We start from the raw sequence: 63,230 nt of genomic DNA, 5'->3' as shown, positions 1-63,230 counted from the left end.
AAATATTTTGTACTGAATAGCATGACACTAATGATAGAGATTCAATACTTTTTCATGAGTCATTGTCAGTTCAAAAATCAATTCCATATAAGATCGTCCAGACTTTTATTAAAAAAATTCAATGACCAGGCACATTACTAAGTAGGAAAGGCTCGGAACTCATAAAGTACATTCCTACAAAAACTAAAATGTTGATGTCTCTTAAAAAAAAATCAATGACATTCAAAATACTTTTGTTTGTAAGGTTAAAAATAAAAGTTATATTAAATAGAGTAGTCAAATATATATCAGAGAGTATAGCACATAAGAATAAGCATCATGGCACGTATTAGTTAGGAAAACTAAATCGCATTATGAGATGATGACAAGATAAAACCTGGTGGGATTTGTAGTATTAACGGTTGTCAAAAATTTTGCAGCTTCGATTCTTTGATCTGCAATTGTTTGTACACGTACGTACATTTTGGGATCTCCTTTAACACGTACGTGGTTTTTGGATCGTTGCTAGTATGCATGCTTGACACGTCCAGTACAGTGGAGCAAACGTATAGTTGCATACCTAATATAAGAATTTTCATCGAATTGAATTGAAGATCATCAATGGAGGAGGGATTTGGTTAATCGGATCGGAAGATCATCAATGGAGCATCCGACTGGGAAATGGCGTCCGGTCATGTTCTTCCACGCCACCGCGAAAGCCGTGCTCATCAGCTTATTATTAGCGCTAATCTCAGGGCTCTTCTCTTCACAGGTCTCCTTGGTATCACTTGCGGCCCACGACCCAAACCTTTTATTATACGCATGAAGAGGATGGAATATAATCGAAACCATCACTATCTCGATCTGATGTTCTGATCGATCTTTTGCAAGTATCGGCAGGCCGGATTCTCCATTAACAACAGAAGTCTCCAGCCTTCTGGACGACAGGCAGCTTTCCTTGGCATCCACGGTCGAAGAATCATCTGCGCCCGGAGCAAAGGAATCGTGAGGGGATCGTCGAACTGAGCTCAAATCGGTTGGGCAGGAAGCCATGGCCAAACCGGCGGTAGTTTCGCGGTGGATGCGGTGGTTTCGCTCCTCGACAGTGAACTCCTCGGAGTCTCCTTCATCCATGGAGATTGGCACCTTGCAGGTCAATAACCTCTCCATTATTGTTCAGCGAACGGGGGTGGTGACGCGGCGTCATTTAGTCAGGCGAGACGGAGGACCTAGCGCTATGACGAGTAGAAACGGCGAAGGCGGCACTGATTTTAGAGATCGAAGCAGAATTGGTCTTTTGCGCTTATCAGTATTCCTTCTCTAAACAATGGACAGACATGGAGTTTGCCTGATTCACTATCGGCTGTTCACCGAGGATCTGGATGGTTAGAGCATCTCGTGCTGATAACGTGTTATACAAAAATTAGGGAGAAGGAATAGACAGAGAAGAAAGAGGAAGATCAGCACATTTCTCATTCATCATTAGAATCAATATACAAAGGTATCACATCAAATATAAGGCAATAACTATACATATAAAAGGTAGTAACCTATCAATTACAACTACTACCATATATACAATAATGTCCATAATAATAATATTTGTAACAATAGCATATTTTTCTCCTATTTTATTTATGTAATCATTTTATCCTTCTCAATTGTTTTTGAAGTGTTATTTCTTCCCCTCTCCATTAAATAAAGGTTTGAGTTGTTAAAAATGAAGGTAAAAATAGTATTTTTTTTTTCCGCTCAATTGTTTCTAAAGTGACTATTTAAACAAATCATTCTATTAAACGTAAAGTTGTAAGTTTCTAACGTATTTATGCCTCTGTACTCTCATACTCACATTGAATAGCAATGACTTCAACTCAATTTGAAATTGTTGGTCATGAACTTCACCCTAGACACAGACGAAATCATATCAAGTTTAGAGTGTTGCGTGTCTATCATCTTCCACATACAAGAGGTTATGTGATTCAAATAATGAGAGATCTATGAAGGGTTGTGAAGGTTGAGACTCTAGGTTGTAATAGTTATTAAAAGAATGAACATCATTTAAAATTTTATACAAATAAAAACGCATTAATCGAAGACGTATAAATTTTTTCCTTGTCCTAGGAGAGAGATCGGATGCAGAAAGAAAATTTGACTCCATCACTAATTAATGAAGAGAATGCTAATACAAATAAAACTGAAGAATAAAAAGCATGTTATAATTTACACAATTGAATATCGATGTAATTATTATTAATATATTATAACAAATACATTTTGTGCAACACACGGGTGAAAATATTAGTACTGACTTATAAAAGTCTCATTAAATGAGTTTGATTGAACTAAATGGATGCATAATGAATTTTTAATCCTAAATTATTAGTAAAAGTAAATAATTGATTAATTGTTTATTGCGCTAGAACACCATGAAATGTTGAGAATTAAGGTTCCTAAATCGAATCGAACCAATTTCGAATCAAAATTGAACTTTTTTCAAACCGAACCGAAAGTGAATGGTTTCATTTTTTTTTCAAAATCGAAATTGAAAAAAATCAAACCGAATACCAATACGTCCACCCCTAGATGCTAGACCCAAAAGAGTACGTACAAAGCTCAATATACTGGTCCAAAACAACGACCCAAATAATAAATAATACAAGTTATAACCAAAGTATAGGACTAAGAATAATATCGTAGTGAGGAATCGAACATTGTGTATGGGTTAAATGTTAGGACCACAAGCCACCAAGGGTACTATAATGATCCAAGAGATGATGTCGAGGAAAATCAAAATGGTTGACAAATGTACGACATCAGGAAGTCTTCAATCTGGGCCATATACGTATCCCCTCAGTGCCTAGATGTCAGTGATCTTCACACAAGTAAATAGAGCATTATATATTATTGTACACGATATATTGAATGGCTTGTGTGATTGGCGCTTGTGTTGTCATGCGAGTGGTTGCACTTGTATTTGATAATTTTAGTCCCTCATTTTGGCCCTGTTTGGTAAAATGGTTGTTAACTGATAGCTATTAGTTGTTAGCTGATTGTGTTAATTGGATGGTATAAATAGTTGATAACATTAACTGATGGTAGAAAAGTGTTTGGTAAATGAGCTTTTAGCTAATAGTTGTTTGGTATAATTTCTTTCTCAAAAAGTTAATTGAAAAAGTTGCTTGGAGTAGTTTTTTGAATTTTAGCATTTTGGAGTTGCAAAAAGCTAATTAACCAAACATTTATATTGATATTTTAACTAAATCAAACAATTAATAGTGATCAAATAAGCCAAAATTGATCTATAGGTTAATTTTTTACCAAACAGGGCCAAAATGTAATTCCATCAATTTCCTTTCAAAACACACACGAGACAGGCAAGGCCAATGTAGGGGCTGTTTTGCTCGATGTCGATGGAGGATACATCTCGGCCTACAATGCACCATTACCGACTTGTTTCTCACCACTTATGGCTGAGGCTTTGGCGTGCAAGGAAGCTTTATCATGGTTAAAGGATCGAGGGGAACAGAATATCGAGATATACACAGATTGCTTGACACTACAACGCTATCTTACTACACCAACCGCTGCGTTTCGTTCTTACTTTGGCTATGCCATTGACAGCTACAGACAAACTGCCACTTTATTTCAGTCTTGTTCATTTAATTTTATTTCTAGATCAGACAATTATTTAGCTCATGAATTAGCTACTACGGCGTATCAGCAACTTGCTGCTATGTACTGGGATATCCACCCACCATACATTATTTCTGCCTTTTTCTAATGAAGCACCGTATATAATTTTCAAAAAAAAAAAGTAAAAAATAAATTTTAAGTCAGAAAAAAAAAATGAAAATACTAAAATGACCATTCTCCCTAAAAAATAAAAATGCTCACTGGAAAACACTGGTAAATAATACAGTAATCTATACTTAGCCGAGTCGCCGTATCCGATTATCCGAACCGCTCTACCTGGCGCGCCCAACGGAAGTCCTAACCGTAAACCGGAGTCGTGCCGGACCCGGTTCGTTACCTTAAAACTCGCCTCCCCACTGCGGCGTCAGACGATCGACTGATCTGAAGTCAACTATTCGCCGGAGAGAGAGAGAGAGAAGATGCATTACTGGGTTCGAGCTTCTCCTTCCGATTTCGGCGGAGTTCTTCCCCAACCTAGAAGGTTGGTAATATAGCATCTGCATTTGTATTTAAAAAAAAAAATATTTTTCATTAAATTACGAGCCTATTTTGTTTCATCATCTGATAAATTAAATAATAACTGAGAAATCCGAACTGTTAATTTCGATTGAAGTGGACACACAGCTGTGAACATCGGAAAATCAAAGGTGGTGGTTTTCGGAGGGCTGGTAGACAAGACATTCCTCAACGACATTACGGTTTATGACATTGGTACAAATGCGACAAGCTTTTTCACTATTTTGTTTGCTCATCTGAGATTCGTAGCTACTTTTATTTGAATTGGCTATTTATGGATCATAGTTGAATCAAGTTTGCGGTTGTAGTCGCATACCTCCGCCAATCCCTTGCAAAAACAATTGCTGGAATTTCACGGCATAATTATAAGTTTCTTTGCGTTATTTCCAGACATTTTGTAACATTATTGCGTTTTTAATACTAACTAGTGCTACTAAGTTGTGTATGATATTGGTAGTGCATCTGTTCTGTTATCCATCCACTTCCATTCTTTCACAACAAATAGGAGATAAGTTGTGTACCAATCTCATTGGAGTACAGATTTAAATCGTTTTGTAGTTTAGATCATTGAATGCTCATGGTTGAATTTACATTGGATTGAACCTTCAGAAGGGTGCAATATAAGATCACTAAGTGCTTTTTCTTCTTCATAGTTGCTTATTTTATTTTATTTTATTTTTTTTTTTAAAATTAATAAAAAAACACTTCACCATCTCACCTCTTATCTGTCAAAACTACATGGACTTTATTGTTGTGTAATTGAAGCCTTCTTTAGCTGCTCTGAAACTACTGCATCCCAAGGTTTTAATTGTCAAGAAAGGACTGATAATGTCTCTTGCATACTAGAAGTTCTTTTCAGTCTTAAAATGTAGTAAGATTGCTAAAAAGGACTTTAGAGTGAGCCTGGTGATCATCTTCATGGAAGTAAAACCTGTGTGTTGTATCATGCTTGTGCTTTTCCTTGGCATTAAAAAGTTCTCTTTAGGTCTTAAATTCTGGAGCTTTTATGTTTCAGAGAACAAATTATGGTTTCAGCCAGAGTGCACTGGCAGTGGTTCTGATGACCGAGTGGGCCCTTGCCCACGGGCATTTCACATTGCTATTGCAATTGACTGTCATATGTTCATTTTTGGTGGGAGATATGGCAGTAAAAGGTTTGTGATAACCAGAAACCTCCATTACTCATGTTAACTAAAGGCCATCATTCTTGGTTATGAAAAGGTGTCTTTTACTTGCAGGCTAGGTGACTTTTGGGTACTGGATACTGGTAAGGACAGATTCTTATAAAGCTTTGGCTAAACTGCAATCTTGAGAAAACTTTTACTAAAGGGAAGGAAGCTTGACACTGAGTGGATCAAATTGAAAATGCACTGCTCATAGGATGCTCTTTTGCTTAATATATTGTGCCTGAGTCCATTTCTTCTTCCAGATATCTGGCAATGGTCAGAACTTACAAGTTTCGGTGACTTGCCTTCAGCTAGGGACTTTGCAGCTGCTTCAGCCATTGGAAACAGTAAAATTGTTATGTGAGTTTCTGCACTTTGCTTTCTAAGAATGCTTATCTTGTTTTATCCTCTTCATGAGGTCTTATTTAGCTGTAAATGGAGTGCAGGTATGGTGGCTGGGATGGTAAAAAGTGGTTGTCAGATGTCTATATTTTGGACACAAGTATTGCCTTTATTAAGAAATTATAGATTTACTGTAGTTTTATCTTCAGATTAAAATAATATCCTATATCTAACATATTGAATTGCCTTCCTTTGTATGCAGTTTCTCTTGAGTGGACAGAGTTGTCTGTTTCTGGAGCTTTACCTCCACCAAGATGTGGCCATACTGCTACTATGGTTGAGAAAAGGTTGCTTGTCTATGGTGGTAGAGGTAATGAAATTCAGAGGAAAACACCATCCGCAATTCATTCTTCTGGCCTTTCTGTTTTGATCATGTAGTGGTCAGCTGTAAATGATGCTTTAGATTTTATTTGTTTATTTTTCTTTGCTGAATGATAAAATCAATTAGCACATGCACATGTATGAATAAAGTCAATAAACTCAACTAAAGATTGATATAAAACTTTGCAAAATTTGACCTATTGGATAGTTATATCCTTTATGAATTGTCATGGTGTATGAAATTGATTCAGAAAAAATACTGGAGTTTTATGTGATTGGAAGTGCTAATTTGCTTTGAGATCTATTCTTCTGTAACTTCATAATCATCATTTCTTTAAAATTTTCAAATTTGGTGATTTTGAAGTTCTTGTATGTGTCACCCTTCCACATTTTTTGTTTGCTTGTTTCTAATTTTTGCCTAGCTGTTCATTTGACAGAAGAAAATGAAAACTGTGATCCTGTCACTTATGCCAAATGAAAGGAAAAGAAAAATGAGCACTATCATTTCAGTAAAATGATTTGAATATTTGACAAAGAAAAATTAGCATTATCTAACAAGTTGGGTGGGCAGTTCATTAAGTTATCCCTTGTATAATGTGGGATCTAATGCCTAATGGGAAATGCTTTCATCTTTATACGATATAAAACTGATTCCTCATATTTTCTAAATTTGCCCTGAAACCTTTCCGTTGGGCTTTGCACAATTGCACCCACATATTCTATCTTAACTTCCCTATGTATTAATAATTTAATATATGCTTTAAATTCCTGTATGAGATTTCAAATTGATAGCAGTGGCTTTCTTTGCTCTGGGCAGGAGGTGGAGGGCCAATTATGGGTGATTTATGGGCTTTGAAGGGCCTAATTGAAGGAGGTAATCACAGTGTTACAAGTATCCTTGATTCCTTCAGTTTGTCATGACTCATTTCAATTTCTGATAATAGTATTTCACTATTTCAGCATTCTTTGATGTGAGTTTATATGTGAAAGAAACATAGATATAGCTATGTAATGGGTCAGTCCAGTATATTTTTACACTAGACACTGAAGGCAGTGATGACTGACCGTATTCTCTGTGAGGGCAGTAGAAGCAGTTAAGGACTAAGGAGTTCCAAGTAACATGTCTATATCACTCTCTTTATAGACCCTAATACTATATTGCCCATTGATTATATACTATTGTATATAAGTCCTATATCCTGCACGTCTTCTGAGAAATTTGTTTTCTGAAACACTGATTACAATTCAGTCCCATATATTTGCCAAGAGTCATATGGGCATATGTTGGGTCAAATAGCCTATTTGGTTGACAATCCTATACAATATAGCTTTTAATATTATTCTTCACTTCTGTTTCCTATTGCAAATTGAAATAGTTTGAACTTTGAAGGTAGTTCACCTTGAATATGCAAATATGTAGGCTGTAACCATGGCAATTGTTGGTCTTAAATTTTATTTCTTGTCAACTGCTTGGCCTTCACTCCGTCGGTTTTCACATTTTCTATATGTTCAGAGAATTTACTGCTGTGTTTTTGTATTTGTTGTGGAAGGAAGAGAATGAAACTCCTGGATGGACCCAGTTGAAGCTTCCAGGCCAAGCTCCATCACCTCGTTGTGGGCATACTGTTACATCTGGAGGTCACAATGTAACTAACCTTTATCCCCTCTCATTTTATTCTGACATCCTATATAGGCTATAGTCATAGTAAATTTTATTGAGTAATCAGTGGAGAAAGGAAAATAATGGGAATAAGTTGATTGCAGCTTGCACATTGGTATTTTTGGTCAATTGTGTATAGGTTGGTAAATAGAAAAACACATTCTTACATCTACATTCAGATCTATTGTTGCTTGAGCATACATCATATTATAGAAGGACAGGCTATAAGAAGAACCTGTGAATATCTGGAGTAGAGTTCTTGACTTGTAGGATGTTGGTTCTGATTTTTTTTTTCTTCAAATTATCTGAATTTGTGTATAACTTCTTTGTCTTACTGCAAGTATGTACCCTTTACTTCTAGTGCATTCCTTACTCTAAATTTTATTACTCTGTACTTTTGTGATTTTTTGGTGATTGAAGTTTATTTTTGTACTTCTATTTCTGTATTTTTCACTTACTATTGATACTCAAACTCATTCTCCTTGCTGTAATATTTTGAAATACTTTCTTCATGCAGCTTATGTTATTTGGAGGGCATGGAACTGGTGGTTGGTTGAGTCGGTATGACATTTATTACAATGATTGTATTGTTCTGGATAGGGGTAAGTATTCTTGTTAGCCAAAGTTTGGTGATGGTGGTCCTGTCAGATATACTTTTGGCAACTTAAGATACACATTCAAAAAATTTCCTCTTTAGGAATATCAGACAAATATAGTTATATTGTATAGGGAGGCATGCTCATGATAAAGAGAAACAAGCTAGAATGTTTAAAAGGATAGAAGAGTAATTTTTATTATCATCTTAATCAAATGAATACAAACGGGTGATCTCTTAGAGAGAATACAAAGACTAGAAAGAAACAAAAAGAAATTGGAAAGCTAATATTACATACAACTATGCATATTCTATTTCCCCTAATACAAAGGTGACCATGCTATATTGAGTAACAAATGAAAGCAAATAAGACAGCGGTGGATTTGGTAACTTTGACAGCCAAAGTTTCCTGATTTTCCACAGAATAAATAGAAATTTGGGGGAGAAAGATATTTGGAATACTAGTAAAATAAGTCAGAGTAGCAGCATAATCCTTTAAATTGTCGAGGACGGTGGACTGTGTATGCCATTGACAGAGCTTGAAAATCTTATCATGTACTATTGACGCATGTTAATACTATTATGCATGTATATTAAACTCAAAAGTTCCTTTACCAAGATTTTATTTCTAATCTTAACCTTCTTAGAATGCTTTTATCACCACTATTAATGCTTATAATTTGTGTCAAATAGTTTTTCAGCTGCCATACTACCTACTAAGTCTTAATCTTCAGAATGTCATGCTTCAGTTCTTGCAGTATCTTATTATGGGAATTTGTGTATGTAGTGTCTGTACAATGGAAACGCCTACCAACCAGCAATGAACCCCCTGATGTTCGAGCATACCATTCAATGACATCCATTGGATCACGGTTTTTATTATTTGGTGGCTTTGATGGAAAATCAACTTATGGTGATTTGTGGTGGTTAGTTCCAGAAGGTACTGACTCTTTTCCAATTGGTGTGATTGTCTGTTTTATTATATGTGGTGTTTTTCCTTTTCAAAGTTACAAGTAGAATATAATTTTTGCTTATTTACTTTTTGGAATAATGTATTTCCACAGTATTATTTGAATTCTCTGCTTGACTTACTCTCTATTATTCTTTATTACTCTAGAAGTAATGGTGACATGTAAATATGTAATGCTTTCTCAAGTCTTCAAAAATTAGGGCTTCCATCACCTGCTTCTTCTAGAAACTTCTTTTGGTTGTCTTTTTTCTGCTTCCAGTCCCTCTCCTCCTTTCAGAAAATCCCAGTCTTTCAAAATTGATTCGCTCTATTAAGTTAAATATATAGGACTACATATTAAGGTCAGCATTTCAAGACTCCTACTTCTAAACCTTTTATAGGCTTATAGCCTTTCAGTAACCCAGGTGATCTACTTTGGTAGCTAAGCTTTATTAATCACACATGTTAACCAAATCACAAATTAAATCAAGTGGAGATTAAAATTATAAGCATGCTTACTTATTAAGTTGCTATGGAATCCTGTTTCCCTTTATAACTGTATTTTATCCCCACTTCACAAGTCACTGCTGCATCATAACAATTTTATTTTTTTTTTGAATTTTATATTGGTAGAATGATCCACATACGTGTAACTTGTTTATTATAAAAAGAAGACATCTAAGCTTAAAATAGATGTCCAGTCAGCATCTTAGGTGGACCTCGGGTAGAAGTAGCTGAACATTGTAAGTACACCAAAAATGGTATCCAATGAGCTATTTCTTGTATTGAACAAAAGAATGGTTTCTCATTTTCCATTTCTCCTCAAGAATCGCTGCTAGCTTGCCTTGTTACCTTGTACTGTGGAATTTAGCTTTTCTACTTGTTTATGCTTTACCTTTGTTTTGTAGAGGATCCAGTTGCAAAGCGGGTAACACCATCTCCTCCCAAAGCTGTTTCTGAAAAACATGGTGCCACCATGGCACAAAGTAAATTCCTTTCAGATGACAAGGTAATGTAGATTTTTGCATCAGTTATTATGTCTCTGTAATTTTTTTACCTTTAATGAAATGTACATCTTCAAGGAGTTCCTTGGTTTTAGATTTCATTTTCTTTGAACTCTACCCTTCAGAATCAAGGGCCAAATATCTTCCACAAGCATTATTTCATGTAAATGTGTATAACAAAACAGAGTAAACCTTTTCTTTCCTGTAACTCTCTTTTTTTTACTCCATTGGAGTGCACTCTTTTTTATTAGTGTACTCAAAAGTCTCAAATAATAACTTCTTTTATATTTATTTGAAGGAAACTTTTTCACTAGTCACTAAACTCAAGTAACTTTATAGTTAACAGCTTTCTGTGAGAACTGCTTTATCACGTTTACGTCTTCACCTTTCTCTAGAGATTACTCCAACTTTCATGTAGAACGTTTTGATTTCTTGGAGGAGTGAAAATTATATAACAGGATAGGTGCTTTTTTGTCTCATATAGAGATCTTTGAAATGGGAGGCTTTTTATGCTAGAATGACCATGCTTTTCTTCTTCACAGGAAAGTCATGTGGGAGAATCTTCTGTCTCAGAATTGCAGAAAAGATTACAAATTTCTGTTTCACTTTCAAATCCAAAGCCAACTATGGATGAGATGGAAGATAGGGAATTTATTGAACTAGCAACTCAGTTGGTCGGAGGGGCTCTTGACAGTAAACAGGTGCAGGTTCTTGGTTTGATTGTTATGATTTGCTAAGTATATGGCATATGAGTACACAGACACACACACACACACACAGAATGGTTTAATCATCATCTTTTGGTTAAAGGCTATACGAGTACTTCGTGAGCGCTGGAGGAATGCGTTGCCTAAATCAATTCAATTGAAGGAACTTAGCCCGTTGCTGCGAGACTATCAACGTTTGGTCACCTTAAATCAAAAGTAAGAGCAAACTTTTGTTCATCCAAAACATTAAATCCTGTTTTACTACACACTAGCATAAGGGAGTTTACATTTCAAGGAAATATGGACTTTAAGTCTTCTTCCTTCTTGTCCATGAGAACAACCCAGGTGGACAGGGAATCATACTCAGTTGACTCCAATAATTACTTCATCTTTAACGAATACTGCTTTGATCTTTGTTTTAGCCATCCAGCATAATGTTCACTTTCTGAGAAAGTTTAATTTCTACTAATATTTGTTTGCAAGGAAAGAAAAATATTGTTTTCCTAGTGAGGGATATGTGGAGGGAGAGGGAGAGACATATTCCCTTCCTTAATTCATCCTCCATTTCTTTTCTTCAAGCTACCACTTTGATTGTATTGTTTTTCAAGTCAATTGATAGTAACTTGCTCAACTGGCTTCTATCTTTTGTTATGCAGAGAAAAGGTTGAATATTTTTTACAGTCTCTAGATCCCGGGTTTCTCAGAAAAGAGACATACCGATTCTATCATGTCAGCAATGTTCAACAGGTAAAGTTTTTTTTGGGGCTTCTGTCCTTCAATTGAGTTTATCATAACTGGCGTATGAATTTAAATTTTGAATGAATTTCAGTTGCGAATGGATGACATCCCACATTTGCTGGCAGAATACAGACAAGTATCCAGTGCAGGAGTAAATTAGATAGATGCATTGAATTCAAGATTTTATATGGTGTCGTGATACATGTAAACTCAAACTCCACATAAAAACATTTGCTGTATTATTTTCTTGTGCATTTAGTCACGTCAAATTCTTTGATTTTGTGATTAACATATATACTGCTTGTAGTTTAAAAGAATAAGGCCAGAAACTTTGTTACCATACCAACACATAGATGGTTGAGAGTCGTTGCAGTTTAGTTTATGGAATATGCAAGAGAAATGCAGCATAGCATGATGAACTTACAGGTTATTCTGTTCATCACATAAACTCATACAACCAGTGATTTCTGCAAACTATGTTCACTGCTTTTGTTGGAGATGAACTTTCCATTTGAATTTTGGCATGATAATGATGTTAATTACTTCTTTCAATTTGGTTTTGCTTAATTACACCTTTGATGATGCTGGAACATCGAGCCAGGATTGAGTGCTCTATAGAAAATCGAAAAAGGATTGTATATGTAGAGTCATACAATGTAATCATTCTATTAATTTAGAACAGAAAAATTTGTAAATTCAATCTTTTTTTATTGCATTTTGCACATAAACATTATACAAACATATTTTTCCCGACGATAAATGAATATTCATGCTACAATAATAAATGGCAAAAGGAAGAAGACAATCCAGAAAAAGCAAGGAAACAAAATCCAATTCCATATCCCTTTTAAGGTTATCCACATAGAAAAACATAATTACTCTTTAATGCTCAAGTATTATGGTTATGATGATTATCAAGAATTCATCATCATCTCCTTTGGAAGTTGAGGACCTTGATGGCATAGACAAACACGAAGAAGAAGAGGAGCACCCATCCAATATGAGCAATAGCAACAGTTCCCAGGAAGTCATAGTCATAGTCAAGATAATCTTTAAGATAGTCCTTCAATGGGACGTAGTTCAAACTGTTGGCGTCATGCTTGAAAATATGAACTTGGTCATCTCTGTCTCCAAGCTGAGATGTTATAAGGCCATAGATTGTCCATGCCACTGGTGAACCCCAGTAGTACCACCTCCACCACACTGGAATTTGCTGCAAAATGGAACCAAAACAAATGCTCATTTTGTTTTTGTTTTTTGGAGTGACACTACGTAAACCCGTCTAGTCAGCAAAGGATCACAAGGAGGTAAATCAACCTAGGTTGCCCTTAACCAAAAAGACAATAGGCCGCTCCCGCTGGGAGTAGAACTTGTAACATTTTGGTTACCAAGTCAATAGTCTGAGGATCAATTGTTTTTTGACTAGTTGGTATGATGAGAGCTGAAAAATTGTGACAGTTTATGGTTTGTTTGCCACTCTTTGTTCTCTTTACTTGTCCATCATATCATCTCTTACAAGAATCAAATTGGAGGAAAGAGCACTGAGGGGTTTTGGGTTAATGTATGAGTATGAGTAGCACTTACACTTCTGGGAATGAGGAAACCAGAGAAGAGGTTCCAGAAGCTGAGGAAGAAAGACATTACAATGGCAGCAATTTGGTAGCTTGGAGTGAGGGCAAGGAGCATCATTCCATAGAGTGTGAAGTAAACAAAGCACATGAACACATAGTAGTAGAACCACAAGAACTTATCAGCTTGCCACTGGAACCCAATCATAGAGTACAGAATAAGGCTGTACACCAGTGTCTGAATAAGAACATACATGGTTTCTACTGTCACCTGTTTGTTATAGATGCAACAATGCAGTTAATCCCCCACTCAATTTTTACCAAGTCCAACCACAATCTTTCGGCTAGTTTTTTGCTTACCTGGGCAAACGCGTAAGGCAGGGCTGAAAACATCCCGGCTGCTCTTTCGCGATAAAACACAGTTCTCTCCACAGCCACCACAGATTGGACAGCAGAAGTGTTTGTTCCTCCCAGGAACAGAACAGCAGCATACATTGCTCCCATCAGATTTGCCAGGTCTTGTTGTTTATGGCTGTTTCATATTATTATGTTAGAAAGAAAGAAATAAAGAAAGAATCTTTTTTTTTTTGGGTATAAACAAAAGAACTGGAGGGCTTATTCCTTACAATTTCCCTCCTTTGTCCCAGAAAATGATCCCAAATATGAGTCCAATAACTATAGTCATAAAGAACCGGATGACATTGTACTGTGGATTCCTCCAGTATGACCAGTACTGTTTCCAGAAACAAGCCTTGAACTGTGTCAGCAATGGCTGAGAGTACTTTGTAGGGAAGTGCAGGTCCTTCGACCCCGGGGCTGGAGAGCTCAGCTCTTTAATAAGCTCATGGTTCCTTCTGCAGTTCAATAAGGCGAGACGAGTTTTTAGCTCAAAATAAGTGAAGAGGGATTTCACAAATTTTCACCATTTTAGTTTCTTGATGGCTTGAAATACCTGCATAGATCAGAGTTGGAATAGATTTCTGCAAAGTCATTCTGGAGTTGAGCTTCAACTGATGCACTGCTGACTTCTAGCATCCAGGTTGCAGGGTTGTATCCGTCTTTGATCTTTGTAACCCCGGGAACGGACTACAAGGTTCCAACTTTTTCTATTAGACACTATTCTTTTATTCTGTAACGAGCGATTGAAAACGAGACTTACTTCAAAGTATTCGATCAGATGCTGGGAATTGCGCCCAAGTGGACCGGCATAAATGACCTGCCCTCCTCTTTTCATCAAGAACAGCTGCAGAAACACAGTTCCAATGTGATCACAGTGTTCACAAATCCCAAATGGTTTGTGTTAATGATAAAATAAGAGAGAACATATGGGTTTATAAGGCCATGGATAGACTAGCTAATTGGTTGGATTCAATTTTTAGTGTGGTTTGGCACATGTGCATTATAGCCCAATCTTAGATTATAACAGTTTGGATTTTGATTGATAAGTACCTCATCGAACGATTCGAAAATGTCAATACTTGGTTGGTGGATTGTGCAGACGACGGTTCTTCCAGTATCGACTGTGTTCCTCACAGCTCTCATAACAATGGCAGCCGCCCTGGCATCCAGGCCTGATGTTGGCTCATCCATGAAGATAATGGAAGGATTGGCAACGAGCTCCACAGCAATGGTGAGCCTCTTTCGCTGCTCAGTCGATAAACCATCCACTCCCGGGAGCCCAACGAGGGCGTCTCTCAGCACATTCAGCTCAACCAGCTCCATCACTTCCTCAACAAACACCTGAGTAGTGTTTCAAGAACACATCAGAGCTAAGGCATAGTTGATAGTGCTATAAAGGGTGTCTAGAGAATCGAGGAAAAGTGGAAAACCTTTCGTTTTTCTGTGTCAACTTCTGAGGGAAGGCGCAGCCAGGCAGAGTAGAGAAGGGATTCGTAGACTGTAACATGTGGGGAATGGATGTCATTTTGCTCACAGTACCCGCTGACTCGAGCAAAAGTCTGTTGGTTTTTGGGATAGCCCGAAATGCTGATGTCTCCTTCGATATATCCACCGGTTTTCCTCCCGGCTAGAACATCCATCAGAGTCGTCTTTCCAGCCCCGCTCACACCCATCAGCGCTGTCAACACCCCGGGCCTGAAAGCCCCGCTCACATCTCTTAATAGCTGCAGCCTCGTCTCCTCAATTCCTTGGCTTTTCATTTCCTGTGTTAAGAGTCCACATTGATAAAATAAGAGAGAATATATGGATTTATAAGGTCATGGGTTAGACTAGCTAATTTTTTAGCCACTCACAGCAGGCATATCGACGTAGTAATTCACGTGTTCAAACGAAAGAGACAAAGGCTGGAATGGCAACACCATTCCCCTTTTCTTGATCGAACCATCTGTGGTGTCTTCTGCAACCATTGCAGCAGTAGAAGCCGAACTTCTCTCTGTGATCATTTTCGTCTTCTTTTCCTTGTTCTGATCATCTTCCCCATTTGCTGCAATCGATTTGGTTTCTCCAAGAGCTGCATTTAAAAATAAATTAGTCCAAACCAAAAGTTTCCATTTTGGTGAAAAAGTTAAAGCAAAAAAACCATTTCTTACGGTTTAGGTAAGTCAGTGCTGCAACGAAGCACAGGTTGAAGAACAACGAAAAGCCAAACAGCGCAACGACACAGATCCAGTACCAATGGTCCTCTGTGAACATCCCTCTTGCTTTAAGAAGTTCCTTCCCTACTGTACTCCCAGGGAAGCTTGAATCATTATTGGACTGCAAAAGAATGAACATGTTTTTAAGGTATGAAGTTCTGAAGTAAAAATGGTAAATTTTCATTGAATTGTTGTTTAAGGATACCTTGCTCCATCTTTTGTCAAGAAACTCAACAATAACAATTGCGTTCTGCCCATATGACATGGGGGAAAGATAGTAAGCCCATTTCATCCATGGCTGAAGATCATCTGCATTTAGGAAAGAGAATTGATCTTATAAATCCATATGTTTCTTTCATATTTTTTCAATGTGGGACTCTTAACAATCATTGATCTTAAAGTTGCTTACCTTTGGCAATGATGAATCCACCTAGGACAAAAACCGACAACAAAGTAAATGTTCCAAGTGTGTTGGCAACAACTTGTGTCCTTCCGAGTGCTGCAATGAAACGAAACAGGCCCAAAGCCATCTGATGGATGCCTACATACGCCAAGAACTGGCGGAAGAACCTGAAAGTGTTCGAGATGTAGTTAGTTTTATGATACAATACAACGTAACGATTTCTTGAATCAAGAAGTGGTATGTTACCTATCAGCAGCAGGAGCAAAACCAATAGTGTAATATGTGAGGAGGATCCATATGCCAGACTCGATCAGGGAAACCGGGATTCTGAGAAGCCAGATAGGCAAAGCAAACGCCCAGGCCGGGTAAAACAAGGAATCCCTTTGCTTAAAGAAGACGGGAAGTCTGAAAATGGTGAGTGCAAGCTCGGCCATCCCATTGAACATTACGTTTATGAGGCTGAAAAAGAGTGCACCATAGAATTTACTCCCATCTTCTGCTTCACCATAAGGCATTTTCGTTCTGAAGAACACCGTGAAGGTGAAGATTGCCATGATGGTTATCTGAAAAATCTTGAATATATACACAAACGAGTTACGTTTCATCAGCAGCCACTCTCGCGACAGGCAGGCCTTGAAGAGCTCCTTGTTGGAAATCCCGTACTTCTCTCTCACCAGTGCTGCAGGATGGGCTCTACTTCTATCAAACGGAATTCCAAGCTCACCATAGAGCTTCTGCCCAGTGTGGAAGGACGAGAAGTGCCTAACAAATTCGGGCACAGAGATATATCGATATGGCATGTTTTTCTTGAACCAGTACTGCTCCTGGTCTTTCTTTGAGGTGACCTCTTGAAGAAAATCTGCAACCCCTTTCCTCTCAGGGCATTTGAATCCCACACTCTCGAAGAACTCGAGAACATGCCCCCGGGGACCTTGGTACACAACCTGTCCCTCGGATAACAGGATAATGTCGTCGAATAGATCAAAGGTCTCGGGGGCAGGCTGAAGGAGAGATACTACCATGCTCACATGCATTATGTGAACCATCTGTCTCATGTAGTTAACAATCTGAAATGTTGTCGAACTGTCCAGGCCTGTGGAGATTTCGTCCATTAGAAACACTTTTGCTGGCCCAACCAACATTTCACCTGCACTCAATCAAGAATGGGGAAACAGATCAAGATCATAATTTGTAATAAGAACAGAAATCAAGAAATGACACTAGGCACCACCTGGTACTGGTCCTTCCACCTAATGGACCGCTGAGGTTACTGGGATTTCGCCTTTTTGTGGGCAAGAAATCAAGAAAGGACCGTTTTCAGAATGCATTTTTGTATGTTCATTTACCTGTTGTAACACGCTTCTTTTGTCCACCTGAGATTCCCCTTCTCATGTCATCTCCCACCACTGTTTCAGAACAGATATCCAGCCCAAGAATCTATAATGAAGCAAAGCTTATCAGCCATCTCAGATGGAAGAAAACACCATTATTATCAGGTTTGGAAGGAAGCAAACCTTGAGAGCAGTGTCAGTGATGAGACTAGTCTTTTGCCCCGCTATCGATATGGCTTTCATGAATGCATCTATCTCAGGGTCTGGCTTGATTGCTGCAGTTTTTTCTCTCCTTGACAGCTCTGCTAGCAGTTCATATCTACTGCCAACTCCAAAGCAGCGCGACGAAAAGTCCATTGTCTCCCTCACTGTCATCTCACCATGGTGGAGGTCATTCTGGCTAATGTATGCCACTGTTCTTTGAGGCACAAACTCTTTCAATTCATGGCCACAATGAGTGACTTTCCCCTTCACCTGCCATTATTACTGTTAGCATTAAGCGCTTATTATTACGCAAAAAGCTATAGCTCACAGGCGCCTTATACCACCATCACATTTTCGAAGGGCAGGTGCTGGACTTGGCCCTTCACCAGCCTCTGCCCAACAATTCTCCCTCCTAAAGAATGCGCAACTTTATTTTCTTAGAGTTAATACCATATGAGGTCCTACGAGTATAGTGGTTTACCACGTTTAGTCTTAAACTTTCAAATTGACCATCTGTGGTCCTTCGACTTTCAAATTTAACCATCCGTAGTCTAAGTTAACCACCCATGGTCCTTCAAGTTTTGAAATTTAACCAGTCGTGGTCCTCTTGAAAGGACCATGGTTGGTTAAAATTTAATAGTTGAAGGACCATGGATGGTTAACTTGGACCATGAATGGTTAAATTTGAAAGTCAAAAGACCACAGATGATCAATTTGAAAATTTAGAACTAAACGTGACAAAACCACTATACTCGGAGGACCTTAGATGGTATTAACTCTATTTTCTTATATGGCCATCGCATTTTTTAGAGGCAGGGTGCTGGACTTGACCCTTCATTGGCCTCTGTCCAACAATTCCCTAGCAACCAGTTGCTAGACTTTGACCCTTCATCGACCTCCATCCAACAATTACAAAGGAAAGAATCATAATATTTCAAGATTTTAGAGGTAAAGCTAATAGGATTTTGTAAATTTTTTACAGACCCTGAGATCTTTCTCCAGTTTCCCTGCAAGTGCCTTTAGCAATGTTGTTTTCCCAGAGGCTGGAGGTCCCAGAAGCAGTGTCAACCTAGGAACCAGAATGTCCAGATAAGAAGAAAGAATCCAGGAAAAAAGGGAGTTTTGAATGTAGAAATAATGCATACCTTGATGGTTTTACAATCCCAGAAACATCATTTAATATTGTGACAGCTTGTTTCTTAGAAGGTGAAAGCCTCAAGAGTCCAAGGATTCCCTGGTAACAACACAGAAAATCAATAGGAAACACAGATTTTAGTACTAAATGAGATAAAAACAACACATTATATTCTTGGATTATGAAATGCAAAGTGGGGCCCTCAACTCAGTTGGTTAAGCCTAATACTCAGAGTGCGCTCATTGTGGGTACCAGACACTGGTCTTTCCACTTAAAGAGCTGCTGAGTCACCTTGATTTACCTACCTTTCTACTATCCTGTCGGGCCGAGGGTGTGAGGCCCTGCGGCGAAGGAATTTCACCCTTGGGCAAGAAATGCAAAGTGGGAGCATAACTAATTTAACTACCTCCAATGAATTTATGGTAGCATTGAGCAAAGTGGGAAGAGCCCTGCTCCCAACATAGGCATCTCCTTCAACTGACAAATTCTCAAACCTGATTTCAACTTCTGGAGTCTTGATTCCAACCCTATCATCAGACCAAAAAAAATCAACAAAAACACACATATATATAGCAGACTACATTTGATCTGAGAGCTCTTGTGCTATGATCTTACTACCTCTCTATTCGATCCCGAAGCCTGAGAAGAAACCTCTCATTATCCTCATCAACAACTCTGAGTATACTATCCATAAGCTGCTGTTTATCCTGCACCCCCATATGCCCAATGTCCACTTCCTCATGGAAAACCCTCCCATTATCCAGAACTTGCTTCAGAATCCCCTTCCTCATCCTATCATAAGTTGGCAGCCTCTCAAGGGCAGCCCATCTCAGCTCCTCCTCATCATCCACCTCCCTCCAACTCTTCTGGAACACATCTCCTCCACCCGCCCCAAACGCTTCCCGTAAACTTGCAGAACCCCACCCTTTCATGCTTCCCTTCCTGCTCATGGACCTCATCATTACCTCATCCCCTCCTCTCACTGTTTCAGACATTCTGTCCAATCAGAAGCAGCCTATCTTTTGTTTTGTTTTTTTCGAGAATGTTAGGAAAACAGTTAAGAATGTTGTTTTGGTGTTTGGTTTTTGGTTTTTGGTTTTGAGATGATGAGCTGATGGTTGATGAATGATGAAACAGTGAGTATATATAGTGATCACTGCAAATACACACAGAAGAGTAATGCCAAAATTGGGTATTAAGAGTTGTCTATTTTCGGGTTTCCCAAGAAAACATGTTTTTTTTATTTAAGTTGGAAGATATTCATGTTCTTGTTCTTCCTATGAAGAAGACAAATTTGGAGTCACAAACATATATTCCTCACAAATTCTTGATCCATATATATGTATCTTTCTTTTCCACTAAAATTTGAACTAAGGTTGTCTTGTCTGGTGTCGTTTGACAGCTATGAGGCAATACAGCAAGCAGATGGTCAACAGGTATTTCATTTGTTTCTACATCTCCACAGATGTCTGTGTTGATTCAGTTATGACAAAAATGGGAACTCTTCAATTTATAGAAATAAGAAAAGTAACAAATTAGGTCACTGAACAATTGTTATACCATGTAGAATTGTTCATATTACGTTATGAATCCTGATCTAAAAATTATGTGTTTATAGTTAATATATTATGTACCTGTCGTTAACAATTTATGTACCTTTTAATAAACTGAAGAAAAATAATATAGTAATTACAGACACATCGAAAATGTTAATTGCAAGCATATAAGATGTTGGTTAACATGTTATGTGTCTGCTGTTAACATATTATGTATTTGTAGTTAACAATTTTATGTGTCTGTAGTTCTTATGTTATTTGCCTATAAGTACCATGTGATGTGCCTTCAATTTGTTTACAGGTACAAAATAAGAAGTACATAATGTATCAACCGCAGACAAAATATGATAATTATTTTTAGACCAAGGTTCACAATGCAGTGAAGATATAGGATCTTGGTCCATGGTATAATTTATTGTTGCGGAACTATCTAAAGTTATACAATTTGACCAAATTTAACTTGCTTCTCATATCATCGCTGACATGACATGAGTACATGACATTCATCTTATTAAAAAATATATATATATTTTTAAAAAATTATTAAAAAAAACCCACCCCTCCTCATCTGGGTCACTATATCGTGCACCACGGTGCATAATCGATTATGCACCGCGCGTCAGACACTATAGTTTGTCTAAACCAACACTATCTCACGTATTATTTTATATTATCAAATGAAACTACAGTTATATCAAAATGATACTGTAGTTGTGGTGAAATGAAACTACAATATATATAAAATGAAATTGAATAACATTTCACATATTTGAGTGTATATTGTACAATGAAACTGTAATTATATTCAAATAATCATGTAATTGTGTTTTAATGAAATTATAGTGTATATAAAATAAAATTAAATAACATTTTCACATATTTGAGTGTATAAATGTTGAATGAAATTGTAGTTATATCGAAATGAAACTGTAGTTGTGTTGAACTGAAACTGTAGTGTATACAAAATGAAACTGGAGAATAGAGTTATTTTTTTTGAAGATTCTGTTTCTTTTCATTAAAAAAAAAAACGACGTCGTTTTGACAGTGTCGCTTTAGACACACTGTAATGTCTGACGTGCGGTGCATAATCGATTATATGCGCCGCGGTGCACGATATAATTTGCCTCCTCATCTTCGTCTCCCGACCGGAACAAAGATGGAGAACGGGAAAGGGGTGTATTTTTCTTTTAAAAAAAATATTATTTTATTTAAAATTATTAAAATAAATTTTAAAATAATAAGTTTTAATAGGATAACAACTAAGTCATCAATGACTAGTGGAACAAGACTCTACCATAGACCCCATGAATTGCCTCAAGCTCAAACCATCAATGTTTGGGGCGATAATTGAATTCCCACCATGCAATTGAAAGTAGATTTATTTTATTTTATTTTATTTTTCTTGACAACTAGAACTTCACTAAAATAGATCATAAAGACCTCCATTTCATACTATCAGTTATGAAGACCTCCATTTCATATGATCAGTTATAAATAAAGCGTCCATTGCAAGCAAATGAGCAACTCTATTCGCATACCGTTTAACAAACACAAAGTTAATATTATAAAAAATTTTAGTTAGGACTCTAATATCTTCCAAAATAAGATGAAAGGAAGTACACTAGTCACTGTTCCTATTTCCTTCAATAACCAACAGGATATCTGACTCAATCTGTTCTTCTTCCGCCCCAAAACTCTTTAGCAATTTAAGTGCCTCCCAAACACCCATAGCCTTACCAGTTTAGCATGATAGAAGCTTGACAAGTCCTTCTCATCCCATAGACCAATACCTTAATTGGGACAAAAATGACTATTCTGAATAGTTAATTCTATATTCACAAAATAACTAGTATTCTATTCTTGATTTATTTTACGAACCAAACACCCAGTAAATTGATAATAGATCAGGTTTAATTTGTGTAAAATTTTGATTTTTATTTAGGGTCAAACATGTTTTAATTAAACCATTCTTGAGCCAAACAACTCCTAAATATATAAAAAAAATAAAATATTTAGAGATTATATACCTTTGAATTATGAGCCTAAAAATACAATTTAGTCATCAATAAAATTAAACGTGTTGAATTGGGTATTTGGGTGTAAGGGTGACCTTGTTGCCAAAGTCATAACACTGAAGAGTTGGGGCAGCATTGCTATAAATTTGTCAGTTTTTGTCTAATTTTTTGACTTTAAAAAAATTGATAATTTAAAATTTTTTAGTTACGGTTTTGGATAGTATGACAGCGGCAAATTATATTATGCAACTCGATTATACACCGCGCGTCTTCTTTTGTTTTTTTAAATGAAAATTAACAGTGTTTATTTCCGCCGTTTCGCACCCTTTTGCAAAAAGTAACTCTGTTATTCAGTGTCATTTTGTATACACTGCAGTTTCAGTTGAACACAACTACAGTTTCATTTCGATATAATTATCGTTTCATTCGATATTTATAGACTCAAATATGTGAAAATGTTATTTAATTTTATTTTATATACACTATAGTTTTATTAAAACACAACTACATGATCATTTTGATATAATTACAGCTTCATTGTACAATATACACTCAAATATGTGAAATGTTATTCAGTTTTAGTTTATATACACTGCAGTTTCATTTCACTATAACTACAGTATCATTTTGATATAACTGCAGTGTCAGTTTGGATATACTGTAGTGTCAGTTGGTGTTTAATACACCAAACAAACGGACTCCGTTAACTCTAACGGCGGGCCGTTTCTTTACTTAAATCGATTATGCATAATCGATTATGAAACGGCGCCGTATATGGGCCGCGGTGCATAATCGATTATGCACCGCGGTCTATAATATAACAACTGTATGACAGCATCCACATTCATTGTTTTTTCTGCTTTCACCGTTTCTCCTCCATCCTCATCGTTACCGATCGTTACTTCTTTACTTTCACATTGTTATTTAGTTTAATTTTATTTGCAGTTTATGTGTTTTCCCTCTTGTTGTTTTGACGAGTTTCTTTCTCTTATTTACTTGGCGAGTTCTATTTCATAAAGCGTGAAACGATAAAATTGGTTATGGCGTGTGTGAATTTCATTGTGGGTGACAAACATGACAATGAAAAAGAGACCCCTCTGAACTATGATATGCACTTTAGTTTGATGAAGATATTGTGGAAGAATGGAAATAGATACTCAAGTGGTGTGCAGACTATTCAACCAGTGTCAGTCTTGGGTACGTTTGGCCTAATCATTAAAGAAGCTTTAAATTCCTCCAAAGAATTCAGCTTCAAATTTGTGAAACAGTCTGCGAATCAAGTTTTCTGTAGCATTTCTAGGGAAGTTGTTTCTATGTCTGATTATAAGGAATATTTGACCATTTCATCGATAAACGTTTCACCATATAATTAATGAATTAGCTCATTTATTTTCAAAAAAAAAAAATTATTTTTTGATAACTTTTTTTTAGTAGTAAAAAATTTTTTTATGGTCAATTCAAACTTTGAAAATTTTAAAGAATCTTGATTATGAGTTTTTATTTTTTTTTATTTTTTTATTTTAAATATTAATGGATTAATAGTTTTTTTTTGGGGGGGGGGGGGGGGGAGCGGGGGAGGGGGGGTTCCAATACGTAACCATGGTAACCATTTAATATGCTTGTTTGGAGAATATTAATGTATGGGGAAAAAGGTCAAATAGACCCTTAACTTTATCAATAACTAATATGTTATTGGTAAAATTAGTACTGTTGATCGTCGTTGGTCACTGTTCACCTCATTACTATTATTATTATTATTATTATTATTATTATTATTATTATTATTATTATTATTATTATTCTTCTTCTTCTTCTTCTTCTTCTTCTTCTTCTTCTTCTTCTTCTTCTTCTTCTTCTTCTTCTTCTTGTTGTTGTTATATTTTCGTCGTTGTTGTTGTTATTTATTTATTTTCTCTTTGACATCAACGGCAAGCACGCACGCGGTGGAGATCATCGAGAGGGAAAAATCCACGTGGAAAATATTATAATTTTGATGAAAAAAGTAATTCTCTTACATCAAAATATAAAAGTATTATATTTGTTCTTAAAAGTATTACGTTTTACCAAGTAACAAACATTTTATTCCTGATTTAGAATTACATTTGCATATTGACCTAATCCAATCCGATCCTTCTCATGAATAAGAATTTGTGATCGACGGTCTCATACAAGTGTGACTTACAAGCAATAATAATGAAGAAAAAATAATATTATTATTTAGAATTTTTAGAGGAAGATTGTAAAGTTTAGAAGAGAGAAAAAATTGATAGAGTTTAGGTATGAAGAAAAAATAATTTATTGAATTTAGGTATAAGGTTTATATAGTTTAAATAGGAATAAAAAAATAATTAGTTTAAATAGAGAGAGAAAACATTGTTGGTAGAAAGAAAATTTTGAAATTTTAGAATTAAGAGTTTGATTTCAACTATTTATATTTGAGAAGAAAAAGTCTACAAAAGTCCTAAAATTAAAAGTCTACAAAAAGTTCATAACTTTTCGAATAGCTCATGACTTTTAAAGACTTTTTAAAAGTCTTAATTGAATAACACTTGATTTTTAAAAACCCTTTAAAAATCTTAATTAAATACCGCCTAATTTTTAAAGACTTCTTAAAATTTTGAATTGAATGCCTCCAAACTTTGCTTAAGTATAGAAAAAAAAAAATTACAATGAACTCCTTGAAGCTCTAAAAAAGAGGCCTAGTAAGTTGATAGGTTTTGCCAATTAGAAAAAGTATGATCAGAATAGGACTCGATCAATTAGAAGGATTTTTTTTTTTTTTTTTTGTGAACGATCAATTTAGAAGGAATAGCTAAACGTAATAGAAGACCTGTTGAGTTAGAAAATGTTTCAAATTATAAAAACAGTTTAACCCTAAAATTGATCGAATAAGAGAGGTATAGAAAGGTCATATATAAATCATAAAACTTAAATCAATTTAGACTTTAGAATAACACACTTTTTTTTAATTTCTATTTCAATCAAATAGAGACATGTAAAAAAAGTTGTATTTATTATTTCCAAAAAAAAAAAAAAAAAAAAAAAACCTGGCTTGTAACGTAGGAAGAAAACCCAGCCTTGCTCAAATATATAGCTAGTTGAAACCTTATAGGAATAAATTAAAAGAGGATTCAATTTAGAAGATATGTCTTAACAAATCAGAAGACTTAATTATTGAGTTCTAATCAAAAAAGTATTTGACCATAAAATTGACCACCAGAAAAGGTATTGACCCAATTTTTATTCAAATTTTCCCTCTTTTTTCAACAAATTAAAATTGAGACACGTATATATAAGTAGTTTTATTTTCACTCACTTTCTCTCTCTCTAACCGCCCAACCTCTCTCTCTTTCTTCTTCGTCTAGTTAGGTTAGGTTCCAGGAGATCACATGGACGTCGATCTCCTCCAGCAGCAGCTCATTGCACACATTCAAGCTCTGCAGCGTGAAGTAATGATATTCATCGTCGCATATAATTGTTTTTTGTTTTTTGCTTTTTTATGTCTTCCTTTTCTGATTTTTGAATTTGCTGGATCGGAGCTTTCTGTGTTTTTTCCTTGTTGTTCTGATCTGGATTTCAGGTTTTTGAGGCGAATTGAAGAATACTTGCGGCCGCACACGTACTGATTCTCATTTAATTTGTTGCAGGGCTTCGTTGATGACTATCTGCAGATGTGCTATGGGCTGAAGGAGACTTCTGGCTTAACATTTTTCCTGGAATTGATTGCTACCTTTCACACAGACTCTGCTGCTGCTATAGATGATATGACTGTAACTATGTATTAAGTTCAATTCAATTCTGGCCTAAAACTTATTTTTTTTTATCTCGAATAAACATATTAGGGATGTGTTAAAAAACACTAATATTTTGTTTTAATTGCATGTAGGGAATGCCCGATTCTTGACTATGATAAGATGCAAGGGCTTGCAATCAGTCTCAAGGGAAGTTCAGCATGGTAAGTACTTCAACACTTTACTATTTGTTTTCGATCTTACTGAACAAAAGCCAGATTGAGTTAATTAGAAGGTATAATTAATTGATAACATTAGCTGAAAGGTATTTGGTAAATTAACTGTAAGTTGATAGCTATTTGGTATAATTCTTATTTTTCTCAAAAAGTTAATTGAAAAAGTTGTTTTTGGTAGCTTTTTTAATTTTAACAATTTGGAGTTACAAAAAGCTAATTAACCAAACATTTATATTAATTTTTTAATCAAGTCAAACAATTAATAGTGGTCAAATAAGTCAAAATTGACTGATAGATTAACTATTTTACCAAACAGGACAATAATATGTAATTACTCAGTTCTAATCATAGAGATTAATTGTATGTATCTGCAGCATTGGGGCATGTCGGATAAGTGCTAGTTGCTCTGAGTTACTCCAGGCAGCTACAAAAAGATCTAAGACAGAGTATGTATGGGATCATTATCATTATTTAAAACTTATAGAATATGGAGTATTAAATATCCTAATATTATTCTTTTTTTCAAACAAATTCACTGCCCAAGTGCCCAGCAATAAAATTTTATAATTGAACTGTGTCATTAATTTCCGTTTTATATCATCAGCTGCAAACGGGCAGTGGAGATGATCAGCAGAGAAAAATCCGCTTGGGAAGTGAAGTTGGAAACTATTATGCAGGTGACATATATGAAGTTTTATTATTATACCGTTAATATTTTGTTATCTTACATTCTCTTGGATGCGTTATGTTCTTGCTTTCAGCTGGAGCGTAAAATCGTTGACAGACAGATGCAATGATTTACACATCGATCGATTTTTTAAAAGATTATAAAGTGGTACTTAAATTAGGGTTTAGATTTACAGTTTACACACTATAAATTAACTTTGGACAAGATTAATCGAGACATGACAATCACTTTCGATCACACCATACCACAAATCTTATTACAAGCAGCATGTCCTTTGGGTTGGAAGTCAATTCCGAGGTCAGCGGCTAAGGTTAGCTCTAGGCCTTTTACTTGTGCTTTGTTTATTTTATTCCTTAGTCCAATTGTAAATATTATTTAGGCATCAACTCGGCTCAATACATATATTTTTACCCAGTTTATAATGAATTTGGTCCTATAAAACCATCACATGTGTGGACAATTACTCTATGTTATATGTATTCCATTAGCATACACTCTCATTTACTTTTTAACCAAATTAGTCTATGACCAACATAATTGAATTTCATTTAAATTTTGTAGGCCTATTGAAATTTCAATAAATGACTTGCGTGTTTAATTTGTAGAGGTTCAAGCGATTCACTAAATCTCAAAAAATGTAAAATATAATGACAATTATTAAAAGTTACCTCACTTAAGATAATGATTACTTGATTAGTAATTTACTACAAATAACACTTTATTTTTCAAATATATTGACAAAAATTGTTGGGGCTCATACTTTGAGGCGAGTCTAATATCATACTATTGAAAGGTGACGCTAACTGCTATGTAATTACCATGTGCATAATGGACCTTCCATGTTCAAATTATGTATGCAATCAACATATAATGTATCTTTATGTACTTGGTACCGTTAACATATTATATACAAACAGTTAATATATTGTGTATCTTAAATTAGCATATTATGTACCTTCAATTTATTTATAGGTATATAATCGGTTAATTGAGGATACATAATAGGTAAGCTGAAGGTACATAATAATCTAACTATATCATTTTGAAACAAGATCCAAAATGCAAGGTGAATCTTAATCAACAATATAATTTTCAATATTTAAAATAAGGGTAACACTTGTGTGGGATCATCTCACAGGTTTCAATCTGTGAGACGGGTCGAATCTTTGATTAATTTTTCAGATCTTTGTGTTGGAAAAAATAGCTTAAAATGACATAAAATGGCATATTAAGTGGCTATTTTGTGATACAATTATCAGTGGGGTCCACGGGTCAAAGTGGATTCGGATTCTTCGTAGTAAGACAAAGAGATTGATATATTGTACGCTCAAAACGGATAATGGGTGAATGAGATATTGATTCTCAAAGTAGACCCATTTGAGTTGGGAAATGAAGGGAAATAGTGGACTTTGTCCCACATTGGTTTGGAAAGAAGATTTGCTCCCTTATATACAAGAGCTCTTTTCAAGCTTGTAGAATTGTATAACATAGAGGCTCTCTCGCGTGGGGGGAGGGGAGGGGGGGGGTGCAAATCAAAATCCAACTAGAAGAGATTGAAAAGGCTTGATTCAAGCCCGAGCTCGCGTGCGCCGGCACCTGCGGGCACGAATGTCGTCCGAGTTCGACCGAAACCGAGAGCACCTACTCTCGTGCTACAGAGAGGTTCGGCCGAGTTCGATCGAAACCGAGATCACGAGAGGTGCACTCTCGGGTTGCACCACAGCACGCACGAGAGATGTACTCTCGTGTTGCTGGTCCTTGTGCTTTCGTGTGAACCTGCACCCCAACGGTCTGAAACCCGTACCAACACAATTGGTTTTAATACCAATTTAATGGCCATGTTGAATGATATCACTCCAACATCCCTATATAAAGAGAGGTAGAGCAATAGCATTTTACACAGTAGAGAAACAAAGGAATTCCAGTAGCTTTATCCTCTCAAAACTCTGCTTCTACTCTCTTCTTTAGCCAATATGTGTTCCAGCTTTGCTTTGTTTACCGGGTTCTTTGTTTAGGTGCTTAAACAAAGAATCGTAGCACGTTTTATCCTGGGAAACCTAGGCTATAACGCTCCTAGCACTTGTGGGAGGTAGCAAATAAGGTTTTAAGGAAAAGAACTTTGTGTTCGAACTTGTGCTAAACCTATATCCAAACACTCCACCTTTTCCTTCCCAGTTTTCTATTTTTCCCATATAATAATAATTTTTCTGTAGAATTATTATTTTGGGATTTTCCACCTTATTACCCAACACTTTGACCTCATTAATCAAAGATTTGACTCATCTCATAGGTTGAAACTCGTGAGATAATCTCACACAAATTTTGCCTTAAAATAATATGGTGAGTTATATTTTAGGAGGACGGTCCAGGTCCAACCCCGTGACGAGTATAAATTTTAAAACCCATCCATCAACCAAAAGAATAAAAATAAAAAAAAAAAGTTTCACATAGAATAGATTACAATTGACAAAGATTTTGTGGTCAAACGGCAAAACTATGACTCTCCTAAATGGGAGGTCACAGGTTTGAATCTCCTATTTTGAGAAAGTATATATGAATAGATACTATATTGTAACAGAGTTAATAGTATAAAAAAAAAAGATTAAATTACAATTTTCATCCCTAAACATTATAAAATAGTGAGACATCCGACCTTCCATTTACATTATTTTCTTATTTACATACACAAACAATTACTTTGTGCATGTAATATATATACAATATACTCCATTAGAATGAAGTTGGAGGTTCAATCCCCACCCATGTGAATGGAGCAAACTATTTGGCTAGTCCCCTACCATTTAGTGTGCTGACAGTAGAGAAGGGAGATTAGTCTTCTGGCTATCGGCTGGAGGGATACCTTTGGGCAACAAAAAAAATAAAATATAATCCATTAGAATAGACTATCATTTACTTTCTAAGCGAATTAGTCTATGACCACCATACTAACTACATTGTGGTGTGATGACATCTCAGTTATCATTTCAATTGGATTGGATGGTCATAGGTTCGAATTTCGATTTGGGGCTTAGATTCTTTGGACTGAAAACAAATATTATTTTGTAAAAACTCATGAGTATTTCAAAAAAGTCTATGACCCTCCTCAGTGAATTTCAATTAAATTTTTGTGGGCTTATTAAAATTTCAATAAATGACTCTACGTGTTTAATTTTTAGGGATTCAATCGATTCAGTAATATCCCAAATAATGCAAAATATGAAAATAACTATTACAAGTTACATTATTTAAAATAGGGAAAATGGCAATTTTTCCCCCTGAGTTATATACTTATAGCATTTTTTTCCTCTGAATTATTGAAGTGGCTATTTCCCTCCTTGAAATGTTAAATGGACATATTTACCCTTAAAATAAATATTTCATTTATTTTTTTTCAACAAATTATGACCATAATTTGGTTCAAACCAAACAAACACTATAGCAACCAAACCGAAATATTCCAATTACAATTTAGAATCGAAATCCGATATTTAGAGTTTATTAAAATCATGATCCGGAACGGACGGTTTATATTCCGAACTGAAAAAATAAAATACATTTATTGTTGAATTTAGACTATTTTAAAATAAAAAATAAAATTTTAAAATAAAGAAGCTTCAAAATTGCGAATCGGATCCGGAATCGTGTGTTCACGGTTCAAGATTCAATTTTTTTGATACATAATTTTAATAAATTGACATTTAAATATTGGGTTCTAGATCTGAATCAAAATCGGAAACTATTAATTCGATTGCTTTAGTATCCGGTTCAATTCAAATCGAACCGTGGTCATCCCTACATATATGCAATAATTTGTTGGAGAAGTAAAATAAATAAACTGTTTACTTTAAGGGTATAAATGTCAATTTAATATATCAAGGGGAAAAAGCACCACTTTTAGAATAATTGAGGGGACTAATGTGCTTACATAAATAATTGAGGGGGAAAAGTGCTATAAGTATATAACTCAAGGGTAAAAAGTGTCATTTTCCCTTTAAAATAATGATTAGTGACTTAGTACAAATAACATTTTTTTTCCTTTCAAAGAAAAAAACATTTTTTTCCAAATATATTGACAGAAGTATTGGGGTAAATGCTTGAAGGAGTGAGTCCATCATCATATATATTATTGAAATATGACAATAACTGCTATACAAGTATAAGAAAATAAAACTACACATTTGCTCCTAGTTATAATTCTTTTGTAGTGGTAAACACTTCGAGGTTTTATTAAAAAAAAAAAATTAAATTGTGTCATTTTTTTGGGTACATCTGAGGGACCCCAAGGTCCCACGTTAATAGATTCTTCTAGTGGCAATACCTTTGGCATCCTTTTCCAACAAGACCTTTATTCCCTCCGAGGTTGCTCCAGAATCATCGTACCTCATTCTGTATATTGCTCAAGATTTGCCAAATAATCAGCACATTGATTCCCTTTCCGGAAAACATGGACGAGCTCAATGTTTGGAATCTGATTCATGATGGTTCTGCAGTGCCAATGAACCTCCTTCCATCCATGTTATATACCTTGAAATCAATATAAGTTAATAAGCCATAGAACCATAGATTAAAGCTGAGACATGCTACTACTACCTGCTACATAAAACAAATGCTTGTAATCTTTACATAATTTTCAAATCCCAAAAATTATAGTTGGACAAATGAACAATAAAGATGAAGCATGCTGAGCCTTATACCACTTATAGGAAGGCAAGTTGCATGACAATGATGGACAGATTACAGATTACAAATTACAGCCTGCATGGTGATAAATTTATACCTCAATTTTCCTCTCAAGTTTATTGAGAACACAGTTTCTTTCCATATACACAATGGCTTGAGGGTTTAAATCATCATTAGCATATACATATTTGACCTTCTTGCCACCTGATATTGCAAGTGTCGTCGATCTCAACTTCCTTAATGTCCACCAAATTCCACATATTAACTGTGAGACAGCGACGACAACAACTATCACACAACTGCCAATTTACTGCCTCCTGTTGTGGAAATGGGTGGATCAAACTTGACAAAACGACTTAAATGACGGATAGACAGTCCCAATTAATCCCCATAATCAAAAGATAATTTTGTGTCAGGCACATATCCTGCATCTAATAATTGGGCAGTCAGTCCAATCAAAAGTTTTTTCATGCTAACTTCACCAAGAAGCATATTGTAGCTCGAAGAAAAACAATATATCTTGTTCTGCAATTCTGTCCAACTACATCCTGTTTCCTTCTTCAGCTCTTTCTGTTTCATCATTTTCCTTATCTGGGCTGCTTCATCCCACATATTCAACCTAGCATAAATATTAGACAATGTAACATGAGCTGAAGTATCATTCGGATCAATACTTAAAATCTCCTCTGCGGCATATTTTCCCAGAACAAAATCTTTATTTATATTGCAGCCTGACAAAAGACAACGCCAAACCACCTTATCTGGTTTTTCAGGAAAGCTCCTGATAAAGTCGTAAGCTTTTTTAGTCTGCCCTTTACGAGCAAATAGATTGACCATACAAGCTAAGTGATTTGTTCTTGGAGTGATCCCATAGTTATTTTTCATGCTATTGAAGTGGTTTAATCCCTCCTCTAAAAGTCCTCCATGTCCACAGGCGGATAATACTCCGACGAATGTTATATCATTAGGTTTAACTCCATTTTCTTGCATCATACTGTAAATCTCCAAAGCTTCTTTCCCAAATCCATGTTGTGCATAACCTATAAGCATAGTATTCCAAGAAACCAAGTTCTTACAAGGTAGGATATCAAAAACTTTTCGTGCATCGCCCAAACGTCCACATTTAGCATACATATCAATTAGGGTACTTCCAACAACCACATTGGAATCAAAACCAGGCTTCATAATGCGGCAATGAACTTGCTTGCCCCATTCAATAGCCGGCAAATCCCCACAGATGCTCAAAATGCAAGAGTATGTGTGAAGATTAGGTTCGAGCCCCTCAAACAACATCTCTTGGAGAAGTTTGATAGCTTGTTCATAATGACCGGACCGTATATATCCAGCTATTAGCGCATTCCAGGTAACAATGTCATATTCAGTCATTTCTTGAAAAATTTTAAATGACTCATCAAGCAGATTGCTCTTTGAGTAAAAGTCCACTAGTGCGTTGCAAACAAAGGTAAACGAATTGAATCCCAGTTTTATGATAAAAGAGTGGAGCTGCATTCCAACTTGAAATTCCTTTGTATCAGTAAAAGCTCCTAGGACAGATGCATATGTTCTTTCACTTGGTTTCAAGCCTGAAGAAAGCAACTTGCAGAAAAGATTAACAGCCTCTCTCCCCTTCCCTTGCTGCACACAACCTCCAATCAAGGCAGTCCAAGCATGCAACTCGGGAGCACTTGCCATGTTAAACGTGTTATATGCCAAGCCAAGTTGACCACACTTTACGTAAAAGTTAACCAACCCAGTGACCACGTACTGATCCATTTTGACACCACATTTCACAATTAGACAATGAATTCCCATTCCAAATCCCAGACACTCCACTGAAGCACAAGCACCCAGCGCAATCCCACATAAGAATTCATTAACCAACACTCCAGCTCTCAAAGACCTCAAGAAAATCCTGAGCCCTTCATCGTACTCCCCACACTGACAATGACATGAAAGAAGCGAAGCCCAAGTAACTGTATTTGGCTCCAACATAGCATCAAACACAAGCTGAGCTGACTTCAACAACCCACATTTCCCATAAAAGTTAACCAAGCAGTTGCTGACAAAGTTATTTAATGTCTCCTCAGCTCTGAATATCCTCCCATGTATCTCTTTCCCAGTTCTTGCAGCCCCTAAGCAACTACAAGCAGATAACGCTCCCACATATGTATAATGATTTGGAGTAAACCCATCCTCCAGAACCATTGACCTGAAGCTCCCTAAAGCTTTTTCAGATAGACCCATATGAGAATAAGAGGAAATTAACGTTGTCCAGGTGATTACATTCCGTTTGGGCATTTCGTCGAAGAGTTTCTGGGCACATTCAATTTCATGGAATGTTACGTACATGGAGAGTAAGTGATTGTTTGTATATACATCCGATTTGGATCCATATTTGATGAGTTGTGCATGGGCTGCTTTTCCACTAAGAATAGACTTGTTTGTTGTGCATGACCGAATAATCTGAGACAAAGACATCTGGCGAAAGCAGCCGGATGTAGACACCAGACGAAGTGTTAGTTGTATTGGTATTTTTTCCCCAAATTGCTTGAAGTGTGAAGGCAGATTTAATCTTTAATAAAAATTAGTATTACTCTTTAATTTTGAAATACAAGCAGATAGTGCTCCCACATTTGTATAAGGTTTGGAGTAAACCCATCCTCCAGAATCATTGATCTGAAGAAAGCAACTGGCAATCTCTAGTCTCCACCGACTCGCCGTCTGCCAGAGAGGCCTTCGTCACTCGTCAAGAACTTCGTGCCTCCAGTCAATTAAGCAAACAGCGAACCAAAGGGAAGGAGGCAAGAGGCCAACAGCCAACTCTTCATCTCATTCACGTCAGCACTATGTTTTGTTCAAATAAACTAGAATTAGAGTTGTCAAAGCAGGCTGGGGCGGGCTAAAAAACCCGCCAATAACACATGCCTAAGGGAGGCCAACCCGCTCAACCTTAGGCCCTCGGGGTTAGGCGAGGACCGCCAATGGGCAAGCTGAAATCCTCAAAATAAAAAAGAATTTACCTATGAAACTCAGCTGAACCAGCAAGTATACAGTCTTCAAATTAAGCAAGATACTTTTTACGAAAACTACGGCTCTGTTTGGCAGAGCTTATTTTAAACTACTAATAAACTATAAGCTCTGTTTGGTAATGTTCCCAAAATAAGCTCCTAGCTTAAAATAAGAGCTTATTTTGGAATGCACCTTAGGGCTCTATTTGGCAAACCTAGCTAAAAAGCTATAAGCTAGGAGCGGAAAGCTGAAAAGGAGGTGAAAGCTGAAAAGCTATAAGCTCGGAGCTGAAAATTGAGAAGTTGTTAAGCTAGCTGTTATGATTGAAAGTGTTTGGTAAAATTAGCTTTTTGATAAGCTGATAAATGTAAAAAGACTAAAAATGACATCTTAATAAAATTTAAATTAGTTTGTTTACATATTAAAATTTAACATTTTGTATTTTTTAAAAAAACTAACATTTTGAAATAAAACTATTAGCATAATCATGATCTAACATCTTATAATGAAGTAGCAATATTGTTGCAAATCTCATAACAATAACAATAACAATAGCAATAACAACAACAACAACAACAATAATAATAATAATAATAATAATAATAATAATAATAATAATAATAATAATAAAACTTATTTTGGAAACATTATCGAGCTTATAGCTTATTAGTAGCTTAAAATAAGCTATAAGCTCCTAAATAAACTCTGCCAAATAGAGCCTAAGTAGCGTTTCAAAATAAGGTACTAGCTTCCAAACTTTTTTTCCATCTTTGTCCTTATTATTTTAAAAAAATGACATCATCTACCCTTCCCAATTAAAATCATTTTCTCTTCTCCTTTATCAACTTTCACTGCAATTATTATTATTATTATTGTTATTATTATTATTATTATTATTATTATGGATGGAGGAGATTTGCAACAATATTGCTACTTCATTATGGGATGCTAGATCATGATTATGCTAATAGTTTTATTACAAAATGTTATTTTTTTTTTAAGACAAAATGTTAAATTTTAATATGTAAACAAACTACTTTAAAGTTTTTGAAAATGTCCTTTTTAGGCTTTGTTTGGCAAACCTAGCTGAAAAGCTATAAGCTAGGAGTTGAAAGCTGAAAATGAGGAAAGCTATAAGCTCGGAGCTGAAAACTGAAGAGCTATTAATCTAGCTGTTTAGCTTTTTGATAAGCTGATAAATGTAAAAATACTAAATTCCCTCCAAGGTTTCAATTACTTGCCTCTTCCCACTGGGAAGTGAGAAATTGAATCATTAACCGGAGTAACTGCGCCTCTAATTCCATCGACATTTCATACATATTACTTGTTATCTCAAGTAACAATTGGAACTTAACATTACTGAACTACAGAAAGATGGTTACTTTATACAAGTAAAGCCAAAAAAAAAAAAAAAAGAGACAAGATTTACTAATTACCTTCAATGGACCTCTGGCTGTCGTTAAAATTGAAGAACCCTGGCTCTGCTACGCTGGTCGGAGACTCGCAGTGGTCGCTGGAGGGAGTGGAGGATGTGCGCCCTGTGATGGACGGACGGACAGAGAGCGTCGTCGCGTCGAGCACGGAGGTCGGAGAATGGCGAGAAGCAGAAGGCGTGGGGGCTGTGGGTCGCCGGCTCTGCCCAGACGGCGTTGACGACAGACAGAGATGACTGAGGAATCGACCACGAAAATGTTGTGCGTGAATTGTTGAGGGCTAAACATCTGAAGGCAGAAATAGGGAAAGAGAGTTTAGGGATTTAGAAATTAGGGGAAGAACAAGCCTGAAGCCCCTAGACCTCCATGGAACACCTATATATATATATATATATATATATATATATATATATATATATATATATATATATATATATATATATATATATATATATCTTTGAAATAAGGTATAAATTGACCACTAAACATAAACAAAAATATAATTAAGTTACTGAACAAAAAAAAAATGTAATTAAGTCACTAATGTCTCAAATATATACAATTTTATCTAATAGCAAGTTATTATCCATTTTATCAAGTTACCTACTTATATAGATGATGAGTTGTTATTTTTAATAACTTTTAATAATAAGTTTTAAAAATTAAAATTAAAAAATTAATACAATTAAAAAAAAACCGTTGGGTTGGCTGCTGGCCACCCCTTCCCCTACTCCTTCGTCTTCGATTGACAAAGAGAGAGACGACAAAGAGCATGTCTTCATCGCTGACTAGAGACGAAAGAGGAGTGGGGGAGGGGTGGTCGGCGGCCACTCCAACGTTTTTTTTTTTTTTTTTTTTTTTAAATTTAAAATTTATTATTAAAATGCCAACTCATCATCCACGCAAGCAAGTAACCTTATAAAATGGATGGTAACTTGCTATCATGTGAAATTGCATACATTTAGAGTGTTCAGTGACTTGATTGTATTTTTTTTTTTTTTCGTTCAGTAGCTTAATTGCAGGTTACATGCTCAATTTGAACCTTATTCCTATATCTTTTATTTAAGCCTCTTAAACAAGTGGTTACTTATTCTTTAAAAAAAAAAAGTGGTTACTTGTTCCATTTTATGACCCTCTTGATTCTATTTAAGCACCAACAATTACACGATCTTACATGATGTTTGGTTGGAGGGAATTTAAATTCCATTCCCACCTAATTTCAAAGGTCACTAAATTCCTTTATTTGGTTGGAATGAATTGCAATTTCCTCATTTTCATGAAATTAAAAAAATCTCATGCCTCCCTTGGGATTTTAATTCCATGGATTTTAGGAAGAAAAACCGATAATGATGAGACAAAATTACCCTCCCTTTTTTAACCTAAAATTGATGCCTGACAACAAAAATGGGCATTTTAGACTTTATACTACTTATTCCATTTCAATTCTCATGTATACCAAACATTGGAATTGAAATTCCCAATAATTTTATTCTTGTAAACCAAACACTGAAATTTAAATTCCACTTTATTCCCAGTAATTCATGGAATTGCAATTCATTTCCCACGTAATTCCCCCTCTCCAACCAAACGCCCTGTTAGTGTACAAGTACAAGTAGGCTATGGCTTTAAAAGCAAGAGTTCATCTCACAACACTTTAAATTTAATAAAATATGCACTTGTAAGCTAAGAAACTCTCATTACCAAGACCTTGTGGTCTAATGGCACCTGGATTGAACTCCTATATGGGAGGTTGTGAGTCCAAGCCTCAGAAGAAAAAAAAAAAAAAGCTCTTTTTATTTTATGCTATAAATTAAATTTCCTCAAGAAGATCCGCAGTACGAAAAACATCCCATTTATAAAAATCGTTCTTTTAAATTATTTCAGACTTCTTTAACGGTGTCGAGCCATAAAACACACTAAGCGAGATTAAAGGTATCACTAGATGCAAGAGTCAGGACAAAACCATATTATTTGCCATTTGCCATGCCACATAGTTAGGTGACGTCACCTCTGCAGCAACGACTATTTGTTACACTTCAATTTCATTCAACAATATTATTCTTTTTCTTTAATTTTATTTTCTCCATATACTAATTTATTATTTTCACTACATTGTCAATTGTCTTCTTTTTACATTATTTTGTAATTAAATATCAAAGTTATAATACAAAATATGCTATATATATTTATTTACCAAGTATTTTATACAAATATAATAAATATTAATATTTTGTCCAATACTTTCACATGATAACCTACGACACACATTTCACAACACATGAAACATGTATGGAAAAAACTACCACTACCAAATATCAATATGTGCTTGTAAGATAAAAAGTTAATAGTACAACTAAGATCTCATCATATACACGACAAGGCAAATTTAAAGCTTCCTATACCATAATCTCATTGCACGCTGAATCAATCTATGCTACCCCCACTCCACTAGTAATGCAATTGCACATGACACACTACCAATTAAAAAAAAAAAAAGAACATGTACTGAAGATGAAGACAATGACAATGCTACCCAAAAGAGAATTAAGAAGAATTAGAGAAATTTAAACCAAAAGTAGTATTTATTTAGACTATCGTTTTTAGATTAAGTATTTAGACTAGCGTTATTACAAAGTTGCAAACATTTATTTTAGTGACAATATAATCAATCTCTCATATATTATTTTGCATTTATATACTTTAAATTACCGATTTAAATAAACAAATTCAATATTTATTTACCTATATATGCATGAACATCCCCGATATAATATTGCATTGATATACTTTGAAATACTTATTTAAAAATAATCATTGGGCATTATTGCACAAAGCGCGTAAAAGAACTAGTAATTTAATGAGACTAAAATAGAGTACTAATTATGCCAACTTTGATTGGGATGTGGTTCGAACCTAAGACCTTTCTTATTGAAATCAATGAGTAAGTTAACGGTGAACTAACAAAAATTAACGGAAAAGATAATATTTAACGGAAAAGTTAACGGATAATCATATAATTAAGGATAAATTAGGAAATCTAAAGGAAAAATTAAAATCTGATCAATTTGAGTCATTTATTTGATTACAAAATTTGACCGTTATTTTTTCTACTCATTATAGGCATAACTCTTTTTGGCTTTTATTAGTATATATATATATATATATATATATATATATATATAGACTTTTATTAGTATAATAGATAGATAGTAGATTTAACAAATTTGTATAGATTAGGTCTAGTCGGAGTCATGCATATCCAAAAAATATGTCTTACTCAAAGTCTCAAACACATTCTGTATAAGAGTGCTATATCCGGCAGGACCGGCATGACATTTACATTATTTTCTTATTTGCATTTGGATAGAGTCTCATTTACTTTTTAACCAAATTAGTCTATGGCCACCATAATTCAATTTCGATTAAATATTGTGGGCCTGTTAAAATTTCAATAAATGACTTTTGAATGCTATTGGCTCTATTACAATGTAGTATCTCTGTCTATATACTTTCTCTACGTACTGGGATCCAATGTGGCCACAACCTTCCAAATGAAAGTCCCATTGAGGCTTGAACTCACAACCTTCCAAATGGAAGTCCAACCTGAGTATCATTAGACCATATAGTCTTGGTTCAATAAATGCCTTAATGTATGAAAAATACTATGCAAGTATAATATAAGAAAATAAAATTATGTATTTGATTATTTTCTATTACTAGTAATTGGCACGAATGATGCACGAACTATTATTAATTTAACAAATTTATCAATTAAATTTTTGACATCATCTGAATTAGTAAAGAAAGTAATGATTGTGGAAACAGAAAAATATACTTGAGTTCTTGAGCTCAGAATTAGTTTGGTTAAAAATGTAAGTATAACTATACAATGTAATATTTAATATTTTAAAAGTTTAATTATGCTATTATTATGTTAATTTTAAAGTTTATTGTTACATGTATTATTATTTTGAATTTGATTTTTTTTAAAGGAATTTGAATTTGAAATAACTACTTTAATTATATAACTAATGTATTTAAATAAAACTTGTAAATAAAATAACAGGCGATATTTGTCAAAAATCTCCACCAAAAACTTATTCATTTGAAAAAGATTATTTATGTAAGAACTATATTTATTTTATATCTAATTTCTCCTCTTTATATATGTGGAGTCAAATTAATTATAATTGAGGTTTAAATGAATATATACACAAATTATATTAAATATAAAACTTTACCAATAAATTTGAACACAATAAACTTTTTTCCATACTTCATTATGCTTTAATATATATAGAGATAGAGATAGAGATAGATCTATAATAATAAAATATACGGAGTAATTTATAAAATATAAATACACATAATAACTTCAAAAAAATATGTATAAATACATCTACCCACATAATTAATACATTCATACTTGCTAATCTTGTTTCTATCAAAATGCATTCACACTTTAAAGGGAAAACTTTGTGGTTAGATTCTGCTTTATTATATATATATATATATATATATATATATATATATATATATATATATATATATATATATATATATATATATATATAAAGATAAAGATATTAGTTATAATTTTTGGCATAATGCTAGACATTTTATATTGACAATTAATATTATAGCATATTTTATAAGAAAATTAATTAGCTCTGCTTAATCGATAAAAATATCTACTCGGATTTACTTATGCTATTCCCCATGTTGCTAGGCAATTAACATTCTTTTTGGGTATTTATTTAGAGTTAATTTTACATGAGGTTCCTTGTCTTTGATGATAATCTCAAATTTAGTCTCATGCTATCGTTTTTGTCATTTAACATCCAGATTATCGTTTTTGCCTAAAATTTTATAAAATGCTAAGTATTATTACTCTGGGCACATGCTCTATTTTATTAGAGGAAAAATGAAAAGAGAAAATGGAATACAAAATAGAGAAAGTGGGGTATAACTCATACCAATTATATTTAAAATTTTAAAAATTAAGAATTTAATATGAAATTTTGTGTATTATGAAAATTAGTTCTAATTATATTATCCAACTTAGAAAAAAAAATTGGCGAGACGGTCGGGTTTAACCTCGGACCAGTATCCGTACACGGCGGAGTTGAAGGCAGGGGGGAAACCGTGGTCCGCGGCAGATTGGCGAACCATGGCTCATTCCGTTGGAGGGGAGAGAGAGGGTGGTTGGGGGTGTGAAGGGGACTGTGATGGGGGCTGGTTTGGGTGGTGAGGGGGCGGGTTGGCAAAATGGTGAGCGGGAGGGTGAGGGGGTGGGGGTGACTGCAGTTTCGAAGAAAAGGAGGGGGTGGATGGTGATGTGATAATGTCTGAAGTGCCAAAAAACGAGTTTACGGCGGGTCATGTTGATCAGGCCCGCCCTTCATCATGAGTACGATAAGCTAGAACTGCCGTGGATTGGGCAATACACGGACAGTTCGAGAAATAGTGGACCTTGTGTCCCGAAAGAGGCCCGAGTTCGTCTACTTGATGGAAACGAAGGTAGGACGAACGCATGCGGAAAGGTTGCGAGTAAAGATTGGTTTTGAAGGCTTGTTCTATGTGGACAGTGTATGTGTAGCAGGTGGCTTGGCACTGCTATGGAGGAAAAATAATACTGCTAGGTTATTAAGCTACTCGAAGAATCATGTGGATATTGAGGTAGCAATAAGGAGGGAGGTATGACGTATGACGTGCTTTTATGGGTTCCCCCAGAGAAATAGACGAGGGGAGGCCTGACAACTGTTGAGTGGTTTGAAGGATAAGTCGGCGCTGCCATGAGTAGTAGTAGGGGATTTTAATGATCTCTTGCACCAGCAGGAGAAGAGAGGGGGGAATCCACACCCGGATCGTCTCTTGCGGGGATTTGGGGAGACTTTGGATAATTGTGGTCTGATCCAATTGCCGATGAGAGGGCATCAATTTACATGGGAGAAAGGGAAAGGAACGGATCGATGGATAGAGGAAGATTAGATAAGGTATTTGTAACAATGCCTTGGACCGACATGCATGGGGAGGCTTGGGTTGAGATTATCCAGACTCGCAGCTCGGATCACTCGGCTTTCTTTCTGAGTACTAATGCAATGGTACGCAGGCAAGTGGGACCGGGGGGATTTAGGTTTGAGATGGCCTGGATTCATGATGATGGTTGCAGGGAAGTGGTTAAATCTGCCTGGCAGATTGGAAGGGACAGGGGTTTGTTGAATTGTCAACAATATTGTGGTGGTAGGCTTATGCGGTGGGGTGGGGAACACTGGAGTAAATTTGGGGACCGCATAAAGGGGTTGAGATGCGAGCAGGATGCGCTGCGACACCGAAGGGACTCGGCTGCTCTGGCTGAGTTTCGACGGCTTGAAGCCATGTTACTCAGGTAGAGGTCCAGGAGGATGTGTTTTGGAGACAGCGGGCTACACAACACTGGCTCCGTGGTGCGGATGCGAACACGAAATTTTACCACAGGTATGCCTCTGCTCGTAAGCGTAAAAATTATCTTTATAGATTAAAGAATGATGCTGGTGATTGGGTGGAAGGGGATGATATGAAGAGAGTTATTTTGGATTATAATGATGCTATTTTTGCCTCTTCTGATTCTGTGTGTGTTTGATGAGTTTATTCCCCGTGTGACTAATGATCAAAATAATGCTTTATTATGTCCCTATGAGTCTGATGAGGTTAAGAGTGCATTATTTGCGATGTTCCCTGATAAGGCACAGGGGCCGGATGGTTTGAACCCGGGGTTCTATCAGCAGTTTTGGGATATAGTAGGAAGGGATGTATCTGCGTTTATCATAGACTGTTTGAATACTGGCATCTTCCCCGATGGGTTGAACGATACTAATGTAATTTTAATCCCCAAAAAGAATGTGCCTGAGACTGTAGCTGATATGAGACCAATTGCTTTAAGTAATGTGTTGTATAGAATTATGGCAAAGGTAATAGCTAACAGGATGAAACCACTGATGGGGGACATTATCTCTGATTCTCAGAGTGATTTTATCCCTGGTAGATTAATTACTGATAATATTCTTATAGATGCGGAAGTGGGACATTACTTGAATAGAAAGCAGTGTGGCCAGACAGGGTGGGGGCTTTAAAGTTAGACATGGCTAAAGCGTATGATAGAATGGAATGGCGATTCCTGTAGAGAATGTTGGAGGTTATGGGGTTTGATGAGAGATGGATTAATCTGATCATGCATTGTGTTACTACAATTCAGTATAATATTTTGGTTAATGGTGCTAACAGTGGCAGGTTGGTACCGTCCCGCGGTCTTAGACAGGGTGATCCGCTTTCCCCATATTTATTCATATTTGTGCAGAAGGATTGTCTATGTTATTGCAGAAAGCTCAGATAACTGGCTCTATACATGGGTGTAGGGTGGAGCAGGGTGCCCCCGATTTCACATTTGTTTTTTGCAGATGACAACCTGTTATTCTTTAAGGCAAATAATCAGGAGGCAACTGTTGTTAAGGAGTGCCTACAACGATATGAGGAGTTGTTGGGGCAAAAGGTTAACTATCATAAATCCAATATCTATTTCAGTAAGAACACCAGGGAGGAGGACATGGATGTAGTCGTTGCGTGTTTGCAGGTGGACCAGGCACCCAACTTTGGGAAATATTTGGGGCTGCCCTCTTTTATTGGTAGGAATAAGAGAATGGTGTTCTCTTATATAGAGGATAGAATAAAACAAAGAATTGGCTCGTGGAATAAGAAGTTACTATCGCAGGCAGGCAAGGAGATCCTATTAAAGAGTGTGGCGCAATCAATGCCAACTTTTTCAATGGGTGTTTTCTTACTACCTGACACGGTCTGTTTTTCAATTCAGAGGACTATGAACAGATATTGGTGGGGAAATGGGGGAGAAAGGGGAATTCACTGGAAAGCCTGGGATAAATTATGTATCCCTAAGAAGTTTGGTGGTTTGGGGTTTAAGGACCTCAGGAACTTTAATTTGGCAACGTTAGGGAAGCAGGCATGACGCTTTCTTACAAAACCCACCTCACTGGTTGCATCGATTTATAAAGCCCGATATTACCCTGCTACCTCGTTTATTGATGTTAAAGTGGGCAGTAGTCCAAGTTATGCTTGGAGAAGTATTATGGCTGCTCATGACATGGTTGTTGCAGGAGTACGTAGACGGATTGGGGATGGTCAAACAACATTGATTTTGGGATACCCGTGGTTGCCAGATGATCCTAGTCCTCTCATTCAAACTGAAATGCCTGAGGAACTAAGACATGCGAAAGTGACAGGCTTAATTGATGAGCAGACTAATATGTGGGATCCCTATATATTATCTGATTTATTTATTCCTGAGGATGTCAATCGTATACTCAGGATTCCTGTAAGCCCTGGTTATGGTGAATCGTGGTATTGGCTTGGGGACCCAAATGGAATTTATTCAGTGAAGAATGCCTACAGAAATATTATGGGCAATTATGAGCATATGCCAGGAGTGTTTGATAAGTGGATTAATATATGAAAAATGAAGGTGCCACCAAAGTGGAGGACTTTCCTGTGGAGAGCAATTTGTGATATCCTCCCTACCACTGCTAATTTAATTATTAAAAGGGTGGATATTGATCCTATATGCCAGAAGTGTGATTTAATGAGTGAGGATGTTATGCATGCACTTGTTACTTGTGATTATTCTAAACTTGTTTGGAATATTACAGGCCTACCTATCACAAATATTATTACCGATTCTTTCCCTGCCTGGCTAACAGCCGCGCTTGCAATTTTGACAGAGGAACGGAGTGGTACCTTGGTGGCGGTTCTTTATCACTTATGGCAGAGTCGCAACTCAGCCGTGTGGGATAAATCTTTACCTCATCCCGCCGGCCTGTGGAGGAGAGCATCCGCGGCAATGGGTTCATACCGCCACGCCAATCACCGTCTCGCGCTGCCGGCACCGCACGGACCGGAGCATGCCCATCACGCCAGGCCACGGTGCTTTGTAGACGCAAGCTTCTGTCACGCTACGGGGGAGGCGTCCTATGGAGTGGTCCTACTCTCGCCGGATGGATCGTTCATAGCGGCGCGAAACAGAATTCTACCAACTTGCTTCTCACCTTTTATGGCGGAGGCCATGGCTTGTAAGGAGGCTCTATCATGGCTGATCGAAAGGAATATGGTTGATGTGGATCTACTCACGGATTGTTTGCAACTACGGAGTGTTGTGCGCCAGGGGTCAACAACTGTTATGTCATATGCTGGACTCGCAGTCGACCATTGTAGGTCGCTGATGGCTTCATTTACTTATTGTTCGTTAAGTTATGTTTCTAGGCAGTTTAATTTACATGCACATGCTTTAGCTTCGTTAGCTTTTACTCAGGATCAAGTTATGACGTGGGATTTAATCCCACCTGACTCTATTGCAGCTTTGCTTCATTAATACAATCATTTATTGGTTGGCTTTCAAAAAACTTAGAAAAAAATTGATGTTGGTTATTATTAGTTGTTATCTTTATCTTTATCTTTATTATTATATTATTATATTATATTATATTATTATTATTATTATTATTATTATTATTATATTATATTATATTATATATATTAAAGCAAAATGATTGGCAAAAGAGTTTTCCCTCCAAAGTGTGAAAGCAATAATAACAATAACAATAACAATAACAACAATAACAATAACAATAACAATAACAATAACAATAATAATAATAATAATAATAATAATAATAATAATAATAATAATACTTACCTTAATAATACTAATTATTCTTATAGAAAGAAAATTAGTATTACTTACCTTAATAATACTAATTATTCTTATTAAATCATCTCCATAATTATGACAATCCTAAACTTTATCTAATAATTATTTAATAATAATAATAATTACTTACTAATAATAATAATAATAATAATAATAATAATAATAATAAACAAAATAAGTATTACCTTAATAATACTTATTGTTCTTATTAAACACTCTCCACAATTCAGGCTGGCATTACCCCAGCAAACTTGCCCATTGCAAGATGACATGGAAAGTGCCAGCTATGTTTTTTTTTTTTTTTAATAGTGAGTTGGATTGCAAGTTTGCTATGCTTGCAACCGTATTTTTTTTTGTTTTTTATATTTTTATTTTGTTTGTTTTATTTAGTTTTTATTTTGTAGGACTTTGTTTAGTTTGTTTTGTTGCCGTATTAAGTTTTTTTTTAATATGTAATAATTTTTTTAATAAAATAATATATTAAAAGAGTACATAACATTTCATTGATTTAGAAATATAATGCATACAAATTAATTTCATTATACGTGTCTAAAAATTATATTGATATACATACATTTTTTTTGAAAGATTGATGTACATACATTCATTAATATACGTAAATTAATTCATTAATACATACATTTAGTTTTTCCATTAATACATACATACATAATTAGTTATTTTCAAATTTGTTATATTTAATATTTAAATATAATTTATATATTGATATAAATTAATAATGTTGAAGACAAAATAATATTTATTAAGAAAAAATATTAATTTTTTAAAGTGATGTGAAATTGGAGCCCACTTTTGAAGGTTGATTGGATTTGCAGGGATGTAGTGTGAATAGTAGATGATTTGCAAATGAGATGATGTGGAAGTGAGACCCATTTTTGAGAGTGGGAAATATTTGCACAGGGATAAGTTCAGCCCTAAACTTTGTCTAATAATTATTTAATAATAATAATAATTACTTACCAATAATAATAATAAACAAAATAAGTACTTACCTTAATAATACTTATTATTCTTATTAAACCTTCTTCATAATTCTGACAATTCATAATTCTGACAATCCTAAACTTTGTCTAATATGAATAAAAATAATAATAATAATTGGTAAAATGAGATTAGCAATATGAATACATTTATTGTGTTTACATTTATTGGTAAAGTTTTATATCAAATCATTACTTTCTAATATAATTTTACTTATTATTCTTATTAAACCTTCTTCATAATTCTGACAATCCTAAACTTTGTCTAATATGAATAAAAATAATAATAATAATTGGTAAAATGAGATTAGTAACATGAATACATTTATTGTGTTTACATTTATTGGTAAAGTTTTATATCAAATCATTACTTTCTAATATAATTTTACTTTTATTACATCATCATTATTATTATATTGAATATTAAATTAAATATATTATTACGCCCTAATAATATATATGTGTACGTTATATACGTTGCAACACTAATAAATAAATATACTATAATTTGATTGGAAATTAATTAAAACCAATTAATTAATAATAATTACTTACCAATAATAATAATAATAAACAAAATAAGTACTTACCTTCAAAAAAAAAAAACAAAACAAAACAAGTACTTACCTTAATAATACTTATTATTCTTATTAAACCCTATCCATAATTCTGACCATCCTAAACTTTGTCTAATAATTATTTATTATTATTTAATTATTTAATAATAATAGTAATAATTGGTCAAATGAGACTAGCAATATGAATACATTTATTGTGTTCACATTTATTGGTAAAGTTTTATATTAAATCATTACTTCCTAATATAATTTCACTTCTATTACATCATTATTATAATATTATTATTATTATATTAAATATATTATTACGCCCTAATATATATATATATATATATATATATATATATATATATATATGTATATGTATATGTATATGTATATGTATATGTATACGTATACGTATATGTATACATACATACATATATATATATATATATATATATATATATATATATATTACATATACATATACATATACATATACATATACATATACATATACATATACACATACACGTATGTTACATATGTTACAACACTAATAAATATACTATAATTTGATTGGAAATTAATTAAAACCAATTAATTTATAATATTTCATAATTTGCTCCCACACTACCGCTGGTATGACTCGATCCCTGGTCATTCTTTCAAAGTTTCACTTGTGTGACCAGTTGAACTGCCCATGCAGGTGCAAGTTTGGAAATCATAATATTTCATTTTGCACTGTTTCCCTCTTCTTCCCGTCCTCTCTGTGGAATCATATCTTGGTGTTGAACTCATGAAAACGTAAATATTTTTTCACACCTTTCAATATTATTATTATTATTATTATTATTATTATTATTATTATTATTATTATTATTATTATTATTATTATTATTTGCAATTGTCGCTTGAAGTGTTTTTAGAGCTGCTGGATCCAATGGGTTGGGCATTGATGGAGACCCTGGTAACATTGGCTACAAAGCTGATTTTATAATTTTTCGGCGGCAAGGAAGGGCTAATGTTTTTCTTATAGGAAATCAAACTCCTCTTCTCCTCACAGGCAACGAAGCGCTTTGCTGAACCGGAAAGTGATTCATTTTTAGTTTTTTTTTTTCTCTTTATTCATCTTAGATCATTACAAGATGTATACGAAGAACGAAACAAAACCCTGGTTTCAACACCAAAAACACAGAAGTTAATGATAGAGATCAATGACTAAGTCATGGATTTGAACTACCAAGTATTATTTACTTTTTTTTTTTAATTGTGAATCAATATAAATTAGCCAGATTTGTCGAAAGATAAAAGAAATTTAAAGGCGAAAATAACTTAATAAGCTAACTACAATTAATACAAAACTATATAAACAAAAATCATCATCTAGAGAGATTTCAGAGACAAAGTTGAAGAAAAAAAGTAAAAAATCATCAATTTCACAATGAAATTGATATTTTTGACCTTTTATCTTCAACTTTGTCTTTGAAATTTCTATTGAAGTCAATACTTCAATGAAAAATTCACCAAAACCGAGCAAAATCGAATTTCAAATCGAAGCAGCTAAAGTCATGAACTCTATTTAAAATGGAAAAAAAAAACATATCGCTTTCTGGGAAAAGTCTGAAAAAATAATTAAACTTTAACTTAAAATTGAAAAACAAAATTGCCCCTAAATACCTAGAAAGTATTATAGTAATTTTATGTTAATCTCCATTTACATTCTTTCATTAAATTATTATGATAACGACGGTGATTTTGATAATTTTGTAGGATTTTTTGAAACATAGAGTTAGTATGTTGATTTCGAGGCTTAATTTGTATATGCTATTCAAGTTTTTATGCTTTTTCTCATCCCACTTTTCTTTTTTCTAGAGAGAGTAGGAATGTGACAGTGATGAATTTAGAAATATAATATTTCTCCTGTGGATATATTTGTGACAATTTCATTAAATTATAATTAATAAAATATAAAATATAATTAAGAAAATGAAATTATCAAATTAACAAAATATAAACATTTATAATTTTTTGTAAATACATACATATATACACTTATGCACTATACTAACCATACAAAATTTAAATGCTACTTTTTTAATTTCTAAACGTAATTGTTAAATTATAAATCTATCAATATAAATTATAATTAGGGAAATTATATTATAGAATTTTTCTATATACGCATCAATAAATATGATGTGTATATACAATGTATTATATAATCATATAAGGAAATGTGTCCGATTAGAGTTTAAATTTACCCATACAAAATTTAAAATTTACATTTTTTAAAATTAATTTCTAAGTATAATTCTCTTAGTTATTATTCATATTTTTAGAATTATAATATATATATGAATTACAATTAGGAATAAATCCACTTAATTATGTAAATTTTTTCTATAAATTTATGTAAATATATACATGATTAGATATTATATTAACCATACAAAATTTAAATTTAAATATTGTACGTTATGAAAATAGATATTTGACCAAATATATAAACATCCAACTATATTATTATATATTGTCCATTTTAATATTTTTCATTTTTTAATTTAAATTCATAATAACAAAAAAAATTTCGTGCAACACACGTGTACAACACTAAAAATTCTTATTATCATAACATAACATAGTCCGTGCATCACACGGGGATCATACTAGTACCATATATGGCAAATGTATAATAACCAAAAAAGGTCAAATCATTATACATTGTAATAATTGCATCACCCTGTTTGGTAAAATAGTTAGCATATAGGCTAATTTTAACTTATTTGACCATTATTAATTGTTTGATTTGGTTTAAAAATCAATATAAGTGTTTGGTTAATTAGCTTTTTTGTACTCCAAAATACTAAAGTTCAAAAGCTACTCAAAACAACTTTTTCAATTAACTTTTTGAGAAAAGAAATTATACCAAAACAACTATCAGCTAACAGCTAATTTACCAAACATCTTTCTACAATCAGCTAATGTTATCAACTAGTTATACCCTCTAATTAAGACAATCAGCTAACAGCTAACATCCATTTACCAAACAGGGCCAAATTTTTATTCTTTTATTTGAATATGAAATCCAATATATATATATACATATATAGAAAGGTTCTCGTGCGGTTGAATACTTCCCGTGCGGTTGATTAATGTGTGTGAGATTTGTACTCAATGTGCGTGAGTGTTGTGTGCTTAATGTGCATGAGATTTGTACTTAATGTGCGTGAATGTGTAAAATGCAACAGAAAATATGGATGTCAGCTTCTTCCCATCCCAGTAGCCATTGCCCCCTCCCTAATGATGATGATGCAGAGGCGGGCTATGGTGGTTAAGAATTATGAGAATAATATAACAGAAATCCACACTTAGCTGGTGTGCAAATTTTGCTGTGCGTGCGTCATCTATATAAACATTCAACTGCACTGAAGGTAGCTGATAATCCAGAATCCATGGCCAAATTGAAGGAAGAAGTAATAAGAAGCTTGGGCAATAATGTGCGTGAGTTTTCTATTCTACTTCCTTCTGAGCTCGTAATTCTGAACTACTCACGCACATTAAGCACAAATCTCACGCATATTAAGCACAATACTCAGGCACATTAAGTACAAAACTCACGCATATTAACACTACGCACATCAAGTACAAATCTCAGGCACATTAAACACAACACTCACGCACATTAAGTATAAACATCATGCACATTAATCTGCCGCACAACCGCATGGGAAGCCACAAATGCACCTGATCCCTTCCCTATATATATATATATATATATATATATATATATATATATATATATTAAAATATTCGACGAATTATAAAATTAGATTTAGATATTATAATCACAATTATTTTGAGCACTATTGATTTTGTTTACAATATAGTATCTGTTCATAACTACTTTTTCAACCTATGAAGCACAAAGAGTTAATACCGTCTCAATTAGAGATTGAACTTGAGTCACTTCGTGTCACTATTATTAGCATAATCACAATCTTTTTTTGAAAACGGCATAATCACAATCTAATAACAAGCTTTTTTGGTTTCTTTTGAAATATTTGGAAAATCTAATTAGATTATAGATATAGTTATTACAAATTACAAAATTTAATTATTTAAAAGAATATAATACTTATGAATTAAGAATAAAACAAATAAAAAAAAAACATTGTCTTCTTCTTCCCCAACCCAGTCCTAAACCAATATAAATAGAGGAGAATCATTCGAGGGAACACCTGCAAAACTACTTGAGTCCTCTCTCTCTCTCTCTCTCTCTCTCCCTCTCTCTCTCTCTCCAACTGATCTCTACCGCTTGACGCTATGGACGCTTCACGCAACATTCCTCACTTCGCCCAATCCTCCTCCTCCGGTTTGTCTATTACACTTCATGCATTCTCATCGCTCAAACTCTCTCCATTCTCTGTTCAACTTTTTTTTTTTTTTAATAATTTTTTCCGGTTGCTGTCTTCAATTCTCTCTAGGGTCAGGAAAAACGGTAGTGGATCTTCTCAAGCAACAGATGATTGCTCACATTGAACAGCTGGAGCGAGAAGTAACGATCGATCGATTCATTATATTATCAGATATCAGTTTTTTTTTTTTTTTTTGTTTTTTGCTCTTCAATTTTGGTTTATCAATTTGCGGAATTGGATTTCGATTTCTGTCTTGAAATTGAGTGCGGATTCTCATTGATCTTTTGGTGGTGGTGCAGGGCTATGTTGATGAGTATTTCAGGTTGAGCTACGGGCTGAAGGATACTTCACCTGACAAAACATTCTTCATCGATTTGATTTCTACGTTTCTGATGCAGTCTGCTGCCATCTTAGATGATATGACTGATACTTTGTAAGTTCGATCTTCTGCTATGCGAATCCAGTTTAATTTGTTCCCCTAAAACTAAATTTAAGATGATAAACTAAATACAGATCGGAGTATAATTAATAATTTCAATAGAAGCAAGTTCTATATATACACTTAACATTTTGAGTTCGTGCATGTTTTTAGGGAGTATCCTATCATTGACTATGACAAACTGCATGAGCTTTCCATCAAGTTAAAAGGGAGTTCATCATGGTAAGTGAAACACAACAATCCATTTCTCAATAATATTTAATTTGGTCCTATACAACAATAATATAATATAGAGTTAATTACCAAAATAATCCCTTGATTATAGCAAAATTACCAATTTAGTTCTTGATTATTTTTTTTGACCAATTAAGTCTCTCAACTTTAAAAATCTTAACCAATTTGGTCATCCGTTTGTTTGACCGTTAGTCAACCGTTAACTTGGGACCAAATTGGTAATTTGCTATAGTCAAGGGACCATTTTGGTAATTAACTTTAAGGGTGGCAATTCGGTTCAATTTTCTCAAACCGAACCGTACCAAACTAGTTAGATTCGGTAATATAACGAACAACCGAACCGTAATAGATTCTTGTATACCGAACGGTTCGATAAAAACTCGAACCGAACTGAATTTGTTCGGTAAAAACCGAACCAAACCGAATACCGTTTGAACTTTGGATTGCTATTTTGTTATATATTAGACTTTGAATATGGACTATGTAAACACCATAACACATAATATATAACTTTTGATAACAAACCATAAAGAAATCAAATAATACATTTACGAGAGATACCCGTGAAAATATGAGCTGAACGGCAGCGCAAGCAGTATTGGACTTGGATTTACTTTTTATTTATTTATTTATTTATTATTATTATTATTATTATTATTATTATTATTATTATTATTATTAAAATCAAACGGTATTCGATTCAGTTCAATTTTTTACAGAACAATTCAGATCTGTTTTTTATTGAACCGTTCGGTATACAAGAATCCAATACCGTTCGGTTGTTCGGTATATTACCGAACCAAATTAGTTCGGTTCGGTTTGATACGGTTCAGTTCGAGAAAACTAAACTGAATTGCCCACCCCTAAAGATAATTACCAAAATGGTCCCTTGACTATAGCAAAATTACCAATTTGGTCCCAAGTTAACGGTTGACTAACCGTCAAACAAACAGAGGACCAAATTGGTTAAGCTTTTTAAAGTTGAGGGACTTAATTAGTTAAAAAAAAATAGTCAAAGACCAAATTGGTAATTTCACTATAGTCAAGGGACTATTTCGGTAATTACCTCTATAATATATATAATCCATCTCTTTTAATTTGTAAAGTTAATTAATTACTCACGAGCTTAATTGTATATGCAGCATTGGTGCTTGCCGGCTGAAATCTGGTTGCATCCAGATGATTGAGGCCATTGTGAACAAATATATGAATGTGTAAGAAAGCTTTTCTACCTTACAATTATATTTATATATATATATATATATATATATATATATATATATATACACACACACGGACACAAAACTAGTATATCTTTCTCATTTGTGAATGTTTAATTATGTTATCGTTTCTTGTTTTCCCTCTTCATTCTATCAGGTGCAGGCTAACAGTGGAGAACCTCAAGAAGGAAAGATTTGCGTTGGAAATGAAGTTGGCGGGTGTTGTGAAGCTGGAGGGAGAGATTGTTGCTAGGCAGTGAATGAATGTGCCTGTGAGCTGTGCTTTTTTGGAAAGCTTTGTTAGTTTATATTTATTTTTTTGATAGATCATATGAGAATTTAGGGTTCACCATTTCTTGCCTTATATGTAAGCTTTATTGTTATGTAGTTACTTTTTTGGATCTTTGATGGTGAGAAATGGAATTTTGATGGATATGGAAGGCTTCCCTTATATTTTATCTGCAATTCATTATTTATTTTAAGCTACGAACTTATTTTGGGACAGAGCCAGTTTTTAGATTTCTGTGATTCCGTTCTGGTAAATAAATTTTATCCGTTTATCGCACGTGCATTGCACGCGCACACGAATAATTCAAGCAATTATTTACTCAAATTCAAATTAAACTCACAAATAAAAGATTACACATACAAAATAAGAATCAGATATTATAATCAGTCTAGTAACAAGCTTTTATGTTTTTTTTTTTTTTTAAATATTTGGACAATATAATTATGTATATTTATTACAAAATACTTTAAAAGTATATATATATATATATATATATATATATATATATATAGGGAAGGGATTAGGTGCAGGTGGTGCTTCCCGTGCAATTGTGCGGATGGAATTACATTAAGCATTACACTGGCACAACGTTGACTCACATATAGGCCAATTTTTCTATTATATTAGTTATAATTTTGGGCGTAATGGTAGACGTTTTTATATTGACAATTAATATTAGAGCAGGTTTTATAAGTAAATTAATTTGCTTTGCTTAATCGATAAAAATATCTACTTGGATTTACTTATGTTATCCCCCATGTTGCTAGGCAATTAATTTTTTTTTTGGGTTTTTATTTAGAGTTAATTTTACAGGAGGTTCTTTGTCTTTGATGGTAATTTCAAATTTAATCTCAAACTATCGTTTTTGTTATTTAACATCCACATTATCGTATTTGCCTAAACTTTTATAAAATGCTAAGTATTATTACTCTGGGCACATGCTCTATTTTATTAGAGGAAAAATGAAAAAGAGAAAATGGAATACAAAATAGAGTAAGTGGAGTATAACTCATATCAATTATATTTAAAATTTTAAAAATTAAGAATTTAATATGAAATTTTGTGTATTATGAAAATTAGTTCTAATTATATTATCCAACTTAGAAAAAAATTGATGTTGGTTATTATTAGTTGTTATACCATATATGGCAAATTAATAACCAAAAAAGGTCAAATCATTATACATTGTAATAATTACATGTAAAATAGTTAGCATATAGGCCAATTTTGACTTATTTGATCATTATGAATTGTTTGACTTGGTTTAAAAATTAATATAAGTGTTTAGTTAATTAACTTTTTGTACTCCAAAATGCTTAAGCACAAAACTCATGCACTTTAAAGTTTCAACAACAACTCACTTAAGTACACACTCACGCACATTAAGCACACAACTCACGCACCTTAGGCACAAGACTCACGCACCTTAAGTACAAAACTCACGCACATTAAGTAGTACACACACACACATTAAGCAGAAACCTCACACAACTTAAACACAAGAATCACGCACATTACATACAAAACTCAAGCACATTAATCACCCGCATAACCGCACGTGAAACATTCATCCGCACTGGAACTTTTATATATATATATATATATATATATATATATATATATATATATATAATACTCGACGAATTATAAAATTAGATTTAGATATTATAATCACAATTTTTTTTTTTTTTGAAAACGGCATAATCACAATCTAATAACAAGCTTTTTCGGTTTCTTTTGAAATATTTGGACAATATAATTAGATTATAGATATAGTTATTACAAATTACAAAATTTAATTATTTAAAAGCATATAATACTTGTGAATTGAAAATGAAACAAATAAACAAATAAAAGAAGACAAATTATGCGTGCTACCATCGGTAAGGATAACATTGTCTTCTTCTTCCAACCCAGTCATAAACAAATTTAAATAGAGGAGATTCATACGAGGGAAAACGGAAACCTGCAAAATTACTTGAGCCCTCTCTCTCTCTCTCTCCAACTGATCTCTACTTGATCATTCTAATCGCTCAAACTCCTCCATTCTCTGTTAAACTTTTTTTTAATTTTTTCCGGTTGCTTTCTTCAAAACTAGTATATCTTTCTCATTTGTGAATGTTTAATTATGTTAGTGTTTCTTGTTTTCCCTCTTCATTCTATCAGGTGCAGGCTAACAGTGGAGAACCTCAAAAAGGAAAATTTTACGTTAGAAATGAAGTTGGCGGGTGTTATGAAGCTGGAGCATGAGATTGGTTGCTAGGCAGTGAATGAATGTGCCTGTGAGCTGTGTCTTTTTGGGAAGCTTTGTTAGTTTATATTTATTTTTCTAATAGATTCATATGACAATTTAGAGTTCACCATTTCTTGCCTTATATGTAAGCTTTATTGTTATGTAGTTACTTTTTGGATCTTTGATGGTGAGAAATGGAATTTTGATGGATATATATGGAAGGCTTCTCTTATATTTTATCTGCAATCCATTATTTATTTTAAGCTATGAGCTTATTTTGGGACAGGTCGGTCTTTAAATTTCTGTGACTCCGTTCTGGTAAATAAATTTTATCCGTTCATCGCACGTGCCTTGCACGCGCACACGGATAATTGAGCAATTATTTGCTCAAATTCAAGAAAGAAAATATAATTGATACAACACATTTCATCAACAGAACTATATAATATCGTAGTTATAAATGATTTGTACATCGATCCAAATATTCTTAATAATTATAACAAATCAATTCCGTGCAACGCACGGATGAAAATACTAGTTAAAAATTAAAAAAAAAAAAAGAAGGAAAAATTATGCGTGCTACCATCGGTGAAGATAACATTGTCATTGTATTCTTATTCTTCCCCAACCCCAGTCCTAAACAAATTTAAATAGAGGAGAATCCAAAACAGAAGCTAAACTACTTAGAGCTCTCTCTCTTCCTCAGGTTGCAAACAGCTAGAGGAGAATCCAAAACAGAAGAAGGAAAAACTTGCGTTGGAAATGAAGTTGGGAGGTGTTATGAAGCTAGAGCATGAGATTGTTGATAGGAAGTGAATGAATGTGGCTGCAGTGAGCTGTGCTAGCTAGCTATGCCTTCTTGGGAAGCTTTGTTAGTCTATATTTATTTTTCTGATAGATCAGATGATCGAGAAGTTAGGATTCACCATTTTTTGCCTTATATGTAAGCTTTATTTATTATTATTATGTAGTTACTTTTTGGATCTTTGATGGTGAGAAATGGAATTTTGATGGATATGGAAGGCTTCTTCCCTTGTATTTTATGTGCAATCCATTATATAATTTTCTTAATTATCTATTAAAATTAAATATAATAGGTAAAGAAATACAATCATTTTAAAATAATGTTTTATTTTATAAAAACTAGTATTTTCACCCGCACGAAATAGATTTGTTATAATACTTTAAAGATATTTAGATCGATATACAAATATAAATTATAACAACGAAATGCAGTTAAAGAAATGAGTTGTATCGATTATGTTTTCTAATGTTATCCTTTCTTGAATTCGAGCAAATAAGTGCTCAATTACCCGTGCAATGTGCGTGCGATGCACGAATAAAATTTTTTATTATATATTTAGATAATAAAATTAAAGATGAAATTATAATCATTCTAATGTTGAACCAACCTCGGACCCCATGAATACGTAACATTTTGAGTGCATGTTTTTAGGGTGTATCCTATCATTCTTTCAAAAGGTTGTACCCCAACCCTAAGGACCCCCACACCCCGGCCCGACAGAGCATTTGGGAGGTGTATCCTATCATTATATTGACTATGAAAAACGTACTGCATGATCTTTCCATCAAGTTGAAAGAGAGTTCATCATTGTAAGTGAAACACAACAATCCATTTCTCAATAGAACAATATAATCCATCTTTTTTTTTTTGTTTTTTTTGTATATGCAGCATTGGTGCTTGCCCGCAGAAATCTGGTTGCACCCACTTGATTCATGCCATTGTGAACAAATATATGAAAGAGTAAGAAAGCTTTTCCACCTTAAAATTACACACACACACACACACACACACACACACACACACATATATATATATATATATATATATATATATATATATATACATATATATATATACATATACATACATATATATATATATATATATATATATATATATATATATATATATATATATATATATATATATAGTCGAGTTCAGATGCGGCGAGACCCTCCCGTGCGGTCGTGCGGCGGTTTTCAGAATATACCAATAGTTAAGCAAAATATACACCATCAACGTTAGGAAATGCACTACAAAAACACACACAAATTAGGTACGCATCACCAAAAACATACCATTAGGTATGACTAAAAGCACCACACAGTGTTCGGAAATACACCATTAGTGGTAGGGAGTTATACGATGTATAGGTACGCATCACCAAAAACATACCATTAGGTATGACTAAAAGCACCACACAGTGTTCAGAAATACACCATTAGTGGTAGGGAGTTATACGATGTATTTTTTGGGTATGTTGGTATTTTAATATTCTGCTTCCAAAAGGAAGAACCCCAACCCGACATTAGTGGTAGGGAGTTATACGATGTATTTTTTTTTTTTTTTTTTTTTTGGGTATGTTGGTATTTTAATATTCTGCTTCCAAAAAAAAGAACCCCAACCCGACAGAGCATTTAACCATGCTCACTGCGTATAAGGAACCCCCCTCGCTTTGAGAGGTTGCTCCCACACTACCGCTGGTGAGACTCGATCTCTAGCCATTCTTCCAAAATTTCACCTTTGTGACCAGTTGAGCTGCCCATGCGGGTGGTATTGTAATATTCTTAAATGTATGAATACTCATGTAAGAATAATAACATACAACAAAACCTAATAATTAATTATGGTAATAACACAACAATTTTCTATTTAAACCCTTCATTGTGCTAAACCCAAATCCCAAAGTTGTAAGCTTCCAACGTGCAGTGTTTCTGCCTTTGTACTCTCTTATTTACAACGATTCCCAATTCTTAGTGGCGGCTGAACTTTACACCGAGATTGTTAGTACACAACTTCATCCTTGACTCCACTGGAATTCCATCAGGTTTAGAGTGTTCCGTGTCGTTCGTCTTCCAGAGACAAGAGGTAGTTCTGAAATCATAAACTCTATAGTGTGTAGTACATGATGTAGAGGTATTTTTTTTACTATAATTTTAATCTTAATATTTTGTATTTTTAAAATTTTAGTTGATGCATATGATTTTATTTTATTTTTTCAATTTCAGGGGATTTTCTCTGAAGAGGTGGTCTATTGCTTACTTACCAAAGAAGAGGAATCAAATAATGATGAGTCTATTTAGAGATGAATAATGCGGAATATGTCAACAATTTAATCTATTAAAACCATGCTTTTGTTATGTTATTCGTTATTGTTATTTGTCACTTTTTAATCTATACTTCATATATCCTTAATTTTTCTTATTTTAATATATTCTTAATTCGTAATTTACTCCTATTGTACACTATGTTTTTATTTTGTGAATTAAGATCATCCTCTTACGATTTAACAATTTAATCAAATTTAATTAATATTTATATAGTTTATTTAATAATTTAAGAATACAATTTTACGAATATAATTCCGATTTTACCAATTTTAATTTATGTACCTTATAACTAATTGGCTAATTTATTTCACTAATTTTATATTCCTTATAACTAATTCACTAATTTTCCACTGCTTATATTAAAATATAATTTACACAGAATTTTTTAACCAATTCATAAATGAGTCAAGTGAATACAAAAATATTTTAAATATGGTAATGAATATTCTAATAATAAGTATGTAGTACCAGATAATTTTAAATGAGTAAATTGATTTACAGATGTTTTAATTATGGAATAATTAATTATGCAAATACAAATTGTAGAAAAATATGATAGAATATAGACTAATTAATTATGGAATTATTTATTACTTTAGTAATATTACACGAAATTTTTTGACACATTTCATAAGTACGTCAATAAAATTTTACATATTTTAAATTAGGTAATATATATTCTAATTATAAGTATGTAGTTTCGGATAATTTTAAATGAGTCAATTGAATAAAAAAAATATTTAGACTAGGGAATAATTAATTATGGTAATACAAAATGTAGAAGAATATGCCAGAATATATAGTAATTAATTATGGAAATATTAATTATTTTAGTAATATTACATGGAATGCTTTGACCCAAATCATAAATTTGCATAAAATATATTTTAAATTAGGTAATATATATTCTAATTATAGGTATGCAGTACCGGAAAATTTTAAATGAGTCAATTGATTTAAAAATATTTAGACTATGAAATAATTAATTATGCTAATACAAATTTTAAAAGAATATGCCAGAATATACAATAATTAATTATGGAAATATTGATTAGTTTAGTAATATTACACGGAATGCTTTGACCCAATTCATAAATGAGTCAATTGAATAAAAAATATTTTAAATTAGGTAATATATATTCTAATTATAAGTATGTAGTTTCGGATAATTTAAAATTACTCAATTGAATAAAAAATATTAAGATTATTGAATACTTAATTATGCTAATAGCCATTGTAGAAGAATATGGTATAATATAGACTAATTAATTTTGAAAATTAATATACGCTAATATTACACAGAATGTTTTCATCCAATTCATAAATGAGTCAATTCAATAAAAAATATTTTAAATATGGCAATAACTATTATAATTATAAGTATATGTAGTACCGAATAATTTTAAATGAGTCAATTGAATAAAAAATAATTACACTCTAGAATAATTAATTATGGTAATTCAAAATGTAGAAGAATCAAGCACAATATATACTATTTAATTATACCAGGACTATGTGGTCTAATGGTATCCGGGTTGGACTTCCATTTGGAAGATTATATGAGTTCAAGCCTCAGTGGAGGCGTTATTGGTTCTTTGTGTTTCAGTAGGTTGAGAAAGTATATGAACAGATACTACAATGTAATAGAGCCAGTAACTTTCAAAAAAAAATATATATATATATACTATTTAATTATGGTAATATTAAACGGAATTTTTGGAACCAATTCATTAATGAGTCAATTGAATAAAAAAAAATTAAAATATGGTAATGAAATTCTAATTATAAGTATGTAGTGCCGGATAATTCTCAATGAGTCAATTGGTTTAGAAATACTAGTATTTGCGCCCGTGCGTTGCACGGAATGAATTTGTTATAATATTTTTAAAATATTTAGATTAATATATAATTGTATAAATTATAACATTGAATATTATATAATATAATTGAAGAATTGAGTTGCACTGATTATATTTTCTGATGTTATCAATGCTTGAATTCGAGTAAATAATTTCTCAATTAATAGCTAACGTATAGATTTTTTTTTTTGAAAGAAGCTAACGTGTAGATATACACATTCGTTGCTGCAACTCTAGAGATTTTATATATCAGTGTTTATAATTTGTATTAATTGGGCTAATTAGCTCGTTGTCTAGCAACTCAGTTATAGAAATTATTTATACGAAAGTTATATTTTCTATGTAGATATATAGCAATTTTGTCATCTTTGTATATAAAAAAAACATAATATCAATGTCTTGAATTATACATTATTGAAAATCTCTTTGTAGACGACATTGGTAGTAGTAACGGAATTTTATCCATCCTTGTCGAGAGTTAAAACAATCAGACCATCAGGATGGGTGACTCAGGAAAAAGTCACATACAATTAACCGTGATTAAAGAATGGTTTTTTCAGTAATAAATCAACGTGAGTTAGTGTTTGACCCTGACTTTAATTTGTTGATAGTCATGACATATGCGAACATCAATGTGAATTGTTTTCGTTAGAACTTGAAGGGTAATTTCGTATTAGAAGGGCGAAAGACATTTTAATTGAAGATTTTACTTTTATTAATAGTATAGATATAGATTGGTTTAAATAATAATTAATAAATTATTATTTCCTTATAAAATTACATAGAATTTCAAATGGATTTTCTCATTTATTACGCAGAATTTATTTATGTTATTCTCACAATTATAATGGTTTAATTATTCTCTGAATTTGATAACCATTTTCCATTTTTAAGTACATATTAACTTTAATTTGTGATAAAAATTCATTAGATATTAGTTAATTTTTATATAAAATTTTGTTACCAATTAAGCTTTATTGATTTTTTTTACCAATTAATTAATATTCATATTAATTTGGACGGGAATGATGAAGATGGGGATTTGACTTTTATTAATAGTATAAATTGGTGTAAATAATAATTAATAAATTATTATTTCTTTATAAAATTACGCAGAATTTCAAACGAATTTTCTCATTTGTTACGCATTATTTGTATCCATTATTTTCACAATTATAATAATTTAATTATTCTCAGAATTTGGTAACCATTTTCAATTTTTATGTACATATTGACTTTAATCTGTAGTAACAATTCATTAGATATTAGTTAATTTCATATAAAATTTTATTACCAATTAAGCTTTATTAATTTTTTACTAATTAATTAATATTCATATTAATTTGGGCTGAAATATTATAAAGGAGGATTTTACTTTTATTAAAGTCATTTATTAAGGAAATTAAAACTAATTAAACTAAATCTAATCATGTTATATTTCTTTGTAATTGTATATTAATTTCATTTTGGAATCATTAGTTCACATATTTGAATTATTTATTTTTTCTTTAATTATTCTCGTTGTAAACATAAATGATATTGTAATAATTAATTTAAGATATTTATCAAATTGTATTTTTTTAAATATAAAATATTCTCATGTTTAGGGATTAAAAAATATTTTAAAATTATTTTTTATTAGTAAGTATTTGCATTTTTAAAATATTTTCCAGCAACTCAACCACTCCCTTAGTCTCTAATAAAAAACTAAAAAATAAAAGTCATTTCATTAAAAAAAAATTAAAACTAATTAAAGTAAATCTAATCATATTATA

The 63,230-nt window shown here is 33.5% G+C and overlaps 5 protein-coding genes across 6 annotated transcripts; 3 read left to right on the top strand and 2 right to left on the bottom strand.

The window, feature by feature from the left end:
• The first annotated feature begins 3,893 nt into the window (after positions 1-3,893).
• On the top strand, positions 3,894-12,277 carry LOC109148230 (host cell factor). 2 transcript variants are annotated; one of them, XM_019296103.1, is made up of 17 exons: positions 3,894-4,153; positions 4,286-4,383; positions 5,204-5,342; positions 5,427-5,455; positions 5,618-5,714; positions 5,801-5,856; positions 5,959-6,066; positions 6,895-6,951; positions 7,632-7,723; positions 8,255-8,339; positions 9,120-9,272; positions 10,190-10,290; positions 10,828-10,986; positions 11,096-11,208; positions 11,649-11,739; positions 11,822-11,934; positions 12,038-12,277. In XM_019296103.1, exons 1-16 carry the CDS (start codon positions 4,092-4,094, stop codon positions 11,888-11,890), a joined length of 1,509 nt encoding a protein of 502 aa, XP_019151648.1. In that variant the 5' UTR covers positions 3,894-4,091; the 3' UTR covers positions 11,891-11,934; positions 12,038-12,277. The 2 variants fall into 2 exon arrangements, with proteins under 2 accessions (XP_019151648.1, XP_019151647.1); XM_019296102.1 differs by having other exon boundaries at positions 11,822-12,204.
• A 143-nt stretch (positions 12,278-12,420) lies between these two features.
• Positions 12,421-20,027, bottom strand: LOC109148229 (pleiotropic drug resistance protein 2-like). Its single transcript, XM_019296101.1, has 19 exons — positions 19,584-20,027; positions 19,372-19,492; positions 18,976-19,064; positions 18,815-18,899; positions 17,810-18,100; positions 17,642-17,732; positions 16,542-17,442; positions 16,302-16,462; positions 16,098-16,201; positions 15,848-16,013; positions 15,551-15,768; positions 15,128-15,460; positions 14,748-15,038; positions 14,458-14,541; positions 14,251-14,384; positions 13,925-14,152; positions 13,659-13,830; positions 13,315-13,569; positions 12,421-12,943 (listed from the first exon to the last, which is right to left on the bottom strand). Exons 1-19 carry the CDS (start codon positions 19,958-19,960, stop codon positions 12,659-12,661), a joined length of 4,386 nt encoding a protein of 1,461 aa, XP_019151646.1. The 5' UTR covers positions 19,961-20,027; the 3' UTR covers positions 12,421-12,658.
• Positions 20,028-25,867: 5,840 nt separating this feature from the next.
• On the top strand, positions 25,868-27,688 carry LOC109147906 (histidine-containing phosphotransfer protein 2-like). Its single transcript, XM_019295564.1, has 6 exons — positions 25,868-25,985; positions 26,184-26,314; positions 26,423-26,491; positions 26,878-26,949; positions 27,108-27,180; positions 27,265-27,688. The coding sequence occupies exons 1-6, from the start codon at positions 25,926-25,928 to the stop codon at positions 27,298-27,300; spliced, it is 441 nt and encodes a 146-aa protein (XP_019151109.1). The 5' UTR covers positions 25,868-25,925; the 3' UTR covers positions 27,301-27,688.
• Positions 27,689-31,354: 3,666 nt separating this feature from the next.
• LOC109147644 (pentatricopeptide repeat-containing protein At2g27610-like) lies at positions 31,355-40,699 on the bottom strand. Its single transcript, XM_019295247.1, has 5 exons — positions 40,688-40,699; positions 36,317-36,660; positions 34,466-34,715; positions 31,969-34,349; positions 31,355-31,715 (listed from the first exon to the last, which is right to left on the bottom strand). The coding sequence occupies exon 4, from the start codon at positions 34,347-34,349 to the stop codon at positions 32,253-32,255; it is 2,097 nt and encodes a 698-aa protein (XP_019150792.1). The 5' UTR covers positions 34,466-34,715; positions 36,317-36,660; positions 40,688-40,699; the 3' UTR covers positions 31,355-31,715; positions 31,969-32,252.
• Positions 40,700-44,432: 3,733 nt separating this feature from the next.
• On the top strand, positions 44,433-45,728 carry LOC109147864. The gene is made up of 2 exons (XM_019295521.1): positions 44,433-44,766; positions 45,010-45,728. Exons 1-2 carry the CDS (start codon positions 44,433-44,435, stop codon positions 45,726-45,728), a joined length of 1,053 nt encoding a protein of 350 aa, XP_019151066.1.
• Positions 45,729-63,230: the final 17,502 nt, after the last annotated feature.

The sequence above is a fragment of the Ipomoea nil genome, unplaced genomic scaffold, assembly GCF_001879475.1.
Source record: "Ipomoea nil cultivar Tokyo-kokei standard unplaced genomic scaffold, Asagao_1.1 scaffold2036, whole genome shotgun sequence".
Taxonomy (NCBI): domain Eukaryota; kingdom Viridiplantae; phylum Streptophyta; class Magnoliopsida; order Solanales; family Convolvulaceae; genus Ipomoea; species Ipomoea nil.
Note: the sequence above shows the minus strand (reverse complement) of the source record. Positions and strands in the feature narration are given on the sequence as shown.

Bases quoted from the DNA above. Each gene is read 5' to 3' on its own strand.
- LOC109148230 (XM_019296103.1), top strand. From the start codon at position 4,092: ATGCATTACTGGGTTCGAGCTTCTCCTTCCGATTTCGGCGGAGTTCTT. The intron at 8,340-9,119 runs GTAAGTATTCTT...TTGTGTATGTAG, and splicing joins TTGTATTGTTCTGGATAGGG to TGTCTGTACAATGGAAACGC. The intron at 11,740-11,821 runs GTAAAGTTTTTT...AATGAATTTCAG, and splicing joins ATGTCAGCAATGTTCAACAG to TTGCGAATGGATGACATCCC.
- LOC109148229 (XM_019296101.1), bottom strand. From the start codon at position 19,960: ATGTCTGAAACAGTGAGAGGAGGGGATGAGGTAATGATGAGGTCCATG. The intron at 16,463-16,541 runs GTAACATACCAC...GAACACTTTCAG, and splicing joins TTTGCTCCTGCTGCTGATAG to GTTCTTCCGCCAGTTCTTGG. The intron at 12,944-13,314 runs GTAAGTGCTACT...TCCATTTTGCAG, and splicing joins GTTTCCTCATTCCCAGAAGT to CAAATTCCAGTGTGGTGGAG.
- LOC109147906 (XM_019295564.1), top strand. From the start codon at position 25,926: ATGGACGTCGATCTCCTCCAGCAGCAGCTCATTGCACACATTCAAGCT. The intron at 26,492-26,877 runs GTAAGTACTTCA...ATGTATCTGCAG, and splicing joins CTCAAGGGAAGTTCAGCATG to CATTGGGGCATGTCGGATAA. The intron at 27,181-27,264 runs GTGACATATATG...TCTTGCTTTCAG, and splicing joins AGTTGGAAACTATTATGCAG to CTGGAGCGTAAAATCGTTGA.
- LOC109147644 (XM_019295247.1), bottom strand. From the start codon at position 34,349: ATGTCTTTGTCTCAGATTATTCGGTCATGCACAACAAACAAGTCTATT.
- LOC109147864 (XM_019295521.1), top strand. From the start codon at position 44,433: ATGGCTGCTCATGACATGGTTGTTGCAGGAGTACGTAGACGGATTGGG. The intron at 44,767-45,009 runs GCAATTATGAGC...GGAATATTACAG, and splicing joins TGCCTACAGAAATATTATGG to GCCTACCTATCACAAATATT.